The sequence below is a fragment of the Spinacia oleracea genome, chromosome 6, assembly GCF_020520425.1.
Source record: "Spinacia oleracea cultivar Varoflay chromosome 6, BTI_SOV_V1, whole genome shotgun sequence".
In the NCBI taxonomy this organism is placed as follows: Eukaryota; Viridiplantae; Streptophyta; class Magnoliopsida; order Caryophyllales; family Amaranthaceae; genus Spinacia; species Spinacia oleracea.
In genome coordinates, this window is record NC_079492.1 from 117,559,012 (window position 1) to 117,631,100 (window position 72,089).

General features: G+C 37.5%; 3 protein-coding genes across 8 annotated transcripts; 2 read left to right on the plus strand and 1 right to left on the minus strand.

Annotated features, from left to right (window-relative positions):
* The first annotated feature begins 19,899 nt into the window (after positions 1-19,899).
* LOC110797839 (transcription factor TGA9) lies at positions 19,900-26,717 on the plus strand. Of its 4 annotated transcripts, XM_022002960.2 has the most exons (13): positions 19,901-20,163; positions 20,260-20,446; positions 20,641-20,735; positions 21,152-21,234; positions 21,499-21,756; positions 22,498-22,539; positions 22,699-22,758; positions 22,848-22,925; positions 23,072-23,126; positions 24,418-24,704; positions 24,813-25,034; positions 26,074-26,216; positions 26,326-26,717. In XM_022002960.2, exons 2-13 carry the CDS (start codon positions 20,292-20,294, stop codon positions 26,414-26,416), a joined length of 1,569 nt encoding a protein of 522 aa, XP_021858652.1. In that variant the 5' UTR covers positions 19,901-20,163; positions 20,260-20,291; the 3' UTR covers positions 26,417-26,717. The 4 variants fall into 4 exon arrangements, with proteins under 4 accessions (XP_021858655.1, XP_021858652.1, XP_021858651.1 ...); XM_022002959.2 differs by having other exon boundaries at positions 19,901-20,446; XM_022002961.2 differs by having other exon boundaries at positions 19,901-20,446; positions 24,433-24,704.
* Positions 26,718-30,568: 3,851 nt separating this feature from the next.
* On the plus strand, positions 30,569-31,033 carry LOC110797834 (uncharacterized). Its single transcript, XM_022002954.1, has one exon. It carries the CDS (start codon positions 30,569-30,571, stop codon positions 31,031-31,033), a length of 465 nt encoding a protein of 154 aa, XP_021858646.1.
* A 1,429-nt stretch (positions 31,034-32,462) lies between these two features.
* LOC110797840 (uncharacterized) lies at positions 32,463-43,753 on the minus strand. 3 transcript variants are annotated; one of them, XM_022002964.2, is made up of 15 exons: positions 43,552-43,753; positions 41,802-42,129; positions 41,267-41,507; positions 40,359-40,630; positions 39,107-39,877; positions 38,973-39,031; positions 37,516-37,581; positions 37,303-37,391; positions 37,086-37,151; positions 36,373-37,002; positions 36,212-36,283; positions 35,181-35,251; positions 35,037-35,094; positions 34,193-34,445; positions 32,463-33,232 (listed from the first exon to the last, which is right to left on the minus strand). In XM_022002964.2, exons 2-15 carry the CDS (start codon positions 42,083-42,085, stop codon positions 32,610-32,612), a joined length of 3,555 nt encoding a protein of 1,184 aa, XP_021858656.2. In that variant the 5' UTR covers positions 42,086-42,129; positions 43,552-43,753; the 3' UTR covers positions 32,463-32,609. The 3 variants fall into 3 exon arrangements, with proteins under 3 accessions (XP_021858656.2, XP_021858657.2, XP_021858658.2); XM_022002965.2 differs by having other exon boundaries at positions 43,548-43,747; XM_022002966.2 differs by lacking the exon at positions 43,552-43,753 and adding an exon at positions 42,521-43,119.
* Positions 43,754-72,089: the final 28,336 nt, after the last annotated feature.

Below are 72,089 nucleotides of genomic sequence, written 5' to 3' on the forward strand. Positions count from 1 at the left end.
CAAAACACAATTCTTAATTTGCTTACGTTCGTTTCTTAAGGACTGCCTTATCACCCTTTTCTTTCTACATTTATCAATTATCATCTCATAACTTTTCACTATAAATATTCCTTTTGCCTATTTTATTTCTTCTTGTTTTATTTTTTTTCAAAGTTTGAAACATTAGTTAGTCACATAAGCATGGTTGTTGACTTAAAATATGGCTGCCTTAAAGAGACCAGTTTCATCCTCTTTTTTATTAACCAATATAAAAAGCCAAAAAAAAAAACAAAAAAAAAAAACAAAAATTATCTTTATCATGCTTAAGCAACAAGCAAGGATTATAATCTGGCTTAATCAGATCCTTAAGTGAATATAAAATTAAGATTAACAAACATTAACATTTGAACGAAACCAATCGCCTTCACGCAGACGAACAAGCAACCTAATTAAATAATTAAAGAACAAGGATTAATTAAGTTTGATTACATTTACACAACATCCGAAGAATCTTTTGATTGCCTAGCTAATCTCTCAAACTTTCTATGTCCTCCACATGAAAAACAAGCCATTAAGTCACATTTGGAAGTTGAAATAATTAATCTATACTATATTTAATAACCGACAAATTTGCAATGGCGGGCAAATTTACAATGAATCTTAAGTGTCACATGTCCTTCCTTGAAAACATCATTTTATTTTATTATTTTTAAAATTTCATGCTCTTTCCTTCTTCAATTTCATGTCTCTTCGTCACCAAAAAAATTCTTACTTTTTCGTCTCCAATAAATTTCATACCCCTTTATCTTTAAACCCAAATTCTTATATGAGACTGTCCTCACCATCAACTGATGATGAGACCAGTTCACACTTGCGAATTTAGGTCTGTTACTTCTATAGGTTAAACATGTTACTTTTTTTTTATAATTTTAGAGGAGGTATTTTTTTTAGTTTAAGTATGTTACTTCTATAGTTTACACATGTTACTTTTTTTATACGGAATACCTTCTTAGTTTAGGTATGTTAATTACTACTATAGTTTAGACATGTTACTTTTTTTTCTTTTTTTATAATTTTAGAGGAAGTACTTTTTTTAGTTTAGGTATGTTACTTCTATAGTTTATACATGTTACTTTTTTTATACGGAGTAGTTTTAGGGGAGATACCTTCTTAATTTAGGTATTTTACTTCTATAGTATAGACAAGTTACTTTTTTTTTTTTAATAATTTTAGAGGAGGTATTTTTTCTAGTTTAGGTATGTTACTTCTATAGTTTAGACATGTTACTTTTTTTTATAATTTTAGATGAGGTACTTTTTTAGTTTAGGTATGTTACTTCTATAGTTTAGACATGTTACTTTTTTTTATACGGAATAGTTTTAGGGGAGGTACATTTTTAGTAGACATGTTACTTTTTTTTATATATATAATTTTAGAGGAGGTACTTTTTTAGTTTAGGTATGTTACTTCTATAGTTTAGATCTGTTACTTTTTTTTTATAGTTTTAGGGGAGGTACGCTATTGGTTTCACGCTCGTCACACCATCAAGTTGATGGTGTGACTGGTCTCACAGGAGACGCGCTATCTTTAAATTAATGTACTAATTTATATTTCTATGTTCACTGTTTTCTTAGTGAAACATGAAATGAAATACTCCCTCCATTCCTTTTTTATCTTCCTGTTTTTATAAATATCGTTCCTATTTGATCTTACTGTTTCTATTTTTAGACATAACTTTTTACCATAAATTTCCCCACCATCCCTTATTTAATTCATTCATATTTCCCCATTCACCCACCCAACCCCACTTTTATGATTTTTTATTACTTTAATAGAAATATATTATCTCTCTTTCATTTCTTTATTACTTGTCTTCATTTATTTATTATTTTCTCTTACACAAAATCATTACTCTTACAGCCAATCATTACAAGTTTCCATTTTCTTATTTTCCACCCCAAACACCAAATAGGAAGATCATTTAGGAATGGAGGGAGTACTAGTTATTCCTTATGTCCTTTAATACTCGCACCAGTCCGAAGTTTAAGACACTTGAATTGACTTATTAATTTAATGGGTGGTAGTTGATAATGGGGTATTTTTTTTAATATAGTTAATGGAAAATGATAGGGGTAGTGGGGATGTGAATTTTAAATGATTTTTTGTAGGGAGTGTGTTAGTAGGTAAGTGTGAGAAATTATATAATATTGGTAAAAATTATAGAAGCGGTGCAAGTATTAAGGGGAGCTCGAAAAGAAAATCGGTGCGAGTATTAAGCGACTGAGGGAGTAAATAACAAAATCCGTACATAACACGAGATCAAAACTAGTTATATTAATACATGAAAGACTTAATTAATTACAAATATCTTTTGGTAATTTCTCGTATGTTTTTTTTCTTTCTACTTTAAATTTTTTATCTCACAAAATATTCTAAATAGAAAGAAGAAGAAATATTAATCTAAGATAATCCATAAAACATCCAATTGTTCACCAATCACTAGAATCAAAGACCTTTTATATTTTAGACCAATCATTGATTACACAAAGAATAATTGTTAGGAAGAATATATTTACCTATAAAAAGAGTTAGGATGAGCAAATTATATATTAAAGAAACAAATAGATAAATAAATAATAAATAATAAAAATTGGGTGACACCTCTTCCCATTAGATGTATGAATGGGGTCCGTTACCTAAAAGTTTACGTCTTCTTCTTAATGTGGAAATACAATTTACATACAAATATAAATATAGTAATGCAACTCATGCATATCTATCTCTAGTGTTACGAAAAGGTTCAAACTTTAATTTGATCTCCTCATTTTCTTTAGTCCCATACTCCCATGCAAAAGGTTACGCACTTAGGCTTTAAAAAGGAGTGGAAAAATTATGAATGCAAATTACTTCCGTCCCAATTCCCTCGTTTCTTTAAAGAAAAAGGAGTACATACTGATCATAAAGAAAAAGTATACTTTACATATTTTTATACATCTATCTATACTATTATTAAATCTCTAACGTAAGAAATGTCACGTTGTCATGTGTCACTGTGATTTGGCAAATGAAATAATGATGTGTCATGTTATATATGCGCGCACACACATGCATTACTCAAATTTATTATCACAAAAAATGTTTGAACCCATGACCTCTAATTCATAATGTAAAGTTCTAACCATCTCTACAATGATATAACGTATGACTCTATAGTAATGAAAAAAGACAAAAGTCATTCTTATAAGTTTTAAAACTTTAATGCCCAATATATTATTTGAATAATAACCTATTATAAAAAATTCACTTCATCTTTCTTAATTAATCAAATCATACGTAAAAAAAAATTAATTGTTGTACTATTTCTTTAGCTAATCAATGGTATGTTTTTCTAAACATAAAATGTGTTGATAAATCCATTACTTACTAAAGTTAGTGCTTGTTTTATTTTTTAAAGTTATAATTTATGCGTAATAAGAAATAATTATATGTTTCGGAGATGAATGTAGGTATATAATTTTTTTCTTTTGGTTAATTATTATGCATAATATTAGGTGGTGATTTTTTAATGGTTTACCATTTTCACCCCAATATCACCAGATCCACCCGATTCTCCCGCGGATGATGGATGGACGGAATGCGGATGATGAGTAAAGCGGGTAACGTATGGATCTGGTGGAACAGATGGATGCTGGTGATACTCCACTCGATCCAAATCCTACCCCATTTCCATCCCTAATTGCCATATCAATTAGATGTACGCTAGGAGATAGAGAAGAATTATGGGCCAACAACCACAACCTCACATAACTTAAATTGAAGGATAGATTAAGCTATGACCCTAATTTTGGAAACTAATGAGACCAATGATAATGATCATGCATACACTTTATTATTAGGGTTTTTTTCATGAGGTACCCATGTTATTTAAAAGAATGTACGTACAAGTTTACAACATATCCCTTTGTTTTACAAATCGCATGTGGTACCTTTGAGATAAAGCAAAATTCATGAATTGCTATTGTTGTTAAATGAACTTAGAAAAAGTGAGGCACTGGTTCAGGTACTCCCGGAATATTCGCAACGTTTTGACTGGACACGTTTGCCAATGCACAACTTTGACCACCAATATTTTTAACTACATATTATAAAAACTTATAAAATATTATTATTTTGAAAATATATATTAAGATGAAGCAAACAATATATTATATACTAACATTTGTTTTCGTGTACTTGAAATAAAATAGGGTCAAAGTGAATTATGTGAATAGTGCAAAAAGTCAAACCGTTTCAAGTATTCCGGGACGGAGGAAGTATTTTAATTATGAAATATTGTACTATGTAATAGCTTATTATCTCCGTTTCATAAAAATGTTTACGGTTACTATATGCACAAATATTAAGACAAAAGTAGAAAGTTGATTGAATATAATCACTACAAAATAATCATTTTATAGAGACGGAGAATTTCGTCCCTATATAGTCCAAATCTGTCTCAAAATGATGCTTAGAGACGGATTTGAGACGGAAATGAGGCGTCTCTATAGAGGGCATCTCAAAAAAAAATTGAGACGGAATTCTGGCAAATCCATTACAAATGTGAGACGGAATTTTTGAAACTCCATATACAATTCCATCTTAATTTTATTTTAAAGACGAAAATTTAGGAATCCGTCTCAAGTTTGAGACGTTTATTATATCCGTCTCAAAACTCATCTCTAATTGATGCATAATTTTGTAGTGAATAAAATATGGATAAATTAAGAGAAATGTGTAAAAAGATGGGTGATTGTAAAAAAATGAATAAATAAGAGAAAATTGGTGAAAATTTGTAAATATTGTGGGGTAAGAAAGATAAGTTGGTAAATTTTCATGTCCCAAAATAGAATAAAGTAAAGTGTAAAGAACATTATAAAACAGACTAAAACGGAAAGTGTTAAAGATTATTTTAAAACAAATGTAGTATAATTTTGTGGAGTACAAAATTGAAATTTTGTATAACCACATGGAAACAATCCACAAAAGGATATGATTAATCGGAGCTTATTCATATGAAAAGTATGTTAAAACTATAACCCCATGAAGTGAAATTTTTGATATTTTCCTTTCAAAATCACTTTGCCCAACTATTGCCAAAAAAAAAAAAAAACTGAAACTGAATGATGATTGTCAATTTTTTGACACGATAGTACATTGTAGCATACTATTGTTTGGAAAAACTTTAATTATCTTTCAAATTTACTCCCTCTGTTCCTTTTTGTTCTTCCCGGTTGGGAAATGGTGTGGGAATTAAGAAAACTGAAATCTTTGATAGTTTCGGTATTTGTGTAATGATTGGGTGTAAGAGTAATGATTGAGTGTAAGTGATTGGAATAAAGAAGGAGAGAGAAAACAATAAATAAATGATGTAAAGTAAAGATATTTTATTTCTTTATTCAAAAATCAGAAAAATCTGATTGCATGTTGGGACAAGTACAAATGCAAGTGGGGATTTTCCCTCCAAACTTTCTTCTTTACACGTGATTTTCCAAATAAATTTCCTTTCCCTCCAAACTTTCCCAAAACAGAAAGTTTGGAGTTGGATTTTTTCCCTCCACTTTTTCCCTCCAAACTTTAAAGCTAAAAAAGGAAGTTGAAACCTTTATAAATAGGGTCACTTTCCCACATCAATACCTAGTATTTAAAAACCCAACTCATGACATAGTGACATTTGACATCTCCTCCTTTTTTTCCTCTTTTTATTTTTAAAATCCACTTATGGCACGTGGCATCTCCTTATGACACGTGGCATCTCCTTTCCTTTTTATATAAATAAAATAAAATTTCCTGATGCTATAAAGATTTATGGAAAATGCTTCACCTTCATTATCTCTCTAAATTCCTTCAAGCTTCAAAATCAATGACATAGTTAATTCATAAGGTTTCATTCATATTCATTCATTCCTTCATTGAAAGGTTTTTAAGTGATTTTAAAATCATTAATTAATTAAATAATCAATTTATAAATGGATGAATTTGAAAAGGTTAATTCATAAGGTTTCATTCATTCCTTCATTGAAAGGTTTTTGTGATTTAAAAATCATTAATTAATTAACTAATCAATTTATAAATGGATGAATTTTAAAAGGTGAAAGTTTATGGATGTAACTAGTTTTTATACTCACAACCAATTTTCATTCGGATTCCTCCATTGCAACAATCTTAACCTTCTGTTCATAATTTTTTTTTCCAGGAAATTTACAAGTTGGGTGCATTTTTGCCTTCAAATCTAAAATTGACTGAAATCAGTGCAAGGGTTCTCTTAATTGATTTTATATAATCTTATTTTAGTTGAGGTAAATTTGTCTTCCCTATATTTATCCCTTTTTACTCCATTTTAGGCATAATGATATCTTTCTCTCTAATTTATTTCTAGAGTCATGCTATCTACCAATTTTTGCTATGGTTCTGATTTGAATTAAGGTTTTTAGTTTTTTATTTGATCTATTAATTTAGATTCTTTCACGAACAATAATAGTATTATGACACATTTCTTGAAAAAGATAAATTAAATCTAAGGAGTTTATTGAGTTCGTTTGCAAGTTTGTAAATTGTTTTCCTACTTTGACCTTTCTAATTATTAAGTAGTATTTATTAAAGCCACTAGAGTATTATTTATGAATTTTGTTCAATTGGGTACAATATCATGTTCTGCTAAATTTGGAAAATCCATGACAATCGACATATTTGATGGTGAAGTAGATAATTTGTTTGGACAGGATGAATTAAACAAGTTTGATTATACGTAATGGATACACAGTAAGTAACATAAACTTAATAATGCTAATAACTCGAAGTGGGTGAAAATTATTAGGTGCACCCAAGGGTATTTTTATGTTCTACTAGATGGGAATGCCATTTGTCTTTAATATTAATACGACTTTAAGTGGGCAGCAATGACATCATGACGGTCATTAAAAGTCTAAATTTCGTTCAAGCATTTCATAGAACATTTATGGACATGATGTAAACAACCATTTAAGCGTAAAAGTGGAATACACAGAGTGACGTGAAGAAGCTGGATTCAGGTGCATCTAAATTCTAATGGCAAAGGCAAGATTTACAACATGCAGAAAATATGAGCATCAACTTCTTTTTGTGACCAAAACGTCAAAGTTTTCATTTACGCTTTGATGGTTTATGATGTACGAAGTATTTAGTTTTAATTAGAGACACAAGAGATGCTCTATTGGTATAATTTTTATGTAATATACGTAGTAGCATGTATGATTAACTATGCATGTTTTCATCATATATATATATAGGACCAGGTTCTGGTGAGAACCTCCCTTAAGATGAGAATTACCTTATAATGAGAACCTCTTATAACCGTCGGATCAATTCAATCACACGGCTCAAATCAGCTCATTAAGGGTATTTTGGTAAATTACGTCGCTGAATGACCTCCTTTCCACACAAGGGATTCCCATAATTCTTTCTCTCTCTTCAGTTAGCTTTCCCTCTCCTCATTCAGTTTTCTCTCTCTTTCTCTCTTCTGCGTTTTATGAATTCGGATTTGTGAAAAAAATTCACAATTATTTTGAAATTTCTCTACGATTTTCCTCTTCAGGTAATTGAATCTTACTTTTTTTGGTTTTCGTATGAAATTTTGCATGATTTTTTGGGTTTTCGTATGAAATGTTTTAGGTTTGTTGTGTTTACTTTTTCTGATCTTGTGTTTACTTTTACTCGATGCTGTGTTTACTTTTTCTGATTTTGTGTTTACTTTTACTCGATGTTTTTTTTTCCTGATCTTGTGTTTCCTTTTACTCGATGTTGTGTTTACTTTTTCTGATATTGTGTTTACTTTTACTCGATGCTTTGTTTACTTTTTCTGATATTGTGTTTACTTTTTACTCAATGTTGTGTTTACTTTTTCTGATCTAATGTTTACTTTTACTCGATTTATAATATATTTACTTTTTCTGATCTTGTGTTACTTTTACTCGATGTTATGTTTACTTTTGATTATATAGTGTTTACTTTTACTCGATGTTGTTTTTACTTTTTCTGATGTTGTGTTTACTTTTACTCGATACTGTATTTACTTTTGATTATATTGTGTTTACTTTTACTCGATGTTGTGTTTACTTTTTATGATGTTGTGTTTACTTTTAGAGGTTCTCATTATAAGGTAGGTTTTCATCTTAAGGGGTGGTTCTCACCAGATCTCGATTCTATATATATATATATATATATATATATATATATATATATATATATATATATAAGCTATATTTTCATCAATGGTGAATATATGAATGTGAAGACTAATAATGAAGTGTGCAAAAGAAATGGAAATACAACCACAAAAAAATACATTAAAAGGAGTTCATTTCATAAAATAAAAAATCAAATTTCTTCTTCCTATAATTATCCCGTTCATCGAACGAGCCAAAGAGCTAGTTTTTGTCTCATAAATGCAACCTACCAAAAGTTAAAAAAATTATGCTCTATTTAAACACAAGAATTTCAGCCTCAATTCACTAGAGTTAAAAAATAAAAAGGGGACAAATGGCTTCAGATCAAGAAGAGGATGAGTTCCTCGGTTATTCTGATGATGAAGGAGACAACACAAATACAGAATCCGGCTCGGAGGGTGATGGACCCACTGCTGCTGATGAATATGGGGATTTTGATGAAGGTCGGACTGTACCAGACCTTAATCAGGCACCACAACAAGTGTTATACCTTAATAAGGTACCACAACAAGTGCTAAATGATGTGGATGTGGCAGAACAGCAAACTCAAGCTGCAAATTCATCACAACTACAAGTGATCCCTTATTTATTTGATTTGAACATGCCATCACATGAAGAACTAACATCACCTCATGAACATCAATCAGACACAGGAGCACAAGTTCATCATAAGCTTAGAACACCAAGAATAAGCAATGAATTGAGGCTGGAAATCTTGTTGTTCTTGCTTTGCAGAAAGAATGAAGGGAAAGATACTTTTATTTATGAGACAGTTGAAGTGGTAGTTAAAGAGTATGGTTACTCAAGGTGAACCATATGTGGGATATGGAACAGGGCAAAGAGACAAAAGGCAACAATGAACTCATATGTTGTGCAAAACAAATATCACAACTGTGGCAGGAAGAGAATTCAAGTCACATATGAACAAGTTGCATCAGTAGCCATGGGGCACGGAACATGCATTAGAGATCTTGCAATGATGCTCAATTTGGGACCAACAACAGTTTGGAGGTTGGTGAAGAGGAAGCTGATTAAACCACACTCAAGCCCCTTGCATCCAGGAATTTTAGAAGAATGCAAGATGACAAGGATGAGGTGGGTACTTAGACTGATAATGGATATCTCTATACCACATGAACCAACATATTACAGCATGTATAATTTCATTCATATAGATGAGAAATGGTTCTATCTAACACAGAAAAATCACAGAGTGTATCTTGCAAACAATGAACCATTTCCACACATAACAACAAAGTCAAGAACAAAAATTCCTAAGTTCATGTTCATGGCAGCAGTAGCAAGGCCAAGGTGGGGTGAAGATGGGTAGTGTGAGTTTGATGGCAAAATAGGCATTTTTCCATTCGCATATGCAATAGCAGCCAAGAGAACACCAAAAAACAAAGTAAAGGGGACAATTGAGACTAAACCAATCAAGTCAGACAATCAAATTGCAACAAGGGGCATGCTCATCAACAACATAATCCCAGCAATCAAAGAAAAGGGGCCACCACATGAAGGGGAAAAGGTCATCTACATAATTCAAGATAATGCTAAGACACACATATTGCAAGATGATCCTGAATGGAAACAACACTTTCAATAAGATGGGTTTACTTTTGTATTGACTCAACAACCACCAAACAGTCCAGATTACAACATCTTGGACTTAGGGTTTTTCAGGTCAATTCAATCTCTTATGCACAAGCAAATGCCAAGAACAGTGGAAGAATTAAGTTGGGCAGTGACTGATTCTTTTAAAGAAATGCATCCTAAGACTTTGTCTAATGTGTGGATGACACTACAATTTGTTTCTAATGAGATTCTAAAACACAAGGGCAACAATGACTACCAACTTCCACACAACAAGAAAAAGATACTAGAGGATGAAGGCAATCTACCAGAGCAAGTCAAAGCACCAATATGGGCAATGAATGAATGCATACAAGTGTATGATGAGTGGAAAGCAAACCATTGAAGCAAAGACCAAACAAGTAGGTAACGTTTTGTGTTTTGGGGACATGTTTTGAAAGGAACAAGTATAATTAAAATATCACTTTTGTGGGCTTGAATGTAAGCATTACATGTAGGCAAAACATTTTGTAAGTATCAAACATTTTGGAAAGTTCAATGAATGAAATTAATGTTATTAATCAGATTGTTTTTGAATCATTTATTCTTCAACTCCTTAAATCAAGGCAGGGGACATGCATACATTACCAAGGCAAGAACAAGGCAGCAAAGGCAAGGCAGCAAAGGCAAGGGAGTACAACATAATTATTTTATAAGGGAAGGCATGGAACAAGGGGACATGAATGATCAAGGGGACATAATTACATCATTGTTGTTATTCTCAGTTATTAATTATTTTTCATCATTGAATCCTATGACATTAATATCCTGCTACCAAATGGAGTAAATGACTATCACAAACATAAATGGGAAAGGAAACTCACTCCATTTGACAGAGGATACTAAGAGTTCAGGAAACTCAGGACATACAAAATCACATCTCTAAACACATCGACTTCTAAATGGAATGAATGCATATCACATCATTTTCAGAAGGAAATTCTTCCCACTTAGAAGCCGATGCGCCAACAAAAGTAATATTTTAGTTACACAACCATTTCATCATTGATAAAAAATGAAGGAAAAAGGCAAACACCACACTACGATCTCAGAATGTCCTCAAGCATCACCGACACAAACCCTATCCACTAACACTTAGCTCCTGAAAATCATTAATGATGCTAATGGCGCATGAGTGTTAATGGATAGATGGGTTTGAGTCTCAGCAAATGATGACTAATCATAGATCAAACAAAACAAAGAACAAGGCAGCAATGAACAAGTAACTACAATCTCACATTATCAACAATTACATCATTGAATAGGAACAAGGCAAGGAAACATAATCACAAGGCAAAATAGGAATAAGAGGTTTCAATCTTAGTTTAGTTGATTTACATCATTGACCAAATTTGTTTCTAAAATTTTTACAACCTCATCATCCTTTTACAAAAGGGAATACATGATCACTTCGGTTCATGTGAAATGACAGTTATTCCCTTTTGCAAAAGGAGACGAATGACATTTTTAGAAACACAAATCTCAGATTATCAACAATTACATCATAAATCAAACAACAAATGATGACTCATCATATATCAAAGAAAACAAATTTCAGAAAAGCATGAACAAGGTGGGAAATATAGGACTCACACACATGAGACATTAGCAAACATTAGGGTTTCAATTCTCATATTTGTTGATTTACATCATTGATTGTTTTGTTTCAATATTTTCACAACTTTAACATCCTTCTGCCGAATAGAATGATTGATATTCACTATTGATCATGTGAAATGACAATCACTTCGTTCGACAAAAGGAGTTAAAGGACAAATATTAAAACAGAAATATCAAATTATCAACAATTACATCGTTGAATATCACTAACACCACATTCATACATGTTGTTTAAGTGTTTTAGTGATCCTTCCAAAAGGAATTAACAAATTATTAACTACCGCATTGGATAGTAAACAATCACTCAATCCCCTTTGAAGGACCACCTAAAGACTAAAAGTCATTCATGCAAGACATCAATATTCATCTCAGAATGTCCCCAAGCATCATTGAAATAAATTCAACCTACAAACACCTAACGTTTGAGAAGCATCATCACTGATACTAATGGCAGCACGAGTGAGTCTAGGTAACTTGAATTGTTTCTCAACATATAAAAGACTCATCATCGATCTAACACAACAAAGGAACTTAAGGGGACAACTAACAACTAAGTAAACAAGACATGAATTGCTTTTCCGGTCTAATGCCAGTTTATATGTGAAGGATTCAATTAATTGTTTCCTAAGACATTAAAACTGGCAAAAGACCGAAAAGCCAAAATAAATCATGTTAATACTGGTCTCAGATGTCCCCAAGCTTCATTGAAGCACACCATGTTCACAAACCATTGGCACACAAAAGCCTCAAACAGCCTACGGCTGAATGCTAATGGCGCACTGTGGTTTATGATGCATGGATAGTTTCTCAGCAAACTGAAAGACTCATCACAGACCTCACACAAACACAACGGCAATTGGACTAAAGGGGCACACATGAACATCAAGCATCAATCATTCAACAGAAGGAAACATTAAGAGGGGACTTTACATGATTGATCGTTTTGTTTCAATATTTTGATTTAAATCGTGTTTTATTCTTTAATTCACAAAACCCATCCCCATATGCTTTCACCCCTCTCATATTCATCAAGGCAACATACCATATATAACATCAAGTAAATACTTTTTTTTACCGATATCACAACATCATCAACAAGGCAACATAAGAGATAAAATACCATCACATAATTTTTTATACCAATATCACAACATCATCAATAAGGCAACATTTATCAATCACCAAGGCAAAACAAGAGGACATGCATACACTTCATACCCTAAAACATGATCATCAAAACAACATCCCTGGCCAACAACAGATCACAGTTGTTGGCATCTCCACCTTATGTCTCCACAGCTAGCCAGCATTTCATAAATAAAAAAGCGAAATAAAATAGAGTTGACAGGGGACACACTTATCTTTAAGCATCATGTTTTGCCTTTGATGATATATCTTTCAGATCATCATCCTTAGAGTTTGGGAACGAAGTTGAACATTGCCCATCAGACACATCAGGAACACCATCTTTATTCTCACACTCACCAACGTAGTATAGTTCAAATGAATCAGATTGTTTGGGTTCCTTGCAAGCAACAGGGGACATAACAGGTGATTAGTATGATCAACCAAAACCAGATCATACAAGAAAATGAAAAGTAACTATAAAAAACTCCAATAAGTTAAGATCATCTCAAATCAGACATGCAAATAAAAAAAATTCCTCATGTTTTCATCTCATAATCATCTCAAATCAGACATGCAAAAGAACAAGTAATCGAATAAAACCCCTCTAGTTTCAGATCATCCCAAATCAAGCATTCCAAAGAACAAAATACAAAATTAAGTCCCTCTGTTTACAGACCATCTCCAATCAGACAAGCAAATGTAGAAAAAATAAAAAAGAATCCAACATTTTCAGATCACAACAAATCAAACATGCAAATCAACCAAAAAACCTAAATTTTCCAAACTTTTCAGATCACAACAAATCAGACATGCAGTTGCAAAAAAATATCGATAGTTCACCAAATTTATCAGACCATATAAAATCAGACTTGAGAATGAACATAAAACCAAAATAACTCCAACATTTTTCAAATAATATGAAATCATACATGCAAATGAACAAATAATTGAAAAAACACAAGATTTTTTCAGATCAAATCAGGCATGCAAATGGGGAAAATAAAACGAATTCAGTCCATAATATTCAGATCGTTTACATATCAGACATGCAAGTGAACACATATTCGAAAAAACACCAGATATTTTCAAATCAAAACATATAAGACATGCAATTGTAAAAAAAAAACGATTTCACTCCAAAATTTTCAGATCAACAAAACAAATACATGCAAATGAACAAAACATCGGAAAAATTCCGAAATTTCCCAGAAAATTCACAAAAAATACGAAAAATTCACAAATAATCACAACAAATTCAGAATAAATAAAAAATATTATAAAAAAAAAATTAAAAACACAGAAAATATACCTCAACTTGTTCGTCACCTCCCAAAAATATCAGATCTGTAGATGTGGGCAACCGATCGTCATACCTCGACTCCACCTCTTCACCAGGCTCCACTTCCCTCTTCTCCAACCAAGCTTTCAGATAATTTTGAGTACTAGTATTCTCTTTCTGGGCCAACCTCACGTTATTCAAATACTCGCCAGAATACGAGTGCTCGTTGTTGGGACAACTGCATTTCGACCCCCAATCACAATTAGGGTCAGGAATACGTTGCCCAGAAGTACCCATCGAAGAGCCCGCAATAGATTTGGAAGAAGAGGACCCCATGAGAAAGCGAAGAAACCCTAAAAACTCGCCGTTTTTTTTACCCAGAAATTTTTGAGATAAAATCGACAAGAGACAACGATGTGGGACGATTTAGGGGACAAAAATATAGGGGATCTGACCGAAATGTAATTCCGTTTAGAAGTTGTGAGCAAAATTTGTGCGAAATAATCTCAGATCTGACCGATCTTGAAGAAACAACGAAGAACATAAGCGGAGTTTTTTAGGGTTTATAGGGAAACAGAGGGAAGTTGAAGAGAGAAAGAGGGAGACAGGTGTGAAGAGAGAGAAAGAAATCCGGAAAGGTGTGGTAGAAAATGAGGGGAGAGAGAGGTGAAAGGGATGGGTATAAAAGAGGGTGGGGAAGTGGGTTTATGGGGAAGAGAAATTAATTAAATAATGGGGTTGGAAAATTTAGGTGGAATTTTGGGTGGAATCTTTAGCTTATTTGGTAAATATAAGGGGATATAAGGGTGTTTTAGGAATAAAAGTATGTCCAAAAAAGGAAAGAATATGAACTGGGAAGAAAATATAGGAACGCCAGTAATAGAAACGGGAAGAACAAAAAGGAATGGAGGGAGTATAAATTTCCCCCATTTTTTTTATAGTATTAATCGATTTTAGTTTGGGTATTTTCAATTAGGTTGCCAATGAAGACGAAGCACTGACGGACAGAGAAGATAGAAGATGGTATTGTTTTTTTAAGTTTCTAGAATATGGTTTAGCTACTTTTGGAGTTATGCGCCATTTTTCAGCATAAGGGGGTACACTTATCTTTTAATGGCAACGAGATCGACTTAATGTATGTTTAACCTCACTAGGATTACTCAAAATGTCAGACTCCATAGTTCTATTAAATAGACTCAACGCATCATCAAAGGTTCGACCCAGACCAACAATGCCAGCAAATTGTAGAAGATGCGTCTGCAAACCAGCAGATCTAGATTGTAACCGAGAAGCAAGAAAAGCGTAATAACGAACATCACCTGCAGAATAAACACCAAGCCCTCCAAACGCAAAAGGTAAGGTGGCAAGCCACCACTGTTGATCTCCAAACATCAGGTAGGCATTAAATGGACATTGAAAACACACCACATCAGTAGGCATTAGAGTAGCCCGTGGTAGGACAACCAGAATGAACGATCACAAAGCAATAAAGTTGCACCCCCAAATGCAGCAGCAGGAACAAGTCAAAACAAATAGGACAAAACATGAACAAGACAAAGCCTAACAAATACCTCACGATCTTGCAACCACAAGCAGCACCCGAAACACACAAAATCAACACCAAGCAGCGATGCAACCACCAAACTGACACCACTGCAGCGAACTACCACGACACTGCAGCCAGTAACACAATAAAGACTGCCGGAATACCTCCAGCCTCGCGTACAAGCAGCGACTCCAACCTCGAGTACAAGCAGTGATGAAATTCACAGCAATTACCCAACGGAAAAAACACCCTGCCGTCTCGATTTATTGCGAACAATGCACAACAATTACCTGATGTCGCAAACACTGCCGAAAACACACCCAACAAACACAAACAATCCCAAACCACCCACGTCGTCGGAAACTCTCCAAAAAATGACCAAGAAACTCGCCGGAAACTGATTAAAAACTGCTCACAAACCCGCCCGAATCCTCCCAATATTGCCGTCTAATTCCGCCGCCTGAACCCCCGATAAATTTCGCCTGAAAAATGAACTAGGAATTCCGTGAAAATTGACCCAATATTATCGTCGAAGTCCCGCAAAAACCACTGAGAACTGCAATTAACCACCTGTTAACCGGCTTGAAAAACACTGCAAACCGCCGCTGATACCACTGACCCTTCGCCGAACCAAACCGCCGTATCCTCCGCCGGAATATGAACGTGTGCTAGTCGTTGAACGTGCCCTAATCGCCCATAATCTCCCTTCGCCCATTATGCTAACAAATTCAATCAACGTACAAAAAATTAGTGGGAAGCCGAGAAACAATATGGCCCCCACCCCTCTAGCTATATCAAAGCCTATCATGTTGAAGATATGAGTAGCAGCACAAGCCCCAATGTCTTGAGTCTTAGAGAACTTCAGCAACGCAACAACATGCTTATCCAGGTCCCCCAGAGAAGAAAAAGAGAAAGGAAGAAAACCATAACCAATTGCTCGGCAACCTGCCTCGTACTTGGCCCGCTTTCGCTTAGCCGCATCAGTCACAACCCGTCCCTGAGCAAAGTCAGACAATCCAGATTGTGTCAAAGGAGAAGATCATGTCAAGTCAGCACACACATCACGACCCCGATCCCAAGAATAGAGTAACACGTCTGCAGGTAGGAGAGCTCTGTCGTTCCCTCCAGACCGTCCAATATCAACCTCTTTCCTTGCCGAAATCCCAGAACGATAACAAACATCAGCAAGGGTATCCCGAACAACAGTATGCCGATGTTTAATACCCACAATACCAACACACGACACCGCATGATCACCGAAGATATCCCTCACAAAAACCCTGGAGCAAACAGAACATGGTGTCGAAATAGATAACAAAGGAACACCCAATTGGTAACACAACACACAGCGGTAAGTCTTAGCATTCATCGTCTGTCCCAATCCGAAATGAGGACCGCCCGAAGCCAAGCAGAGGTGTGATCTCCTTGCCGCGATTGACGAGAAGTTAAAGAAAAGGTGGATTCTGCAGATGTAGTAACCTTTGTGAAATATATACTCCCTCCATCCCGAAATACTTGCACCGCTTTCCTTATAAAGTCGTCACAGATTACTTGCACCATTTCTATAAATGGTAAACTTTTATTAATATTATATCAACTACTCCTTTCACATGTTATTTTGTGGTCCCATGCATCTTACCCCCTCCCCCTTACGACCTTACCCCTTTAAAAAGTTGACACATACCCCCGCGCCTATCTATATTAAAAAATACCCCACTATCAACTGGAGTACCATCTACTTAATAATAAGTCAATTACTTAGTATTAAACTCTGTGTCGGTCAAACCGGTTCAAGTATTCCGGGACGGAAGGAGTATCTGCCAATTTCTTCATGAGTTTAGGGGCAGCGACCTCACTAGGATTACTTAAAATGTCAGATTCCACAATTCTATTAAATAGACCCAACACATTGTCAAAGGCACGACCAAGATCAACAATGCCAGCATATCGTAGAAGTGTCTGCAAACCAGCAGACTACAATTGAGAAGCAAGAAAAGCATAATGACGAACATCAAATGCGGCATAAACACCAAGCCCTCCAAACGCAACACTGACAATCGCCAAACCCAGGCCCCGAAGCAGTAACAATACGTTATTATAATTTATTTTATTTTTTTTAATTTTTTTTTTAAGGCGAATGAGCCATAAAAACAATATAAATTATAAATGAGAAGGGAATTTAAACATGTAACTTATTGTATATAAATCTCAATATTAACCATACCGCGTTATGAGGGACATACATTTTAAGTACTACGACGCTAGGCCAAGACTTCATTGGTATAACCATTATTTCTACGGAGCTATGAGTACATGATATAAACCTCAATAAAGAAATTTCTATTAATAGAAGAGAATCTTTGTGTGGCATGGTTTTAGGTGGTGACAAGGAATGGATGTTGACTCCTTAACAAAGGGGATAATACCAGATAATCCCTCTCGGGGGGGTGGTCTTTTATAATGTTTTGGTTGACAGTAGAGCTGTCAAAACAGGTCATCGGGTCGGGTTTGGGTCGGGTCATCTCAGGTTTCGTGTCATGATCAGGTCGGGTCGTGTCGGGTCAATATTTCATTCGGGCTGAGTTCGGGTTCGGTCGGGTCGATTTCAGGTCGGGTCATATCGGGTTTTTTCCTATCCCGGGTTCAGGTCGGGTTCGAGTCGGGTCACATTTCGGTCAGGTTTGATTTCGGGTTCGGGTCTTATCGGGTCGGGTTTAAGTCGATTTGTAGCAGATAATTTCGGGTTCGGGTCTTATCGAGTCTGGTTTAAGTCGGTTTGCAACCCAGTTATTTTCGGGTTCGGGTCTTAGTTTGGATCGGATAATAATCAGATCAAATAGAATTCAGATCGGGTCACTCTCAGGGACGGGTCAAACTCGGGTCTGATAATTAACCTATACATTTTAAGAATTTTATATTCTAAAAAATTTTGTTTAACTTATTTTAGAGTTAAATTTTTCAATATTTAGCAATAAATAATTAAAATAGATATATCAATGAAGTTAATATTTGGTCGTGTCATTGATAACTCGGGTAAATCGAGTATCGGGTTCTCACAGGTCGGGTCAATAGCAGGTTTCATCGAGTTACAATCGGTTTCGGGTTGACATCGGGTCGGGTATCAAATCGGGTTCGGGTCATTGTTCGGTCGGGTCAGTTCGGTTATCGGTCATTTTCGGGTCGGGTGTCGGGTTCGGGTTCGGGTGTTACAACATCGGGTTAAAATCGGTTATCGATTTTTTCGGGTCGGGTACAGGTTGGGTTTCAGGTTACCTGTTTTACCGTAATTTCGGGTCATGGTCGGTTACGGGTTTGGTCGGTTCAGGTCGGATTTTCGGGTCGGGTCAGTTTTTGACAGCTCTAGTTGACAGGGCAATTAGCACAACATTATAAAACAATTAATCTTAATTTTCACATTATAAAGACCAAAAAGTAAAACCCAAATCCCCATTAAAAAAAATTATAAATAGATTTAGCTAAACAACTTTAGAAAGCCATGTCTTTTGGTTTCTCTTTTTACCATCTTTATGAGAGAAAACCTTGTCTTATCTCCTCCTTTTCAATCCTAAATTTGATATATACTATACTAATTATGAAAATTTTGAAATATATAACTAACACACTATATTACGTATATTGTTGAAAGAAATACTCCTTAATTAATACCTTTAACATAAGTAAAAGTAAAGATCAAAACTCCATATAATCGAGGTCTTACCTAGGCTCTAAATGAGAGAACATCAAATTATACTTACCAACGTATCAAACTACAAACTACTTGTACTCTGTATTTTTTTTTTAATAGGTAAGAAGAAGAGATCCTAATTGAACCAGCACCTATCACAGGTTAACCAGCCCAGCTCCACAGGTCATCGCTTGAGCCACTCCCAAGCATTTCGCAGTTGATGGGGCTCATGACCTCCAAGTCACAAGGTGAGTTCCCCACCAACTCCACCAACTTATGTTGGTGACTTGTACTCCGTATTACTTGACGAATATGTTCATTATTTAACCTTTACGTACGGAGAATTAAAATTTACTTTTCATGCATAGTTTATATTTGAACTCTTCATTTTACTTCAACGACTCATATCATATTTCACACGAGGATATTTATATGAACTCTCACACACACTTCACTTTAGACAAAAATAATATCAATAAACAGAGTCCAACACTTAATTACGTACCCGTATCCAACCGTACTATACCGGTCAATAACATAGCCCACAAGGGACCAATAGCAAAACACAGGCGGTTAACAAAGAGAAAGGGGGGAGTGGAGTTGGAGTCAGTGATTCTAGTGGGTTCCCTTAGCTTTTGACCCCACAAAAACACAACATATAGAAGTAAATTTGGTCCCTCCAAACCCATTAATTTAATTTAATTTAATTTAATTCCTTAATTGATTATTTACAAAACCATTTAAAAAATCAGGTTTCAAACCCCACATAAACCAGAAAGAAAAGGGGGCCTGAGACAGGCCTGTCAAGGACAAGATTTTCTGTACCATAAATAAAATTCAGTTTTATTTCAAAAATCCATCATTTTGCAAAAAGAAAAAAAAAACCTCTTCAAAAGAGAACAATCATCCCAACTTTCTTTCAAAAATACATGTAATTTGTTTGAAAAAGACTGAATCTTTCTCTATCTTCTCATCTTGTTTTGGTGCCTACCTTTTTTTTCAAACATTTTGACAAATATTTCCCTTTCTTACCACTAATTCAACTCCCCCAAAGGTATAAACTTGTGAAATAAGCTTCCCTTTTTCTTCGAATTCCTCTGTTTTTCTTTCTCAAAAATCCATGCTTAGTTCCAAATTAATGGTGGTGCAGTAAATTAATTATACTATACAGAAGTAATTTGCATGGCGTCGAGTCACAGGCTTGGAGAAACTGGTTTATCACAATCAGGTCCATCATCAAATCATCACAACATTCCTTTCGCGATTCCTCCTCATCATCATCACCACCATCATCATCTTCATGGGATCAACCCTAATACTACAACTAATCCTTTCATGTAATATTTCGATCTTCCTCTTCATATGATACTAACACGGTTCCACCTGTCTGGAGATAATTACACTATCAACGTGACAATTAAATCCGAACAGACGGAGTTTAATGATTAATAAGTGTTATTTTCTAGCATGTATGGTTAAGATTGAGTGACATGACTAATTTTATTTTTTAATGGTTTTTAATAAAACGCAGGAATCAAGGAGGACCCTCATTTGATTTTGGGGAGCTCGAACAAGCTATTGTCCTGCAAGGAGTTAAGATTGGACATCATGATCAACCAAAACCATGTAAGTATTTTTTTTAATTATATATAATTTTTGATTTTCTGACGTTTGATAATATGATTAAACCACCCCGAAATGGAGGAGAGAGAAAATATAGAGGGAAGTTTGAATATTTCTTACAGTAAAAAAAAAAAAGTGTAAGGAAGTTGTTATTTCTATTTAGAACACAGAAATGATTTTGTGAAGGAAAGAACAGAATGGCGTGGGGTTACAAACAAGGAAAACATGACCTCTTCAAATATCAAAATAAATCATTTCACCTTTAACTGCATTATTTCTTGCACCCTTTTTATGATATCATTTTTTTTAATTTTATTTTCCAATGTATTTCTAAAAGGGTAAAAAAAAAAAGTTAAAATAAAATAAAAATAAAAATCGGGGTGATTCTGAAAGAATTGCTTTATATGATTCTGTTGCAGCTTTATTTACAAATGGAAGCAGACCTGCAGCAACTCTGGAGATGTTCCCTTCTTGGCCAATGAGGATTCAACAAACCACCAGAGTATGTACTCTTTCTCTCTCTAGAAACTATTTTTATTTTATCTCTCTAGAAAACTAAAGTTTGACCAGTTCTTTTTATAGACATTGATGACTGAAAACAACCATCTCCTGTGTCTTCTGAACTTTCCTATTTTTAATCCTGGTTTTATTACAAGCTACTCTAGTAATCCATTACTTGTGTTTTTGGATAAACATTTTATAAAATAATTACTACTCCGTATTTTGTTTTTTTAATAAATAAATGTTTGGCAATATTAATTATCAGGGAAGTTGTTCAAAGTCAGGAGGAGAAAGTACAGATGATTCAGGATCAGGAATTAACACCCTTTCATCAAGTCAAGCTGATACACATTTAGAACAACCAGAATCTCCTATTAGCCGAAACCAACAACAGCAACAACAACATCAACATCTACAAGGTGGTAGTTTTCAACAACAGCAGCAACCAGTAATGGCAACTGATAGCTCCAACAGAACTGGATTATCCCAAAATCCATCAGCTCTTAAACAACCTCAAGAAAAGGTTAATTTCTCTCATTCTTTGACCAATATTTGTCGCCGTATTACTAGTTCAAATTACATAATCAACTAACACCACCATTAAGATCTTAAAAGGTGATATCTTTTTCTGAATTTATGTGTCTGAATAAAAAGACGAAAGAGTCACAGATCCCAATAACTCTTACAAAATCAAAGGCAGGTTTTATTTGGTTTTTCTGAATGATTTTCTGATTAAAATGTCTGACATGGAAAACAGAAAAATAGTGTGTGTTTTATTTTTCTTCTCAGAAAAGCAAAAGATAGAATCTTCACAGTAATTCTACTGTTTTCTCATTATTATATTATTCTGTAACACTAGTTTTTCACTAATCCCTATAACTCATATTAAACCCAAATCAGAAAACAACAAAAAAAAAATACGAAAAATTGTCTTTTTATATTAAATGCAATCTTCCTACTCCAAAGTCCAAACTGTGTTCTCTTAAATGGAGTATGTGATAAAACTTGAATATTTATTCTTCAAAAACTTCTGAAATTGGCTCATCTCAGCAACAGCAACCATGTTTGCACAGCAAAATGAGGTTGACCCCTTTTATCTCTCTAATCATTTTTATTCTTTGCTCATTTAAATCATGTCATTTTTTTGTAAACAACAACAACTCTTACCTATTGCATGAAAATTTTTGCAAAGTTTTTCACCTTTACCTACTTTTACATAGTTTTTTGACTCCAATTTTTTATTTTTTTACTTTTGTTTTTGTAGAGGCATGGTGGAACAAAATCAAATAAACCGCTTGATGCTAAGGTACTTGAAAAGTTTTTATCTACAATTATAAAAATCTCCCATTTTAAATTTCGAGTCTGGCTAATTCCCTAACAGTTAGATGGTTGTGTAGTTACTCTATTACGTCTAACTACAATTTGTTTACAAGAACATTTACACTTAACTCTCCTTGTTCCTTAGACACTTCGGCGTTTGGCTCAAAACAGAGAAGCAGCAAGGAAAAGCCGACTAAGGAAGAAGGTAACAAATAATTAAAAACGTTTTTTGTGTGTATTTTCACCTTAAAATTTCAGCATCATCTCATATTTTTGTATCTATGGTATAAACAGGCTTATGTACAACAGCTAGAATCAAGCAGGATTAAGCTAGCACAACTAGAGCAAGACCTTCAAAGAGCTAGAGCACAGGTTGCACTTATTTTATCATTATTTTTTAAAATATTATCCAAAGTTCAAATGTACTTTTAGTATTGCAAATTAATGAAATGTATATCGTATCATAACATATTTGGTGCATATTATTAAAATTATTTGTTTCATTTTTGGATTCTCAGGGATTTTTCATGGGTGGAGGTGGAGCTGGTGGTGCTCCTTCAAACATGAGCTCAGGTAATAATATTATTATATACTACGGATTAATAATTTTTACTACGTACTAAATCCATTGAAATTATTATACGAGGAAGGTAAGTACTTATATAATGTTTTTTAGGGGGTAAATTTTCGAAAAATTGACCATTGTTAAAAGGAAAAATTATTATTATATATTAATCTCAATTATTGACGGTATTCTCATTTTAATCCCTATTACAATTTAATCTAGAATAATCTAAACTATACAGTAAGTCTTACAATTTGGGGATATAATAGAATACTGTTACCTGATTCGCTAGTATGAGACTTGATACAGGTACGCAATTCACTACTTAATTTGCTAAATTAGATCAAAATTGTACCATTTTCTTATAATTCGTTTATTTGGTTCGCGGTTCGTAAGGTGATTACAGAATAGAAGGTAGAAGTGTGGCTTATAATTTAGGGAGCCAACGAATTTGCGACCCATAGGGATATTATAGTTTGGTACTCCTTAATCCATATGTGAGTACCAACTACCAAGGAAGATAGACTTGCGAACTGAATGATAATGAATTGAGAACTTGTCAAAACAACAAGAATAGTGTTCAACGGATAAATTATTTATAAATTGTTATTGTACCTTTCTTAAGATTTTCTTTTGTAATATTTATATACCAATGTCTTACTTAAGCTGGTGGGAAATATAATTTAATTTCTTGTGATTTTGACTTACAGATTAGATATGTAAAACAAATGCTTTGAACTACCGAATATCAGGCCAATTATTAAGAATAATGTCGACCATTTTGGTCGTTTTTATCATAATTCATTAGTTGAGTAATATACCAAACAAATTCAAAAATGACCAACTGTATTTTTTAATTGCCTACTTGCCGGTATAAGCCTGAAATTTTGACAAGAATATTCCTCTTAAATTCATTTTTGTTCATACAACGCTTTCTAACAGTAACAACACACTGATTTTATCATGTAAGAAGTACGTATTTGTTATGAGACCAAAAGATATTCATTTTTTCTTTTTGGTGCGAATGAGTATAAATTACAAATGGGGGCAGAGAGATTAAAACATGAGACATATCGTACACATACACTCAGTCTTAACCAGTAAAAGAAGAATGTAATAAAATGGACATTGTGTTGTGACATACATCTATCACGCCTCGAATAGGTGTCAAAGGTGTGGCAAATGATTCGGAAAACTAAACATGTTAATAATTACACAGCATTACTCTATTATTGAAGCAGCTATATTATGTAGTACTGAGAGTGGTAATACACATGACATTAATCGCTTATGTTGCAGTTGATGGTGTTGCAGGAGCAGCTATATTTGACATGGAGTATGCAAGATGGCTGGAAGATGATCATAGACACACGTCAGAACTCCGAGGTGCTCTACATGCACATTTATCAGATGGAGATCTTAGGATTATAGTGGATGCTTATATCAACCATTATGATGACATCTTTCGCCTCAAAGGAGTTGCTGCCAAATCCGATATCTTTCACCTCATTACCGGAATGTGGACTACTCCTGCAGAGCGTTGTTTCCTTTGGATGGGTGGTTTTAGGCCCTCTGAACTCATCAAGGTACATCTTCTAACACACACACCGTCTACTATGTACTTACTACTTAGGTGTAATAAAAAGAGACTAAGATGATGAAGAGTAATTTTGTGGGTTAACGTTGTGTTACAGATGTTAACAGCACAGTTAGACCCATTGACGGAGCAGCAGTTAATGGGGATCTACAGTCTACAACACTCCTCACAACAGGCGGAAGAGGCTCTAACACAAGGTCTAGATCAGCTACAGCAGTCTTTGGTTGATACCATTGCAACTAGTACTGTTACTGATGGCATGCATCAAATGGCTATCGCTTTGGGCAAGCTTTCTAATCTTGAAGGCTTTATTCGTCAGGTAACTTATTAACATTATAATTGTTTATTTAAGGACTAACTCCAATAAATTACAGTATAAAACTAGAACAACTTCACACATATATATATATATATAGTGCGCGCTTGCCTTATGGGTTGTTTAGCATTACCACTTAATTTTCTAAGTGACAACAACTGTGGACCAGCTTAAACAGTTCTTGACAAAATATATATCTCTTCCAAATGGTTTATGAAAATGACGGATTTAGGTACTAGTACTGCTGGAAATGCATTACTTCATGCATGTAATCTTAAAATGTTGCACGAGTAAGTTTATCGGATTTCTAATTAATTGTCACATTATTAGTTCAAATTACTGGCCAAGTTGTGGGGAAACACATCTTACTACAGTACTTAAAAAGTAATGGGACCGACCTATCATGAAATTTTAAAATACTTGACCTGAAATGCCCCCATAATCCAGGGCTTTTTGCGCCGTAACTCTGTGCATAGTACACCTGAAGGCCAAACGTGCGCATGACACTATCCTGAGCTCAGCCTTGATTTAACCTTGTCAAATTGACTTCTAATACCCTGCAAAATAAAGTGATTAATTATTCTAATTAATAATTTTCTGACTTCAGAGTTCAGACCAAGCTAGGTTCCACATCATTCTATGATTTGGTACATGATCTTTATTCTAATATTGTCATTGTCAGATGTTGATTTGAATATGACAACAAAATTATAATATAATCCAAAATTAAAGTCTCGAAAAAAATTCAACCTCTCCTCATCTACCCATTAAACTCTATGATTAGAAATGTCCAAATTTAACACTTAAAAAACAACTTCATATGGGTCAACCTGTTTGAAAATATGTTAGAAAGACTAACTATATTTTGATCTTGAATTGGGGACCCATTCAATTAAGCTCGATTTTGAGCTTAATTGAGTTGTTAAGTTGTAGCCTTCACTAATTGATATGATTAAGATATTGTCTTGGCTTTTAATAGATTTGTTCGGATATGGTTTAACTTTATCCTGTTTGTTCCTTCCTTCCTTCTCCTGGATTTTAGGCTGATAATTTGAGACAACAAACCCTTCATCAACTACGTAGAATATTGACAATTCGACAAGCTGCTAGATGCTTTCTGGTCATTGGAGAATACTATGGCCGGTTGCGTGCTCTAAGTTCCCTTTGGGCTTCGCGTCCTAGAGAGTAAGACTCTATTCTATTCAACTTATATAATTTTGTCTGAATTTATATTATCTGTTTCATGCAAACATTAAGTAACCATGATTAATCACATAATATTTCACTAAAACAGGCACATGATGAATAACGATAATTCATGTCAAACAGCCCCAGATATGCAAATGGTGCAACCTCCACATCATAATCATTTCTCGCCGTTTTAGAATGAACAAGGGTGGGCATCAAGTACAGTCATGGTGGTGGCTAGCTAGCCCCATCAGAATCATTTCCTCCAGCTTCAACCAGGAATAGATTTTATTTTATTTTAATTTCTTATGTTTTTATTAAAAATCCATTATCCTATCAGGTTATCTTTCACTTGTAAATCAAAAAAAGGAAGCTTCTCCCTCCTCCGCCGCCCCCGGCCCTTCCCCAACCAAACAAAGCAACAATGTAAATTAATTAAGGTGTAGGTGCGATTATAAATCATATTATTTGAAATATAATTCGCGCTAGCTTTATCTTCTTCTTCGGCTTTTCCTTTTGTATTTATTCCGTATAATATATGGGCATGGATTAGAAGACATGGTTAGGAAGGAGACAACACTAAACTAAATACAAAACTTGTTGCGTTTTGATTATTAACAAGTGGTTGTAAAATCGGATTATAAAAACAATGTCCTACTACCAGAAGAAACATATCGGATAGTTAAAGCTAAGTAAACAAAGTGGCTGGTGGTAGAGAAGATGAGAAGGTGGAATTCTGCTTTGCTTTCTGTGGATTATTTTATAATAATAAATATCAAGGAAAGGATTTATAACTTAAACAAAGATTAATTTAAGAAAAACAAGTAGCACTTATATAGCATGCTTAAGGAAGTGGATTTGGTGTAGAAATACTAACCAGAAAAATGTCGTCTTGTAGTGTGACAAATTTTGATTCATGGCGTGTAGACTGAAAGATAAGAGATAGTAGTATAAGCTTAAGAAAGCATTAAGGATAAAGCAACTAAACTAGCAAATCTACTCATTAGTTTCAAGTGCAGACTTAAACTACAACACAAACATGAATATACTTGGAGATCTATCAATTGAACTAAAATAAATATGACGTTTTTCAGTTAAGTTTTTAATTGTACAGCCCTTGCACGACCGTGCAAATGCTCGATTTCAGGTCTGCCATTTCTGCCTTGATTTGCAGTGGCACGCCCGTGCCATTTTTCGTGTAACAGGGGACTACCTGTTCTGATCCGATTAGACTTGTCGCATTTTTAGTTTTAAGTAATTTTAGAGAGTGAACATGTAAATCATATTCGAATTGAAGAATCTTCATAAACAGAAAGTGAAATTTTGGTTCATTTCATAAATAAAGTAACCTTCCGGGTCTTGATATATTAAGGAGGAGGTTATGTGGTAACCTAAAAAGCACATTTTGACTCTGCACACCATCTATGAATGTTTAGATATATGCACTGGATGTCAACTAGTTTAATTGGTAAAGTCTTATGGGGTGATACCAAAGACCGGGATCGAATCATATCTACACCATTTGTCGGCATGCGCTTTGTGACTCTCTACAACTTAAAAAAATATATACATATGCAATCTAACTCTAAAAATAATCTACAAATTCAATATGATATAAAAAGTCAAGTGGTAATCTTATACCACAAGCTTATTCTTCACGTACCACCGTATACTCTTGTCATCTTGTGTACCAAGAACAAGGTAATCATATCTTCATTAGTCATTACATTAATTACTCTCTCCGTCCAAAATTAATAGTCACATAGCTAGTGTTATTCTAAGAGAAGATAAAGGTCAAAGTCTACAAAATAAATACTCCATACTCTGTACTTCGTGCTAAGACATTGTTCATATCATATGGAGTTGATAACAATTACCTAACTTATATAATTTATCCACTATTCCACTCCAACGCCACTCATACTAGAGCACCAGCCTTTATATTGCCTTCCCCTTGGTCTAGTAGAGGAATGTTGGCTCTGAAACATGTGAACTAATTTCCAGTATAGCTTATTGATAGCATTGAAAATAAATAATTGGAAGAAAAGGAACCAAAACAATATGATCATATCATAAAATACAAGTCCTTCTCTTGGTACATAGTAGCTGTATTAATGTGATTGGTGTGTTAAACTTGGAGATTAATACAAAAATGTGCACATAATCAAGCAAATGACTTCCCATCTTACTAAAAGGCTAGATGGCCTTATGAACTACCTAAAGGTTACACTGGTATTATTATGAGTAATTTCATACAGAGTATTATCTGAATATATATATTTTATACCTACTTGTCAGTCACTTATTTGTCGGCAGAACTGAAGCAACAAATTTAAAAACAGAACAGATCATTTAAAACTAAAGTTGATGTACATTCGAAAAAATAATGTGCAATACAATATTGTTCACTAGTTAACTATATCCATGAGGAGAAAGTTGGGTGCACAAAGAAAAAGCAATGACAGTAGACAAAGGGAGAGAGGTGGAAGACATACCTAACGACGGTGGGTGTATTCAATTCCATGAACATAGTCCCTTTGGCAATGTCTATAATCCGATCAATTAGACAACAAATATTCCGATTCTCTTACCTGAATTTTACTGAAATGAAATTAATTTATTAACTCAGCAGAATAAAACTGTTTTTTGCTTATAAAAATCTGACTTTTACTATTTAAATGCTTCTCTGGTGTTCTTCAAAACGAAGAGGACGAAAATAGGTACGTGGATATTGTGTCAATTGGATACAAGGTGAGTCTACTGGAGTAATTCTGGTAATGAGCTGACTCACCAGTTATCAGTGATTCAGTTACAATATACAAGTATAAACTGAAGCAAATATAAAAACAGGTGATGATGCACAAATTGACAGTTAGAAATGCAATATTTCATATAATAAAATACTAATTAAACCAGGTTATATGTTATAACCAAATCTAATAATCAGTAATCTGCTCAAGGGAAAAGAAAAAGTTCCAATATATGAATGGGACAACATGTTAGTACTCTGATTATCATCATCATTATTCTTATCCGCGCTACTAAACACTGATTAGCTAATCAAATCTAATTGAGCTTCAAAATTAAAATATACATGTGCACCTTCCCTTCTGGCCTTTACACTTTTGCTTCCATTATCATTAGCTTAGATTGGATATTCTAATATGATTTTAATTATAATAAATTTATATTAGTCAATTGTCATTGGCAAAGTGTGTGCTTTTGCTACTTGTATTCATTGAAAAATGACCTTATCTTTCTTATTTCTAGTGCATTCAGGTCCATTATGAATTAGGTTTTAGCATATCAAAGTATAAATGTAAGGCTAGTAATGAAAGTAAGTATTTGCAAGATTAAAATAGTATGTTCAAGTAAAAAGATGATGCTAATAACTAGGTCACCAACGCGACACTTAAGGTTGTACTTGGAGGTGAAAAACAGGTTGTTTGGGTCAACTTCGTTTGGTCATATTTGGACTTTGAGTCATTGGGTTGGGTTCAGCTACGTTTTAGATTCGGCATAATTGAGGTTGTTGTCAATTAGTTTAATGTTGAGCATCAATACCAGTTACCCATTTCATTTTCGGGTCTGGTAAAGTGGTCAATAGCAGTCTGACTATTTAGGTTTGGATCGGGTCATATTTTCAAGTAAGAGTGGATCTCTTTGTACTAAGTTTTGCATTCCTTTGAAGACGCAGTATGAAAGTTAAATTGAAGACTCGACTCGGTAATACCAAAAAAATTCATGATTGATAACCTAGAACTCCAACTTCAACGCACATAGAAAGACAGCCAGTGTTTATATGGGGTACAATAAAAGCATGTCTTCTCATTCCAGAGAAAGGTCAATAGCAAAAGCAAGTCTAACTTTGTTATACACCAGAAAATTAGGTCAGGCAAACAATTTGTATACTAAGGGAGAATTCCAAGTTGAAGGAAATGTCTAGCGCGACAAGGATGTTAATACTTGGCTTTTAGTTGCAAAACACAATAAATAAACACCAAACTATGAGGATTAAAGAAACAAAACTTATAACAAGCAACTCATCTTGGCAAAGTCTACCTTGATAGATAAAGCTTAACTGATCTTGTACAAAATAATGCTCCATCGCCCCTTTAATTAACTGTATAGATTTGTGTTAGATTTTTTTTTTTATTCCGAAGTAAGATAAGTGTTGATTCATTCCTAAAATTAAAACATAAAAAATCGAGACTGGTGGTCTTATACTCCTAACAGTTTCAGTAGTTGGTATTGGAGGAAGGTTTGTGCAATTAAAGAGAAGCTGAAGAGTGTGATGGGCCCTGCTCAACTAGGGCAGGGGAGTAAGTTTGTGATCAGCAAGGTTTATAATGGGTTTAAAGCCTCCAACTGAAAGGTGTAACAGGTTGAAGACAAGAGATAGGCTGCAAAAGCATGGCATTAACGCTGAAAGTTACTGTCTCTTATGTGGAACTGGAACCAAAAGTCACTCCCACATTTTCTTTGATTGTATATACAGCAGGAAATGCCGGGAGAGGATTTCTCAATGGATTGATATGGGTGTGCAGATTCAGACTCTAAAGGGTGTAGTTAGGCTTGCCAGGAAAATCACGTCAAGATTCAAACGGAGAATTTTCAGTGTATGTGTTTTGGCTGTGATATATCAGATATGGAAGGCCAGAAATAATGTCTTATGGCATCAACATTTATGGTGTATAGATAATATTGTAAAGAAAAATCAGTTTGATGTAAAGCATAGAGTAAATGCTATAGGTCTTAGAAAGATAACAGGTGTAGACAGAGATTGGTTTGGGGGTTTAGAAGTGCAAATGTAACTTTGCTCCTCTAAACTATGTATGTTTTTTCCTAGGTTGGTAACCTAGGTAGTTTGTTGGGTTCCTAATCTACAGGGTATATCCTAGATGATTCGTGGTACTAGGAATTCATAGGTTGTATTTGTTCTTTGAATTGCAATAAACTTTTCCTGACTTGGCGACTTGCTTACCAAAATAAAATAAAAAATGAAAAAACATAAAATTTTGATGATGTTTCTATATATACGAGTATTCTAGTACCATTATTAGACAGTTACTACGAAATATTTTAGTCAAACAAGCAACTAATAGCTAATTGATGATACTCCGCAATAAACAAAGGCCAATATCACATTTTCGAATATGATGCCGTCTTTGTTCAGCAAAACCAATTCTGCTGTGGTGAACAGGCATTAATGGATCTGACCCAAAATTAAATACCAAGAAATAAGGGCAAGTAGCAGATTGGAAGAGCAAGCACAAAAAATATGCTGTAGCCAATGGTGTCATGTATCAGTCACAATAAGCGGCAGAGATTTCACTTGAAACTACACTGAATTAAAATAAGGAAACAAAAAACCAAAATAAAAACTTGTATAACATATGCTTAGCTGCCATTCCAAGATTATGTACCTGATCCTCGTAGACAAATTGCCAAAAACGGAGTAACAGGTAATGCAGCAATACTGAAGGTAAGCCCATCCAATAGCGCCCGCACACTGCACTGAAAAAGAATCACAGAAGATGTGCTATAATCTCCATAGAGGTTCAGGAAAACATAACATTGCACACAGAAACTGCAGTAAAAGTTCAAAAGAAAATGGTTCACTGTAGGAGAATAATCCGAGTCATGACAGTCTGAAACGCAATACTGCAATGATACTTGATGATTATAAATAAGGAAGGAGCATTTGACAGAGGATAAGTAGAAAATCACTTCCTGGGTTAAGACAAAGGAAAAGGTACGAAAACAAAACGAAATTCAATCAAGAAAGTTGTTTATTATGGAGCTCCTTTCATCAAGAAATTTATTGAAAGCATCTGAAAAGATATTTGAAGATGAAACAAGCGAATTCATTTTCAATAGGAATAAGTTTTACTATACAGAAACTGAAGATGATGGAAGGAATGCGATATGACAATAGCAAGTACCCAGAAGTTAAAAATATACAGCCTTATCACATTATACAACAAAATAAGTAAATCATATTATATAAATTGAAAAAATAGCAGGACATTTAGATATAAAAGTACTTCAGTATCATATGTACTTCCCTCATATTTCTTCTCCTGGTATAATGATTCCATCATTTCAGAAGATACAAATGCTGATATCTTCACGTTTCTCATAAGTAGCAACAGGGTGAACTACAGTAGCCAGAAAGTAGACAACCAGGGCCAAAATAAGGATATTAAGCATCAGTATCCATCTAAAACCTAACAACAAATCTATGCAAAAATGCAATTAAAACCAATTAGATAATAAATATTTACAGGTTTCCCATTTGAGACCATGTGAGCAAACAATTAAATATGCTAATCAATGTTCTAGCCAAAAATATACACATATATACAAAGCACGACATGATCACCATTGTCACATCAACACCATATTAAGATCATCCATAGGTATTTCTAAACCAATTGAGTCATAATCTTGCAATCCAGTCAACCAATTGTTGAAATCCTCAGGTGCATTGGGATCGTTAGAAATATCAAGTTGTTCAATGGGATCAAAATCAATATGCTCCTCTGATTTCTGACGAGCATCTTCTGGAGCATTCCCAGATGATAGTCCAATTTCCCTGCGCCTCTTGTTGTGTTCAGTATTTTGCCACTGGACTGCACTTGACATTGGCTTCACAGTGGAGGTTGGATTCTTTGGTTTTGTTTTGGGTTTCTGATCACTGCTGAAGCTTACCACAGACTGACTTTCACCTGCAGCAGTAGCCGCCAGAACACTTCTACCTTGATTTCTATCTCTCTCACTTCTCTTTGCTTTTGGTCCTCCAACAACAGAGCTACCAAAAGCCATTGCACCTCTAGAGGAGGCCACCCCGACATCATCAAGGAGTAGTTCCCTCTTCTTGCCCTTGTGTGATAATGGTTCAAATTCAGGGTAACCACGTTCAGAAGAGCAACTGCCACCTTGTGGAGAGTAAAGATAACCTCTCCCAAAATCATTGGTGCAAGAATCCAACACACTAAACGAGCTAAAATCTGGACAAGTGTGAGATTAAAAGAAGAAAAAGAAGTACTGATTAGATAACACGGCAAACATCCTATATAAAAAACATTTTCAAAGCTCATTTGAAGTAAACTTATACTGACAAAGTTGGCAAAACTGATTGCTATAAGACACAGAACACTTCGATGCACGACTTTTACACAAAAATTAAGGTAAGAGAAAAGGATCTTAGGGAAGCATATGCATATACATATAGAAGAAAAGGACCAAAGAAAATAATGAATCAGCAAAAGAAAGCACGGGCTACCAGTGAATACAGTGGAAATTTCCAATAATGAACCAGATGAAGTATTTTTTTTTTTTGAGGGGAACCAGATCAAGTATGTGAATACCCATCAATGCTTCAAGCTCAACAGCTTGTAAATATTAGCAGTGGACTTTTCAAATGTATATAAAGCACAAGGTGCTCCTCAAAGATATTCGATATCCTTTCAACACCATGAATCTAGAATTCAGCATTCAAAGAGATTATCATTAGACAAGACTCGAGAATTATGGCACCAAGGAAGTCTACAAGTAACCAACTATTGCATCTATCAGCATTATTCAAAATCAGCAAACTTGTTCCAACCATACAACAGTTTCTGTAAAATAAGCGTTTGATAAACTATAAACTACCTCTCACAACTTTTTTCCTTATAAATCACAAACACTCTAAAAAAAAAACCTAATTGACCATCAAATAAGCATCATTTTGTCAATTAAGGGCAAAATGATGATGCATATTGCCCTCAATGGTCAATTTAGAGCAGTATGGCAATCAATTAAAAACAGTATTTGGTCATTTTAAACCTTAAAAGGTACTCCATACGTGATTATAAGAGAAAAAAGTCAAAATAGTTGCTTTGAAATAAGAAATTGATTATCAGAAGGTGCTAGGAATATATAAAATGTAGTCATTGTAAAGTCTTCCTTAAGTTTTAGTGAAGTACCAGCTTTTGCAGTATCCACACAGCGGTTAGGAGCCCCATGGCCTGTATGACTATCTGTTGCAGTGCAGGCACCTGCACCATTGACTTGAGTTGCTGCAAAGAGAACATTCTGCAGAGCAGGTTCACTAAAACAGCTCCGGCCAGTGAGTTCAAAATTTTTACACCTCACAAGAGTTCGTTCTATGAAACCCATTGCAACTTGCTTTGACACTTTGCGCATCACAGTTTTGGAGCCATTATTTCTTCTACAAGCCTACAGCAATAAAACAAGTTAAATTTCTGACTTCTGTAAACCAACTTGATCGTCAATGATGACGTCATATCCCTAGAATCATGTATAAATTGCGAAGATTCAAATCATTCTCGCCAGTAATAAACAAGGGTCTTAATCTATTTATTTCTAAGTTCTAACCTCAAATCATATATAGAAAAGGTTCAACGACTATTGCTACCAAAATGTCTTCTTTCCAATTTCCATATGTGCAGGTAGTGCAATAATTACGTTGTGACCACATTTTCTTAAAAGTTGTTTTGTTCTGGTGTGAATTTGTCTTGGATATCGTTTGATTTTAGTGCGATATTGTGGCATCCAGCAAACTATAAGACATGGTTATTCCTCCACAGACTCAAAAGCTTGTTTAGAGCAGTGAGCAAGAAAGAGGGGTCAGAAGAAAACAAAACGACACAAAGAGTGTATTCCATTCATAAAAATATATGTATATAAAAAAATAAAAAGAGATAGAGGGGAAGAGAGAAAGCCAATTTTATAAAGCATTGTTATCTTGTCCATTACAATCCAAAGCCAAAAAGTAGTGAGGAAAGGTATTGAAGTAAGAAAAATTACCATTCGCCTTTTGTAAGCCATCTGCATTAGTTGTTCCATGGCAAGATGCTCCATGAATCTGCAAAGCATAAAGGTTTTAGTGAAGTGGAGTGCAAGAAAGGAAGGGTAGTAGCATAAAGATATGGGAATTAACGTAATACATACGGTTTCTCCCTCTTTCTATCATCTTCAATAGCCTTATCAATCTTGACCAAGTTGTCCTTCTTTTTCGCAGTCTGCAAAGAGTTATAGCACACATAAGGACAATAGAAAAGATGGAGAACTAGGGGAAGAAGGCAGCAAAAGAAAAATGAGAATTGCATGTTTGTCATGATAAGTAACTTTCAGTCCAAGGTAAGAGAAGTAGACGACAATAAGCACCACAGGTCCACAAGTGCATTTGAACCAAGAAAACTCCATAAAATATTGTTGAATCCGATGCACAAAAATCTACTTTTCCAGATTTGCATAAGCTAAAGGCCAGTTCTCTTCGGCTTACTTTTCTCTGAATTCTCTAATTTTTTAAGCATCACTGAACTTTGCAGTTGGCTAATTCTTTTTTCTAGATTCCTTATTTAGTAATGTTGACAATATTATTAACAAGAATAACTACTAAACTAATGCTACTACTACTATAATAGTCACTGTTGTAATTACTAGTAAAATAGCATTATAGATTATAATATAGACTATTGTAGTAGACTAGAAGTACTGAACATGAATAATAATTTCTAATGCAAATGAAAATGTCATATACACGAAATCATCTAGACTCCTTCCATAATCTATTTCAACTTTGTGATGCTATTTTGCACATGATCTACTTGCATTAGTTAATAGCAGCAATAACAATATTCATGACATAGCAATAATGTACGTAGTAGTGGAAAGGTTAATAAAAAAATAGTCACAAAATTAATTGTTTCTGAAATTTTCAGTTTAGTTCAAAACTTTATCAATATTTTCTGAATTTATTTGTACTTGGCTTAAACTTTTCTGCAATAAGCAAAAATAAGTTAAAAAGAAAAAGCCCTAAATCAACAAATTACAACAATTAAACAGGCTCATAATCCTTCCCTGTTACAAATCCATGAATGGACAAATTTAAACAAATCACAGAACATTGGACATTGCTATCTTGTGGCTGCAAATACAAAGATGCATGCCAAACAAAAGAAAAACAACTGCAACCCTACCTGTTCGCAAAGTCCCTCTCTAAGCTCTGTAATATCTCGATCAATCACTTCTTCTCTGTCAGCCAGATCAGGCTGTAACAAAAGAATGAGTTAAGAAACAGAAAAAATAAGACAATTCGGTTAAATCAAACTATGAAATGATATACCAATTAATGCAATACCATTGTATCTAGGTACAATCCAACGCTCTGCAGCTCCAACATTAGTCGATCATCAATACACATCAGCTGATATTGGGGATCAAGAAAAGTTCCAGAAGCAGATACATCTGAAGGTTGTGGCCCACCAACATCATTCTGCCAATTTCCACTAACAAACTCTGCGTCTGAGTGAGAAAGGCCATCATCCCCCAACCACCGTCCACTGCTATACAAAGAATCAGACATACTTGCATTCCTTGTTGTGTTAGATGTGACACTCTTATTACAAGAAAATCTGTCTCCAGAGCAACGTTTTTGAATCTGAACATCGACCATTGACTCCGCCTCCGAGTCAAATCTGTCTCTGTCTCTAACATCAGCATCAACATAATTACATGAGCCACAATGAGAATCGTCACTTGCACACTGTAAAGACATACTAACTCCTTCATTCCCATTGTAAGTTCCCTCATTTTCATCTTCGTCAATCAAAGCAGACAGTACTCTATGGTACAAGGAGGAAAACTTATCCAGCCTATTTCCCCCTGCTAATCCTTCAGATAACAATTCATCCTTATCTACTACTTCATTGGAATCACAACCTTTCTTTCCAGAAGAAACATCGACCTTTTCTTTGTGCATAAAAACACCCTGCCAGAATTAATAACATCATAACTGAACAGATCAAAACTGTACAACAAATTTGATAATGGTACAACCTAATTGCAAATTACCAATATGTTATATTGAGCGCCCGGAATTACAGATAAGCTATCTTCTAGCTCCTCTGCAAGGCTCAACTGTAAAGCATAGCGATGGTTGGAAATTAGCAAACCCTTTGACAATAAATACGGAAAATCTTTTCACAATAAGTACGGTAAATTCTTTGACAATAAATAATGTAAAGCCTCATAAATACAATAAAACAAAACACCTGACTAACTGTATTACCTGTTGTTTCATGTAGCTTACATCTTGTGAACTAGCTGTACCAAAGATCGGTTCCATTTTCTTCCAGAACCGCCCAGAACAAGATATGTCTGCAAAAGGTATACAAGACAACGATATTAATGCTTGAACATATAATCTATAAAGTTCAGGGAAACAAAAAGATTGACACTTGACATATTAAGGCTTAAAAGGTAAGGGAGATAGAGATAATACGGCTAGCCTTGCGAGCAGCAGCAGCGGCAGCCAACAACTCTTCACGGTCATCATCGGATTCAATTGCTGAGGGGAACAAACAATTTATGTGAGAGGCCATAGAAAGAAGAGAAATGTTAGCAGAAACCGGATCTAGTACTTTTGTTTCAATGAATTTCAGACTCAGATAGAGAGTTGGTCTTATAGAGAAGGTAAAAAAAACCCTAATACCAACGGAACCAAGGAAACGGCAGCGCCGTATCCCCTCCCTCTCAAAAAAAAGATTGGAAAATCAATGATTTGTCAGCCAATTTCAATACCAACTCTATAGAGATGGCAATATGAAGAAGATCTGTTAAGATCCCCAGTAGATAACACATAATAAATGCCTTTGCTAAGTAGTTATTCGGACAAAAGTAAATCTACTTGGGCAATGCATTTATTTATTAAGAATGAGGTTTTCTACGGAATTTTTTTATGGATTTATATATATTTGATTGACAGCACAATGAGGGGTGGTGGGGGGATATTCAAAGTAGCATTCTCTGCAAGCAAATCAACATATCATCAATTTTCTATCAGCCCATCCTAAGAATTCAAAACAACAGGAACTGCCTCGACAAAATGATTCAGTGAAATTCATCCGTTAGAAGAAATGAAGAACCTATACCTTTGGCAATTGAACTGGCCCATTGCTTGGGACAGTGAGGGATGGGGTACTAGAGCTAGAAAAGGCAACTGGTACACTCCTCATCCCTGATATACCTCCTACGTTTCATAAAGAAAAGACGTCCATGTTTTTCTTGTTATGTCTCTATAAATATACTGGTAACACATATCAAAAAAGAGAAGCTAACAAAAGCAAGTCTTGTACTCGTCATACAACAGCCGTATTTTGTACAATGGCCCTATGCTCTGTTCTCCTAACCTTATTTTCGCTGAACTGAACTTATTTTCGCTGAACTTCACTTGTTTTTGCTGAAAAAAACTTATATTTTTTCTGAACTTTTGCTTTTATTTGACTCATGTTTTTCTGAACTGAACTTAACTTTGTTGAAATTCACTTGTCTTTGCCGAAACTTTTTCTAATAAGTTGAGGATAACATAGTCACCCCAAAACACGTAAAAGTTACCCCAAATCACATAAAACTATAAAAGTCTACTTCGCAAAAGGGCGACGTTTTGTCATTTGAGTTGAAATTTATAAAATTTGTGGTGACCAAAATACTAAGCCTGTTGTATAAGTTTTTGGCAAAAAGTAATATCACAATGTAATTTGAACACGTTTTATAATTTTTATCCATACTCTATAATTTAACAAAAGTTACAGGTCAAAGTAAATCTCTAAAGCATACCCTCAACAAAAAAAAAACCATCTCTAAAAGCATGTGTGCCTTATATGATAAAATGGAGGGAGTATACTACACAAACTTTTTTTTGTAAAGAAAAAGTAAATGGAAAAGAGGTCAGAATCTTACAATTACGTGAGAAAGTCCTCCCGTCTGACATCTTTCTTGATGGTGGGCGTCCTGATTTACTGCATAGAATAAATAAGTTAATTGACAAAAATGCCAAAAATTAACCAACCCCATCCTCAATTTTACTTTTAAACCTTTTAATTTTCTCTGAGCCCGGCTTTGTACTTTGAATACGCTTTGCTGTTGACACATTCTCCAACTTCGGTTCAGATGGTGAAAGTCCTGGGCTTGACAAAGACAAACCCCTCACTGTCCTTCCTTGTCTCCGCACTCCATCACCAACATTTTCATTCAAAACATTTTTATTCCTCTTGGTAGGAATGATAAAGGCACGCATTTTACCTTTTCCAGTTAGCACGACATCACTACAATCTGTTCCTTTTTCTTCCAACTTGAGCTCCAAGCCTCTCATTTCTTCACCTTCTGACATAATACCAGGAGATGCCATACTCTCAACTTTAACTTTAGTTCTCAAATTATTGTTATGAAGATCAACAGATTCTAAACATCCAACGCTACCATTCAGAGAGTTCTTGGCACCAATAACAGGAGGAGAATATTTAACTGAAGGGAGTTGACCGTCATCATGATTTGATACAGGTGAAACCACATTAGATCTTCTGCTACGGGAGCTTTTCTGTTGTCTTTGAACAACCCACTGACCAAGAATATGAGATGAATTGGCAGCCCTGTGATTATTCTGCATCGAATCAAGAGAAATCACTTTGTTGGTACTTGTAGGCTGTTCCCACCCTTCACAAACTTCGGAGGGGGCATGAACATCAGAAGAGGAGTTCACCACCATGACAGAACCAGTTCGTGGAGCCCTAGAAATCTTTCCTTTTATCAACGTAGCAGGACCGCCAGTTGAGGTGCCTTGCTTAGCATTTGATCTACCACTCAATCTAGTAAGAGTTTGTAAACAAATCTGAATTAACTAACAGATAATATGTAGCGGAAAAACAAATGGACAGCGTTACTTTTTCGTAAATGTCCTATGGAATGAAATCAAACAGAAAGGTAGCAGCTTGTTCAACTACACACAAAAGCGTACAAGACTCGGCATCTGGGAACTATTCAGACAGTAACTTCTAAATTAAACAGACAGCATCAGCAAATTTTCACTCGCGAACCATGACTCGATTTCTGGAAAAACAAAAACTAAAACTAACAGAAGTTAGAAATTAGCAACACCACAGGCACACGTGTAAACAAACCTCCAAAAAGGAAGCGAGAAACCCAAAACCTCCGGATGCAGAAGAAAACAATTATCTGTTCATATTTACGGCACAAGAGAACCTCCGGGTGTATGTAGGAGGACGCAACACAATCACTTCCTAAAATCAAGCAAAATGAGAAAATATAATGTTACAAATAAAAACATACCTTAGAGTGGATGTGTCATAAGAAGCCAACTTAGAATTGGTACTGGGCTCTGAATGCAATGTTCTTTTGATGTCACTGTCTACAGATCTATTTGGCACTGTCCCAACAGAGCGTTTCCGCTTCATCATATTTTTGTCCCAACTATCCCCCACAGCAGAGAGTCTCAACATTCTTTCTTCAGGAATAGAAGTCCTGTTTGCAGGTTTAATAATGTTTATGTCCTTCTCAGTACCTATTTGATCCTTCAACAAGGAACCAGATTTACTGTCAACCTGCAAGAATCTCCTAGTTATTACTGCAAGGTTCCATGTAAGACATGCATTAAATATTTAATAAAATAAAGATGCATTCCTGCAACTAATTTGGAGTAGTTACAAAGTTGCAAACTTATTATGTGACCTTGCAGAGGAAGACAGGGACACTCAATAAAGTATACATTTTTTGCTGTAATTTGACCAATTTGGTAGAAAAGAAATGATAGAATCTTCAGGAATTAGGTTTTCTATTAACATTTCTTCGAGGGAAATTGTGAGTATTTGTATCTATTTGGATATATGTTCGTGGAGCTCACCCGGACTAAATTAAGATGTTAAAAAAAACCTCAGTGCTATTTTTGTGTGTACATAGTTTTTTAAGGGGTCGCAAACACCCACCCAAGCCTCTCCTTTGCCGCACAAAAAAGAACATAATAAAAATTACTAGAAGACCTCTTGTGGTTTCTCCTTCTTACAGTTACGGATGTGAAGAACTTAAGTAATCGGTACATCGTCCTTACTGGCAAAGGAGACAATAATAAGTCCTTCCCCAAAAAAGTAAAGATAACAATGAAATTCTGAGGAGGGTCAAAGAATACAAATAAGCAAAGAAAGGAATAAGTAAAGAGATTTAGAGTTATTGCAGATGCTAACCCTGAGATCTCCACCAGATGTGCGAAAACGCTTATTCATCCCAGCACACTTGGCCTTGTCCTCTAATCTTTGAGCTGATAGGTCCGCGAGATTACGAGGCTGACCTGCCATCTTCAATAAGCTTGATCCACCCGGTTTTTCATTTGACAGGATATCAGTTCGTTGCCTCTTCTTTGAGCCCATGGTTTCCATATATTTTTCTAATTTAATGGATGATTCACGTAACATTTGCGACCTTTCTCTGGTAAGAAAACATCAACTTGAATGTCAATCCTTAAACGTGATTGTAGTGCACAGCACTAGCAGCAAGCAATGAACCTTGATAAATAAAATAAGTAGAACTATTATCTAAGAAAGCAACAAAAACTCCTGGCTAGCAAGTCAAGCACATACATCATCTATAACAGTAGAGCAGGATACTATCACGCTATTAGGGGCATCAAATATACTCAAGCATGATGTTAATTTCTTAGTACAATAAGCTTGTAACTGCAAATATATTCTGCAAAAGTCAAAACTGATTTACCAGACTTACCTAGCCTTTGCAGAGGTACTTGAAACACTCTCTCGGATTTGCTTTAACTCTTCAGGGGCCACGGGTGGAGAAGGCCTAAAGTTGGAAGCTCTGAATGGAAGATCTTCCGATGCACTTCCAAGAGAAACACCAAGAGCTCTCCTCAATTCTCCTGAACGTGTATATTTCGGAGTGCCAAATGAAATGTGTTCAAGAGACAAATATTGGTGTAAGAGGGGTACATCGGGTGATGACAAAGCACCACTCCGGCTAACAGAAACAGACATTACACCATCAGCACCCATGTACAGCTCGAATTGCCAGTATATGCAGTAGTATTGCCTGTCAGCTGCACAATTGTTCCCAAAATTACAGACTTCCTATCATGAGACAAAATAAAAGAAAACCTTACCGCTCATATGTTTTAGTAGTAACCAACAGGTGTAGATACATACACAAGTGTGGACTAAGCGTACAATAAGGGTGTCGGGGCTCAGTTAGTTGCTAGGCTCCCATCCAACTTTGTGTAAACGGTTTATTATTAATATTAATAATAATAATAATAATGATAATAATAATAATAATAATAAAATAATAAATAACACTAATAATAATCCCAACTATTTGTATAGTTGTGCAGCCTGTGCTGGACCATCTGAAACAATAAAACACTCAAAATGTTTTTGAATAAGGTTTATCTATCTTTTAGAATTTTGTATTAAATTGTATTGCTCATGAACCTTTTTATTTGGTTATGGTAGCTCAAATCCCTTGTCATCTATTGGCAACTAAGATGCAGCATGATTTGAAGGTGGCCTGCTACCGATTTAAGAAATCCAGCTTCAGATGAATTAAAGCAACCCCAAGGAAGAAGGATACAACGACAAAACCTTTCTCCTACGGTCCTACCTCTACCATCTGAGATAAAAAATGCATTTTAGTTCCTTTTATAGAAGAACTAGTCACATAATGCACTGCAATGAGTCCTCCCTTGAAAAAGCTAGCAATCAAGGTGCACTTGTACTGTGTACATAATTCGAGAAAACACCGACAGTCCCCAGTAGCATTAACACAATCAAAGCCATAAATAACGAAAAATTCCTTAACAAAAAGATATAAATAACGAATAAATTCCTTAAAACAACTTGATTTAGTCTAGATTCTCCAGAATGAGATGGCAACCCAGTAAATAATCAAACTTGGCTAGGAAAACCATTGGTATTACTTCAATTTCGGAAAAACACAAACTTGATTTCAATGAAAAACCAAAAAGGCAGAACCACAAAATCCAATTACCAACTGGTTGTCTTATTAATCATGTATAACCTCACTCGCATCATCCATTGTTAAGCCCGATACCCAATAACCACAGTGTAGCACCAAGAAAAACCCTCCCGCCACCCCGTTTGACACCAAAACTGACCCTCATGCCGCCCCGTCTATCTAATTGATATATGAAACTAATGCTTCTTTACAAAGTATCAAAATTCCCCAAAATGAATTCAAACAGCATAAACTGCACAATGTAACTAAAAGCAAGTCATAAATTCAAAATTAAATAACTAATTCACCATGTTTCCCCAAAATTATCCTCCACCCAACCCTAAATAAGCAAAAGCATCAACAAAAACAAGTGATCACAGGAAGATAGGTAATAACGACCAAAACGAGCTATGACGATCAACAACATTCAAATTCCAGAATAAAATAGGCAAATTAGAATTTGAATTGAATAGAAATATTGAGAAATTAGGGTTAGATCTTTACGTACGTATGCTGAACTAAGGATGATCCTGCAGAGGAGAGAGAAAATTGTGAGACCGTAAAAACCGAGAATAATAGAAATTCTTAATTTTTTTTTGGAAGGATAGAAATTCTTAATTCTGGAAGCCTGAAGGGATTAATTCACGGGCCAGCGGATTTTCTTCCTCGTCCGCTTTCTTTTCTTCTTCTTTATTTTAACCCCTTTTGTTTCACACTCCCGAAAAAGTATTATTGCGGGATATTGTAAAATTCCAATCGCTAACTGCTACAGCCAGCTCTGGCTGTACCCAAAAACGACGTGCTCATATTGTTTGTTTATTTTTGTCGATTGTTTGTTCATTTTTATTGTACTGTTTGTTCATTCTTATTGTACTGTTTGTTCTTTCTTGTTGTACTGTTTGTTCTTTCTTGTTGTTTTTTAAATTCATCATCAAATTTTCATAATTGTTGTATTTTTTGTTCTTTCTTCTGGAATTTTATGTTCTTTTTAATATTTGTTCCGGTGTTGTAAAGATGGAAACAATGGGCTTCGAATGAAGGCCCCTTTTGTATGTGTTGAAGATCTTGCTTGTTTGAATGAGTGGAGTCCGAATTCACCTGCACAAGAGCAAAGTCACTAGCCTCGGGGGTGTTTCCGAGGAAAGCCCCTCCGATGCCTAAGTAAGAACGATGCTCGGATTCTAGAGAGAAGTTCTCTAGAAGAGTAGTCTTAAGGCGGTAAATTGGACGTACCTTGAGGTGTGAGCCTTGACGGCCTATTTATAGTGTTTGCATAATAAATGCCCATAGGTCATTTATTGCTATTGGGCCTTGGGCCTTAATGGATGGCTGAATAGCCACTGGTAGGTTCGATGTTGTTGTTTAGAGCCATTGGGCTTTGGACTTAGTGGCCCAATTGAGAGTCAATTGGGAGCCCAAACAACATGCCCCCCAGACCCGGTCCATTTAGAATTAAATGGGTGGGTTTCCAGCTGTCAGAAGTCCGAAAGTTCCCTCTCTTTTTTGAAAAGGGATGATTTGCATTGATGACAAGTGTTGGGAGTTGTATTGTGTCGTGGAGATCGTGGGTTGAGGAAGTTGATGCGCCCCTTTTCTTTTCTATAAATACGGGGTGCATTGCTCTTTTCGAACTTTTTACTCCTTCTTTCAAACCCATTCTCTCTCTAAATTCCGGCGATCGCAGTGCAATTTGTTTCTTCAGATCTACGAAATTCGGCCAACTTTAGACTTCGGGAACTTGTGTTGTTCGTTTTATCGGCGAATTCCGCTTCGGAAAAAGGTAATTTATTTCTGAATTCTCCTTTTTTCTTCGTTTTTCCTTCTACCCCTCAATCTCAACCCTAGACCGAGAATTCGCGGCCATGGCAAAGAATAGGGGCAAGAGCAAGTTCGTCGTTGGCTCCTCTAGTGAGAGGGAGAACGTGCCTTCGGGAAGGTTACCGAAAACTTCGAGGGGTCGGCCTTCGGAGAGGCCAGTGGAGAGGCGTTCGACTGGTTGGGATGCTTCAAAAGATGATGTTGTTGGCGGGTCTAGCGTGTCTGAACGCGCAACTTCTGGTAAGAAAGCTGGCTCTTCGGGTGTGCGCCGCTCTTACCCTGAGTTTCCAGTTCATTGGACTGAAGCTGATCCGCAGGGCAAGTATGCCCCGATTCTGCATGAGACCACTAAGATCGATGGTCCCTTGGAAAAATCGGTCAGTGGTGACTGGTTGGTGGAGGCGAAGCTGGGGCATTACCATCGGAGGGCCGAAGAGTTATACGGAATCCAGCACGCCTTGGGGTACTGGTGCGAGCTTCCCGACCAGGAGCGTCCTCGGGTGACTCATCCGCCGAGGGGGTTCATCTCTGTGTATACTCATCATTTGGAGAACGGTCTCCGCTTTCCTTTGGATCCCTTCGTTTCCGAGCTCCTGGTGTCGTACAACATCAGTTTGGCCCAGCTTACCCCCAAATCTATGAGGCACATCATCGGATTTAGATGGGTGTGCGATTTTATTAACTTTCCATGCTCTGTTGCCGTGTTTCGGGATCTGCACGATCTGTCTTTCAACCACGCTTCCAAGGGGGATGGGTATGGTTGGTGGACCATCATCAACAAAAGATCCCGAAGGAAGGGGGAGCCGAACTACATTACGGCCTACCCTTACCTCAGCTCTGATCATAATTGGAAGACGGAGTGGTTGTTCGTTCGTGTGCCGACAGATCCGAAGCATCCACATTTTTACCGCCCTCCGAAGTGGTTTGTGACTCCTGATCCTGATATGCGAAGCGTGGCTGCTCCGGATCGGAACCATCACCACTACGTGGATCTCCTCCAGTGGTTTTTGGCTCGGGAGGACAACTACAAACTGCCGTCCAACTGGCTCCCGAACCTCAACTATATCTTGCGGGAGGACATTCTTGCTGTTGCCGGTCTCAGCAGGATTTTTGACAGGGGTAGGTGTCTTTCGGCTGGGACCGTGCTTTAGTAAGTTTGTCCTCCTCCTTTTTGTCTCGTTTTATTGACTTTGTTTTGTGCTTTGTTTCTGCAGAGTACGGCTTTAGCTGCGTTGATCCTGTGGTCTTGGGTATTTCTTTGGATCTGAAGACCATTCACGACTCGGCCCCTGATTACAAGTTCGGGAAGGAGAATCCTCGTAATCCTCGCTTGAAGGATTACGTGCTGTCTCCGTCGGGTGTCGCTCGGATATCTGAAGTTCGAGCTGATCCGTGGGATTCTGCCTCTTCTCCCGAAGCTGTTCCAGTGAAAGTCGTACTCCCTGATTTGAGGACAACCTCGGATCCGGTGAGTGTTTCTATATCTCGAAGTCTTTTTTTTGTCTTTCTTTCTGGTTGGCCGTCGGCTAACGTCTTGGTCCTGGACCATCTTTTTAGGGTCCTGGGACTGACGTTGTGCCGCGTGCCGTTCCTTCGGTTTCATCTCCGGCTCGGATAGATATCTCTTTATCTAGGAACCGGGTACTTCGCGATTTTTCTTTATTCCTTCCTTTGTCTTCTTTTACATTTATTGACCCTTGGTTTCCTCTGTTTAGGATCAGCGCAAAAGGAAGGGCAGCACTCTTTTGAGGCCTTCTGCGCATCCGAAGAAGGCGAAAGCTTCTCAGTCTTCGGAGAAGGTATTTGTTCTGACTTAGAGCTTTTTGTGGTCCGTTCTCTCTTTTTCTGAAACTGACCTTTGAGCGTTTGCCCTGTAGGAAGCGGTTTCGGAAGTCATGCCTCCTCCCAAAAATCTCCTTCACTTCATGCCCTTGCCAGGGCAGAAGTTGAAGAGTGTGGTGGTTGCGGAACCGCCTCCCGTGGACCAACCGTTGGCTGAGGAAGATACCATCCCCTCTCCGCTGAAGCCGTCTGCTGCTTTAGGGATCGAGATCCAGGATATAACCAAGGTGATGGAGGCAATTGAAGCCGACCTTGTTCCTGGCTCGGATGTCCCTATTGTGGCCGAGCAGAAGGAAGAATCTGCTGACGTTTCTCTCGAAAGGGAGAAAGGTCCAGATAAGGAGATGGTGGATCTCACCGAAGCTCACATAGAGGTTCCCGAAGCTGAGAAGGAGGTCCCTTCTGCTGAGGAGGAGCAACCCGAGCAGGGTCTGGCGAGGAAGAGGCGCCACTCGACCTTGGGCTCTACTTCGACCTCGGCCCTGGATAGACTGATCCACGCTGACCCTTGCTCGGATGTTCCGCTGAAACGGATCCCCGAGGAGGTAAGGGAGGCGATGGCTCGCTATGCTAGAGCTCCGGTTTTGGGGGAGAACCCCATGGCTCACGTGGGATCTTTGGTGGGTCCCGAAGCTGCACGGGAGAATCTTCTTCGGGCCAACCCGCAGTGGAGGGTTCCTGGAGCTGAGGAGAGGAACTCAGCTATGATGGCCCAATATTATCTGAATGAGGTAAGTGTTGGAAATTTTGTTTTGAGTTCCGTTTTTGGTTTGTTGTTTTCTTCTTTCCTCATTTTTTCTCGTCTTTTCTTCTTTCCCAGGCTGTTTTCTGGTCCTCGTTCGCTTCCGAGTGTAGCTCGGTTGAGGAGAGGCAACTGAGGAGGTATCAGGAGGCTTATGCTCGTGATATCCCTGTCTTGGACCAGAAGGCTGGGCAGCTCATGGCCGAGATGGTGGAGATCAAGCAACTGTACCTTCAGTACAGTCGTGAGGCTAGGGAAGCGGCGGAACAGATCGGGGCCGAAGTTGGGAAGCTCACTTTCCAGGTTGAAGAGGATGCTGAAAAGATAGCTTCCTTCGACAGGGAGAGGAGAGAAATGGCTGCCAAGTTTGCGAGCGAACTTGAAGAAAAAGACAGTCTTCTCAAGGAGATGACGTCTAAATTTGAGGCGGCCATTAAGCAGAGCCAGGAAGCGGAGGCGAGGCTTCAGCAGTTTATCAAGCACCGGGAGATTGTTCAGAATCAAGCTGACAAGGTGCCCGTTCTCCAGCTGAAGATCCGAGAGAAGGATGCTGCCATTCGGAAGTTGGAGCAAGAGAGAGTTGACCTCTACACTGCTGATCAGTGTAGGGAGCAATACTGGAATGGCATCCTGGGTGCTCGGCGGATGTTCGCGAAGCATATGCCTCATTTCCCTTGGAATGAGAAGGTTCCGCTCTGGATGAGGGCCCAGGATCACTTGGTGGAGTGCCAGGCCGATCGAGACGAAGCTGAAGCTGAACGCCAAGCTGCTCTTGCAGAGGCTCGGGCCCAGAAGGCGGCTTCCGAAGGTGATACTACTGCTGGGGGTTCTTCGAAGGATGCTCCTCTGGGGGATGCTCCTGAGACTCCCAAGAGTTAGGGATTCGGGCAGTCGTCTTCTTCAGAGTCGGTCGGTTCCAGTTGAGGACTTCCGAACATGTGCTTGCCTTTCCCCCTTTTGCCTCGGCGCTGCGTTGTACTCATTTCTTATTGTTTTCTTTAGTACTTCGGTAGGCCGGTATTGTCTGTTGATGGCTGCCGATTTTAACTGTTTCATTTTGTTTTCAATTTTTGAGGTTTTCAATGTATTTGTACTCCCCCCAAATATTGAATAAAAAATGAATGTTTGTTACTTGGCTGCTTCTTTTCAACTTGTTCTTTCGCAATTTTAGGTCTTTAAATCCGTAGATTTCTCGAGCTCCTCTTTCTGTAGACTTGCTAAAAACCTTTTGATCTTGCGAGCTCTTTGAATCCGTAGATCTGTTAAGAGACTTTTTAACTTTTGCGAGTTCTTCAAATCCGTAGATCTGCTAAGAGACTCTTTGATTTTGTGAGTTCTTCAAATCCGTAGATCTGCTAAGAGACTATTTGATTTTGTGAGTTCTTCAAATCCGTAGATCTGCTAAGAGACTCTTTGATTTTGTGAGTTCTTCAAATCCGTAGATCTGCTAAGAGACTCTTTAGTTTTGCGAGTTCTTCAAATCCGTAGATCTGCTAAGAGACTCTTTAGTTTCCAGACTCTTCAAATCCGTCGATCTGCTCAGAGGTTTGGATTGTTCTTCCGATCTCTTGTGGTTCGGAAACCTGGGCAAGAGATCGCTAGTCTGCCTCTTAGTTATGTCTTCGGCGATCCGTGGATCTGAGCCGGAGTTTTATAACTTGATTCGAGCGACTGTTTGTTGCGAACAAATTTTATTAGGGTACCGCGAATCCGAGGATTCTGGACGATTCCCTGAAGTGTATGATTTGGTCATTTCTTGCATTTTATCAAGGAATGGGCAAAGTCAATCCTGTTTTTAGTCTCGGATTGATCAGATCCGAGGCTGCATGTATATATAAAGGGACAATAAATATAGAGATAAGTTTAATGAAACTCATGGTGCCAATGGCTTTCCTCTTCTCATTAAACAACTTACTTGGTTTACAGACAGAGATCATACAAAATATTTCTTGAGAACATCGGTATTCCAATGGTTCTTCAAAATTGTTCCATCTAACTGTTTCAGCATAAACGTGCCTGGCCTTTTTTCGGAATGGATGATGTATGGTCCTTCCCAAGTGGCTGAGAGTTTGCCATGGATCCGTCCTTTCTGAACCGAGGCGGCGTTTCTGAGTACTAGATCACCGACTTTTAGGGGTCTGGCGTTGACTCTTCGGTTGTAATGCTTGTTGACCCTCTGCAGATAGGCTGCGTTGAGTGTCCTTGCATCGTTCCGAGCTTCGTCCAGTAGATCGAGAGCTTCGGATAGAAGTTGGTTGTTGCTTTCTCCTTGGAGCCCATCATACCTGTTGTATGCCTGGATCCTCAGGCTTTCTGTTCCGATTTCCACAGGAATTACAGCTTCGGATCCGTATACAAGGTGGAACGGTGTTTGCCCGGTAGCTTCTTTCTCAGTGGTCCGAAGGGACCATAGCGTTCCGGGTAGCTCTTCTAACCATTTGTTTTTGTCATCCTCGACTCTTTTCTTGAGTGCATTGAGGATGAGTTTGTTAGCAGCTTCGGCTTGCCCGTTGCTTTGTGGGTGACAGACTGCCGAGTACGCTAGGTGTATGCCGAACTGTTTGCACCACTTTTGCAACGGGGTGTTGTCGAACTGTTTCCCGTGGTCGAAGACCATCAGTCTTGGTATGCCGAACCTTGTGATGATGCTCCGCCATATGAACTTGCGGACCTGAGGTTCGGTGATGGAGGAGACAGCTTCGGCTTCGATCCATTTGCTAAAATAGTCGACTCCTACAATCAACCACTTCTTCTGGTTCGTCGCTGAGGGGAAGGGACCAATGATGTCTAACCCCCACTGTGCGAATGGTAAGGGATACAGTGTTGATTGTAGGGTTTGAGCTGGTTGATGGATGGCTGGTGCGAACTTTTGGCATTTCTCGCATTTCCTTGCCATCTGCTTTGCCTCGGAAACCATAGTGGGCCACCAGTACCCAGCCCGAAGGGCTTTATGTGCCAATGTCCTACCTCCAATGTGGTTTCCGCATATCCCGAGGTGGATTTCCCTTAGGATGTAGTCAGCGTCTGTTGGACCCACACATTTTAGCAGCGGAGCAGAGAATGATTTCCTCATGAGCTCTCCTTCGGCGCTGATGATGAACCATTTGTTGAATCTTTTCAGTTTTCTCGCTTGCAGCTTATCTTCGGGAAGTTCTCCCCTTTCTTTGTATGCAACTACTGCGTCCATCCAGCTAGGTTCGGTACGTAAGCTGCATACTGTGGTGGGTAGCAAGTCGATGCTTCTCTCTTGGTGAACTTCCACGTGGACCGACCTGTTTAGGTCGATGAGTGTTGAGCTTGCGAGTTTTGACAGTGCGTCTGCTTGCGTGTTTCGTCCTCGGGGGATGAGGATGACTTCAAAGGATCTTAACTTTGACGTTAAGGATTTAATTTTTGCTAAATAGGCTGTCATGCTGGGCCATTTGGCCTCATACTCCCCTCGGATCTGGTTGGCTACAAGCTGGGAATCAGTTTTGAGGCAAACATGTTCGGCCTCCAGGGATAAACAAAGCTCTATCCCTGCGATTGCGGCCTCATATTCGGCCTCGTTGTTGGTTGCTTTGAAGCCGAACTTCAATGCATACTCTATGCTTTTCCCCGTCGGGGGGATCAGTACAACTCCTGCTCCTGAGCCGTTTATTGTGGAAGATCCGTCAGTGAAGACCTCCCAAGTGCTTTTCGTATCATCCAGCATTTCCTGGTATGAGCACTCGGCCAAGAAGTCTGCCAATGCTTGTGCTTTGATTGCTGTCCTCGGCTGATATTTGATGCCGAACTCTGATAGTTCGAAGGCCCAGGCAGCCAATCTTCCTGACCTCTCTATTTTGTCGAGTACTTTTTCGAGCGGTTGGTCAGTTAGCACTGTGATCTGGTGGGAGTCGAAGTATGGCCTCAGTTTTCGTGCAGCTACCACTACTGCATATGCGACTTTCTCGACGAGTGGGTACCGGGTTTCGGCCCCTGTGAGTGTTCGGCTGGTGAAGTAGATTGGCTGTTGCTTCTTTTCTTCTTCCCGAAGAAGCACTGCGCTGACGGTTCCAGGGCTAACTGCGACATATAGGTACAGGGTTTCCCCCTCCTTTGGTCTGGCCAGTGTCGGCAGTTGAGCTAGGTGGGCTCTGAGTTGCTGAAAAGCTTCTTTTTGCTCCTGTTCCCATATCAGTTCGGGATCCACTTTCCTCGGGACCCCCTTTTTCTTGACTGGTTCTGCTTCTCCTCCGGGGAGGTTCTTTGGTTTCAGTGCTTTGAAGAAGGGGGCTCCCTTGTCCGAGGCTTTTGATATGAACCTTGTTAGTGCGGCTAACCTGCCGGTTAGCCTCTGCACATCTCTCTTGGTCTTCGGCTCGGGTAAATCCAATGCCGCTTGGACTTTGTCTGGGTTCGCATCAATTCCTCTTTCGCTCACCATGAATCCGAGGAATTTCCCTGACTTCACCCCGAAGACGCATTTTTTTGGGTTCAGCTTCATGCTGTATTTCCTCAGATTTCCGAAGGTCTCTGCCAAGTCTTTGACGTGGTCTTCCTCCTTGATGCTTTTTACGATGGAGTCATCCACATAGACCTCCACATTCCTCCCTTTCTGGTCGGCGAAGACGTGATCAACTAGCCTCTGGTAGGTGGCTCCGGCATTTTTCAAGCCGAAAGGCATCATTTTGTAGTTGAACACTCCTGCGCTTGTGATGAACGCTGTCTTTGCTCTGTCATCGGGGTGCATGAATACTTGGTGGTAGCCTGAAAAGGCATCCATGAAGCTGAGCAGTGCATGGCCGCTGGTGGAGTCAACCAATTAATCTATCCTTGGCAGGGGATAGCAGTCTTTGGGGCAGGCTCGGTTCAGGTCTGTGAAATCCACGCACATTCGCCAGGAGCCATTCGCTTTTTTGACCATCACCACGTTGGCCAGCCATTTCGGATACATGCATGGTTCAATGAATCCGGCCTCCTGCAACTTTTTCACCTCCTCGGCGATGGCTTTGTTTTTCTCCGAGGAGTAGTTCCTCTTTTTTTGCTTGACTGGCCGAGCTTCAGCGTTGACGTCCAGCTTGTGACAAATCAGCTTCGGATTTATCCCTGGCATATCTGCTGCTGACCATGCAAAGATGTCTTTATGATCCCTGAGTAATCGGATCAAATCGATTCGGAGCCCCGAGCTTAGGCCCTTGCCTATTCGGACGCTCCTGTCTGAATCCTCTTCGAGGAAGATATCCTCCATTTCTTGATCTGGTTCGGGAGATAGGGTTTCGGGGCGGGCATCAACTTCTGCGGGAGACAAGCTGCTCGTGCTTGCTCTTCTCCTTTTTTCCTCGCTTTCCTCTCCCGTAGCTCCTTTTTCTTCCTCGGGGCCGTCCCCTAGTTTGGGCTTTCGGACAGCAGTGTGGCAGGTTCTTCTCGCCACTTCTTGATCACCTCTGATTCGTTCGGCGAATCCTGCATCCGAGACGTATATCATCAGCTGGTGGTATGTGGAGGGGACTGCTTGCATCTTGTGAATCATGGTTCTCCCCATGATTACGTTGTATACGGAGTCGCAGTCCATCACCAAAAATTCGTCCCGAAGGGTTTTTGCTGCCTGGCCTTCGCCCACTGTGACTGGCAGGGTGATCTTTCCTCGAGGGATAGCTGCGGATCCGTTGAATCCGATCAGAGGATAACTGACTTTCGTCAGTGCTTCCTCTGGCTCTTCGAGGATCAGCTGCTCGAAGCAGTTTCTGAAGATGATATTGACGGCACTTCCTCCGTCGACTAACACTCGATGTACGTTGTGGTTGTTGAGGTCCATGGAAATGACCAGAGGATCGTCATGTTTGTACTGGACTCCGAAGCAATCATCAGCAGTGAAGGTCATGTTCGGGGGGTGTGGCTGGTTGTCTCCCACCGCGCTGAAGTTGACCCGATGGGAGAGGGCTCTTAGGTGTTTCTTGCTGGCCTGGCCAGACTTCTGCCCCCCGAACACCACCAGGATGTCGTTTTTCTTATGTCCTGTTGCTTCGTAGACCCTCTTCTGGGGTTGCTCATGTTGTTTGCCACTGGCGGCCTTTTCTTTTTCCTCCCTTCGGTCTAACAAGTACTGTTTCAGGTAGCCTCGGCGAACGAGGTCCTCAATGTTGTCTTTCAGTGAGTTGCATTCTTCGGTGTGGTGACCGAAGTCATCATGGAACTCGCACCACTTGTTCTTGTTTCTCCGAGCTGGGTTGGACTTGAGCTTCCCCGGTAGTTTCCACTTTTCATCATTTCTGTTGAGGCTAAATATCTCTTTTCGGAGCAGAGCTAGTGGAGTGTAGTTGGTGTATTTGGGTTGAAGTTCACCCCTTCTCCCGTCTTTCTTCGGGCTCATCTCTCTAGCTCCTACTTTCTCTTTCCCCTTCCTTGAGCTGCCCTCGGGCTTGCTCTGGGTATTCTTTGTGTCTCTCGGATCCGACGATCCTTTCAATCTTGCAGCGGCCTTGTTGAACTCTTCGGTTCTGATGAACGCATCAGCCATTTGGAGCACGTCAGCTATTCTGGAGGGGTTCTTCATTGAGAGTTCGTCACGGAACTTCCCTTCCTGGAGCGCGTGCTTCAAGGCGAAGATGGCCACGTCTGGCTGCAAGTTTGGTATGTTTGTTGATTCTTTCATGAATCTGGCCATGAATTCTCTCAGACTTTCGTCTCTTTCTTGTTGGATTGAGGTCAGTTCTGCTGTGGTTCGCTCGGGGCGATTGTTGCTCACGAACTGTGTGCAGAATCTCTTTTTCAGCTTTTTCCAGCTCTTGATCGATCCCTTCGGCAGCGATCTAAACCACTCTCCCGCCACTCCGGTTAGCGTGGTTGGGAAATATTTACACCAACATGCTTCGGAGTAGGGACTCAAGAACATTTGCTGCTCGTAGGAGATGACATGATCCCTCGGATCTGTGATTCCGCTGTAGGTTAGTTGCGCTGGCAGTCTTACCTTCGGTATTTCTTCCATGATCAGCTCGTCCGAGAAAGGGGATGACGTGGGAGTCATGATTCTTTTCCCGAGTCTAGCCCTGATGCCTTCGTTTGCCGAGGTTCTGTGATTAGAACGTTCAGGCGTACGATGGGGGCTAGGGGTTCGATCATGCCTCCTGTCTCTTCTTCTCTCTCGGCTACTGACCTCGGGTCGTTCGCCAGATCTGCTCGACTCACCTACCCCGAGTCTCGTATGGATCGAAGGTCTTAACCTTGAGTGGACCGAGGGCCTCAACCTGCTGAGCACCGAGCTTCGGATCCGAGTGTTACGAGTAGTTGATTCGCTTTGGAGAGCTGTTGGAGTAGGCGATGGTCTCGCAAACCAATCTGGTTGCTGTTGTGCCCTTTTTTGGGTGTCCCACGTGCTTTCCATCCACCTCGACGTCAAGTGTGTACCTGTCAAGGGAAGGAGTTCTCGTTCGGGTCTGGACACTTCCGCACTGGGTGGCTCGTTCAGCCTTCGCCTGGTCCTCCTCTCTTCTCTGCGGTCATTTGCCAGTCCTTGCTGCTTCTCATTGAAGAGGAAGTTTTGCATGATGGTCATGGCCGCAGTGAGCTCTTCCCTAGTTGGAATCGGAGGTCCTGCATTTGTGGCGGTCGTAGCTCTGCTTGGCTGTGACCTCGCCATCGATTGAGGGTGCCCCTCTTGGTCAGATTCTGAATCTGACCGCACCATCATATCGTCGTCATTGTTGTTAACAACATCATTCACCATTATCGCGGAAAGAGGTGATTGATGTCTTTCAAAGGCTTTGAAGTGTTCTTCCCCACAGACGGCGCCAAATTGTTCCGGTGTTGTAAAGATGGAAACAATGGGCTTCGAATGAAGGCCCCTTTTGTATGTGTTGAAGATCTTGCTTGTTTGAATGAGTGGAGTCCGAATTCACCTGCACAAGAGCAAAGTCACTAGCCTCGGGGGTGTTTCCGAGGAAAGCCCCTCCGATGCCTAAGTAAGAACGATGCTCGGATTCTAGAGAGAAGTTCTCTAGAAGAGTAGTCTTAAGGCGGTAAATTGGACGTACCTTGAGGTGTGAGCCTTGGCGGCCTATTTATAGTGTTTGCATAATAAATGCCCATAGGTCATTTATTGCTATTGGGCCTTGGGCCTTAATGGATGGCTGAATAGCCACTGGTAGGTTCGATGTTGTTGTTTAGAGCCATTGGGCTTTGGACTTAGTGGCCCAATTGAGAGTCAATTGGGAGCCCAAACAATATTGTTTGTTCTTTCTTGTTTATTTGTTTGTTTATAATAATCATATGGTTAATGTTCATAATTAAACTCTTCATTAATCTTTTATTCTTTCTTTTTGTATTGTTTGTTCTTTCTTGTTGTACTGTTTGTTATTTCTTGTTGTTTTTTAAATTCATTCATCAAACTTATTGTTGTATTGTTTGTTCTTTTATGTTGGCTTTAAAATTCATCATTAAATTGTTTATAATTGTTGTATTGTTTGTTATTTTTTCTGAAATTTTATGTTCTTTTTTATATTGTCTGTTCTTTTTTGTTGAATTATTTGTTCTTTCTTATTTATTTGTTTGTTCACAATAAATATATGGTTAATGTTCATAATGAAATTGTTCACTTCATTGTTATTTTATGTTTTTACAAGCGCCTATATTGTTTATTTCCAAATAAATAAATAAATGTTCATTTCCAAAATAGTAAATGTTCATTCTAAATAAACAAATAAATGTTCATTTCCGAAATAGTAAATGTTCATTTCTGTAGTTTATTTCCAAATAAATAAATAAATGTTCATTTCCAAAATAGTAAATGTTCATTCCAAATAAATAAATAAATGTTCATTTCCGAAATAGTAAATGTTCATTTTTGTACCAGTATTTGTTCTTTCTTGTTGTATTGTTTGTTCTTTCATGTTGGCTTTAAAATTCATCATAAAATTGTTCATAATTGTTGTATTGGTTGTTCTTTTTTCTGGAATTTTATGTTCTTTTTTATATTGTTTGTTCTTTTTTGTTGAATTATTTGTTCTTTCTTGTTTATTTGTTTGTTCACAATAAATATATGGTTAATGTTCATAATGAAATTGTTCACTTCATTGGTCTTTTATGTTTTTACAAGCGCCTATATTGTTTATTTCCAAATAAATAAATAAATGTTCATTTCCAAAATAGTAAATATTCATTCCAAATAAATAAATAAATGTTCATTTCCGAAATAGTAAATGTTCATTTTTGTAGTTTATTTCCAAATAAATAAATAAATGTTCATTTCCAAAATAGTAAATATTCATTCCAAATAAATAAATAAATGTTCATTTCCGAAATAGTAAATGTTCATTTTTGTACCAGTATATTAATGTTCATTTTAAACAATACAAAACGACATCGTTTTGGATGGGGCTACAGCCAGCTTTGGCTGTACCCGGGTATAGCCAAAAATTTGCGGTAAAATTCTATCTTAATAAATACTACTCCCTCCGTTTCTTTTTGTTGTATCCGTTTCCTTTTTGGGCGTTTCATAATGTTGTATCCACTTAGAATCTATTTTATTTTTGGACATACATTTTATCCTAAAATACCCTTACATTTTTATCTAATTACCAAAATACCTAAAGATTCTACCCATATTCCCACCTAATTTTCCCCACCCATAATATTTAATCAATTTATTTTCCCAAAAATAATTATTTAATTCATATTACCTTCCCATCACTTTCACTCTCTCTCATCCCTCATATTTTCACTCTCTCTCTCTCCTGATTTCACGTCCCTCCCCTCCCTCTTCTGATTTCATTTTCTCTCTCCTCCCTCAATCTCCTCCCTCAATTTTTTCACTCTTTCTCCTACCTCAATCTCCTCCCTCAATTTTTTCACTCTCTCTCCTCCCAAAACCTCTCCGCCGCAACCACCACCACCACACCTCCGCCGCCTTTGTGCCTCCACCACCATCTCTGGAAAAAAAACTCTATATTAAAGTTTTAGATGGTGAAATTCGACCATAAAAATTCTAGATCTAGAGTTTTCATGGTCGAATTTGACCTCTAAATCTTCAAAATCTTGGATTCATGGTAAAATTGTTGATTTTTATTTTATTTTGTTGATTTTTTAGGTTCGAATTTGGGTTCGAGTTTTGGGTTTTTTGGGTTTGAATTTCTGGGTTTGAATTTCTGGGTTTGAATTTTTGGGTTCGCGTTCTTGTGTTTTGGGTTCGAATTCTCGAATTTCTGGGTTCGAATTGTTGATTTTTTTGTTCGATTTTGATTGGATTTTTGTTGGTTTTTGGGTTGATATTTTTGTTGATTTTCCGGGTTGATTTTTCGAATTTTCTGGGTTGAGTTTTCGATTTTTTCTAGGTTTTTGTTCTTGAGTTTTCGAATTTTCTGGGTTTTTGTTCTTGAGTTTTTGATTTTTTGTTGATATTTTTGTTCGAATTTCTGGGTTTTTGTTCTTGAGTTTTCGAATTTTCTGGGTTTTTGTTCTTGAGTTTTTGATTTTTTGTTGATATTTTTGTTCGAATTTCTGGGTTGAGTTATGTTGATTTTTCTGGGTTGATTTTTCTTGATTTTCTGGGTTGATTTTTCTTGATTTTTGTTCGAATTGATTTTCTGGGTTGATTTTTCTTGATTTTCTGGGTTGATTTTTTGTTGATATTTTTTTTGTTGATTTTTGTTCGAATTTTCTTGATTTTTTTTTGTTGATTTTTGTTCGAATTTTCTTGATTTTTTTTTGTTGATTTTTGTTCGAAATTTCTGGGTCGATATTTTGTTCATATTTTAGTTCGAATTTTCCGGTATATAAATCCTTTGAGTAAATCTGATTTGTTTTAATGATAATAATAAATATCTCCATTGTTTTCTCTCTCCTTCTTTTATTTCAATCACTTACACACAATCATTTCTCTTACACCCAATCATTACACTTATACTCATACAAACCAATATTCTATTTTTCTTAAAAACCCAACTTGATTCCATATGGATACAACATTTAGAAATGGAGGGAGTACTCCCAAGTCTCTTTTTGTTCTTTACGTTTTCCTATTTGGATATTTCAAAATGTTCTTTACATTTCCTATTTGGATATTAAAATTTATATCCAATTATTATTTAAACCAATTAAATTCATTGGGTCATTTAATTTCTCACATTTTTTCATCGGGACATTAAATTTTTCTCATTTCCCAATATCAAAATTTTGATAAAAGTGAAAACATTATAACGTAATTTGGATTATACACCCGGGTGCACAGTGCTCATGGTGCACCCTGTTGAACATTTATTGAAAATCTAATGAACATTGAGAATGATTTCAATGTACATGTACTAGTGAAATATTTAAACTATATGTTCTATGGATTTGAACTATATGTTCATTGGCTATATGTTCTTTGGGTATGAACAATATGTTCTTCGTATTTGAACTATATGTTAATTTAAAAATAGGGTGCACAGTGAGCATTGTGCACCCGGGTGCATAAACCATATTTTGACATTATAAATAAACGTAATTTATCTTGTTTAAATAAAAAAAATTGAGGAATCTCGATGCAAATTAATTAATCGTTAAAACGAGTGAAAAATACCAAACGTAAAGAACAAAAAGAGACGGAGGGAGTACAACATTATTGTTGTACAATACTAGTGTATGCCCGTGCTAATGCACGGGATGTATAAAATATAAGATTGTTAATTAACTAAATTTTATAGAAAAGGGAAGGATTAATAATAACAGTTTGCATCTATCAAAAGTAACCATGTTTTGCTAGTGTTTTGATATTTAATTTTTTTTTAAAAACTTTCTAACTCTTCATGTAACAAAAAATGTGTATTTTATCGGAGAATGGTGTTTAGAAATTCCCGTGATAAGTGTACGAATCCCCTATCAATTTATCATTTTTGGAACCTATACATTCTTAAAAATGAGAAAACATTGCAAAGATGAATATAGATGAGAGCCGCGTTATATCATACATTGATAGTTCTATCCTAGTGCAGTGGTGTTAATTAAAAATAATGGTACACATTAACATTAAATAAATAACCGAAGAAAAGCCCAAATACAAAATGTGTCAAACTAAACTCTACATGGGTATATCTTAGATATTCTCACAATATCCATCATTCCATTGGAACTAATAACCATACTCTTTAGTAGTAGGTATGAGCATTTGCGTCTCCGCAAAATAGCAACGGCCGGATCTTCATACCCTTGAACATTTAACTGCAACCTTAGACCACTGAAAAAGACCATATAAATTTGATCATCCATTGTAAGATAAACACAAGTAGTTTGATAAATGTGTTATACTTCGAGTTGAGTACATAAATTATCATAAGTCAAGCAATTACTATCTAAGTTGAGCCATCGCTGAAAATCAGAACAAACAATTAATAGTGAGAAAGAAGTAAATAAACATGAAATGATTACCTCGAAGTAACCCAACTCAAGAATAACTTAATCTTCTCATTTGACATATATATATGTAACCATCTAAGCATATTCTATCGTGTGACTAAATATGACATGATAAAATATCAAATAAACACATTTCGGAAAAAGGTATACGCGCGGGGTAGTTCAAAGACAAATCACGTTCTTCAGAATCATTAGATATCATGGCCAAATCTTTATGTTTTCAAGTTGGATATAAGTATCTCATGAAACCTTTCCTTTTCACATGTACTTCTATTATGCAAGAGACACACAATAACCATGCAATATTCAAGGAAAAATGGCGCCCAAAATTGTCGCTCGACCTTTTTCATGTGGGTCATGTACTAAAGTTTTTATGAGATAATAATTGTCCATACTAAAGGATCTGGAAGATTGAATCAAGATTAAGAAATATGATTCTTAAATAAAGTGAACAAAATAAAGAAACCTGTAAAGAAAGAAAACAATTAAGATTCATATAATGAACATAAAAGTCCTCCTTACTTGATTCGATTTCTTGTTGTTTGCTCATATTGAAGCACTCCCTTCTGCAGGGTCCTGATTCAAATAAAAAAAAAATTAACACAACAAAATATTGAATCGACATTAAAGAAATAGGTTGTACACTGGTTTAGAGAACCTGATTGATCGAGGGTGTTGGTGGCAAACAGAAAATAACTCAGACGTTCCACCCTACTCCATTAGAAATACTTCAAAATGTTCAAAAAGAAGATTTTAAGGTCGGATTTCAGAGAAGCGTATGACCACTTACGGGGTTGTATGAAAGATGGAAGTCAACCATAAACTAAATACAATCAAACTCTGAAACAAAACCAACAAATATAACTTATATTAATCAAATATCACATGTGAACATCAAAGCTTAACCGTTTTAGACAAACGTATAAACTAAATACAATCAAACTCTGAAACAAAACCAACATATATAACTTATATTAATCAAATATCACATGTGAACATCAAAGCTTAACCGTTTTAGAAAAACGTATGTGCATAGACATTAAGGAAAGAATTTCGCTGCCGTAGATGGTGACCGAGAAGAGGAACATCCCTTGACACTTGAATTATATAATTACTCGAAGATTGAAAAAAAAAGGAAGGAAAAACACACAATCAAACTATTATATTTTTTGAAAATAATAACCAAACTCTTTGTGGTATGTATCCAGGTACAATATATTGTATAAAAGTTTGACGCGGAGGGAAATTTTGGTTATTTCTTTCCATACAAAAACTATGAAACTTATGCCTGCAATACTTCAAAGTCTTAACACCACCATTATCGTTATCATCATCGTTCACATCGATGTTTATTCCTATGTTGAAACTATCAAAACATATCGCACAATCAGAGATATTTCCAGCATTTTCTCCACGCCTAACACACTACTGGCTTTTTTGGGCTGAGAGAGTAAGAGAAGTCAGTTTTTTTTGTTTTGTTTTTTACATGAAAATTAACCGTGTTATTTGGAGGTCATGATAAGTTATAATAAAACTGATCTATGGAGGGTTTAAAATTTGAAATTTAGGGTTGTAAATGGGTTTTTGGAGGGAGTGAATGAGAATGCTTGGATGAGATTTTGGAGGCCTTACAATAGCCACTGACATTTTTATTATTATATAGGATAGGATAAGGAATAAAGAAAGATATTATAGCACTTTACTATCAAGTGATGGTACTCAGTCGTACCTTTTCATTTCACCGGAAACATGAATTTATAGTACCGAGTGAATTATTACCCGGTGATATATCTTATCTGTAACACCCTAATAATTCCTTGCTTTTATAAAACCATTTTCCAACTTAAAATAAAGGAATTACTAAAGCATTACCGCCACCGTGATAACGGTTAAGGCTATTACCAGAATTACGCAGCGGGATTAAATGTCAACTAACTTTTAAAAACATAATTAATGAAATACTGAGGCCTCCTACAATTTGGAACCATAATGGCCCAAAACCCAAAGTATAAATAATTCAAACGTTTCAAACATAGTTAAAGTAAAGTTAAATAGTTCAAAGTACGAAAACATGCAACTCTCTCGATCATCCCAAGCCACATGATTCCGATCTACCAACCTGCTATTTTATTCTACTCCCCATCAATGCAAGTGCAAATGATAGATCATAATAGGGTCATTAAGGCAAAGGCCATGACCAAAACACACAAAGCACGTAGTCAGCAAAAGTTGAGTACTTACAAGCATAAGGTGAATGAAACTAAAACATGCATCACTCACTAAGTACTAATCAACATGCAAAAGCCATACAATAATAAACAATCAATCATGAATACAAGACTCGACTCTTGACTCACAATTCAATTAGAATAAGCTTCGAACGGGCCAAAAGAATATCCACAAAGGGAAAAAGTGATGGGAGCCAACCATACACCAAATATATAATAATAAAATCGGGCCATACCGAGTGTCGGGCCATACCGACGGAATTCCTGCGCATAATATAAATGAAACAACGTCTTGTATCATTAGTAGGAGTACGAGCTTTCCGGCAAGACTCCCCCCATTGTTCATACTCAAGGTATATAGGTATATATGTTCCAAGAGTTTTGAAGCTTGTTCTGGTTGCACTTTACGTTTATTAATATTTTATTAAAAAGGCGAACTTAAGACTCACCAACGTGCACACATACAGTTAATAAACAACAACCAAAACAATCTTATTTTAAATGCTTTAGGACTCGTGATCAACAAAGCAAGACACTTGTGGAATTACTATCATGTTCCTCCTCACCAAAGTGAGACTCCACGTCATGCACATTAACATGAGGGTTGTGCCCTTGCACGACAAATCCTAATTCATTTCATACATAATATTCCCAACTGAACCCTACATGTGAGGTGGCTTACGTGAGCTAACCCTTCACATGTGGTAAAATAAATAGTACAACGAAGTACGAATAATTGGCTCAAAGTATGCTAGACATCCCGTACAATAGCATACAAATAAATAATCCATCCCTTGCATGTGAAATAAACCATACATGCATAAATATTGAACAACATGATTGACAATGAAAGCCATACTCATAATAATTCCAACATGCTTGTTCAACAATTAATCCAATAAATCCAACATCACAAATCACATGCTCGTTCACCAAAATAAACATGATTCCACATAATGTAATTCACATCATCAACAATCATGTAATGTCATTGACAAAAAGGTGTGGTCGCCCTAGACTTGTACGTACCTTGAATACCTAAGCGTAGGGGTCACTTTGCAATAACGAGCACTCAACTAGAAATCACCTCCTATCATCAAAATAGTGAAACTTAAATTATTTCCATGTTCATTAAATTTCCAGCAACTTTATAAAATTTAATACCTCCTTTAAACTTTAGAATTCAATCGTTTTTCAATAATCAAAACGTCTCAATTTGCAAAATCAATCCCTAGTACGAAAACATACTTTTTCCGCCTTTAAAATCAATAAAACTCAACACTTTAAACCTTTATTCAAATCTAAAAATATAATTGATCATCATAAATAAAATCATCACCTAGTTATGCTAATCAATTGACTCATTAGGTCTAGGTTAAAACCGTAACTTGAAAATCCCAATAACACTAGTTTATTATCATAAAAATCAATGCTTTATTCAATAAACAAATCTGAAAATTCATCCTTTAATAATTAAAACAAGCCTAATGAATCACAACACACAAATCCTCAAACCACGGTATTCATAACCGGTTCCTAGCATTTTAATTACCCAAAACAATACTAATATATTAATTTAAAATACGAAATTTAAATAGAATAGGTAAGGAAGAAGAGAATTATACCAATCCGGCCTATAGCACGGAACAACCACGAATTAATGTGATTGGGCGAAAAGAGATTGGAAAAACGAACACGAACAACACACACACACACACACACACCCGTGTGTGCGCGCGCAGCAACGGGCGACGAGCAGCGACAGGCGCGAGCGAGATAGGGGGCGCGCGCGCGCTGGGCGCGAAGGAGAGAGCAAGAGGGCGAGCGAGGGTGTGGGTGTGTGATGCACACAAAGCAACAATACAGCAGCACAGCACCAGCAACTATCGCGCTGGCTGGGCGGGCTGCGAGAGAAGAAGGGCGAGAGTGTGTGTGGGCGAGAGGCGGGCACGAGGGCACGAGGCCGTGCGGGCGTGCGGGTGCAGCACGAGGGCACGAAGCCATGAGGGCGTGCGGGTGCTGAGCAAAGAGAGAGGAGGGGAGAGATGGAGTGAGGGGCAAGAAAAACAAAAGAGGGTTTATGAATTTTAGGGGCTCATTTAATGATGGGGGAGTCCTATTTATAGGCTCCCTAATCCCTTGATGGGATAGGCTTAGGATATTTGAGTTGGGCTTAGGAATTAAATGAATTGGGCTAGCTTAGGATTTAAATTAAATACTATTGATTGTGCTCGTCTAGTAAAACGAATTGGACTTTTCGTTTAAAACCCGAAGCTTTAAAAATCATTTGCAACTCATTTAATTTCCTGACTCAAGAATTAAATTCGTTTCGTAATTAATTAAAATAATAAATATTCTAATTAATTAAAATACATTAAATAAAATGCATTTAAATATTATTTAAATGATAATAAATCGTAAAATGCTTTATAAATATAATAAAATATACTTATAAATATTATAAAAATACGAGGTATTACAGTCTACCCTCCTTAAAAGAAGTTTCGTCTCGAAACTTGGGTTCGAAAATCAAAATTCAACTCAAAACTTGAGACTTTCTGAGACTTTCAATACGTTCGTTTACCAAAAAATTTTAGTTGATGTACTCTTTACATGATTAAACAGGACAATAATAAGTGCAAATTCAATAGAAAGCACTAAATTGAGCATAAAATAGGGGAAAACAAGGTAAAAAGCGCGAAATTCTACCGCATTCTACCCCCCTTAAAAGACACGAGTTACGACCCCGTAACTCAACTAACCTCGGGAAAAAGCTCGGGATATTTCTTTCTCATTTCGTCCTCCGCTTCCCAAGTGGCTTCCTCAGATTCTTGATTAGACCACAACACTTTGACAATTTTCACATCTTTAGTACGCGTACTACGCACTTTGCTATCAAGGATTTTGACAGGTCTTTCCCCAAAGGTTAGACTTTGGTCTAATTCTATGGTCTTCGGTTGCAACACATGCGATTTATCCGGGATATATTTCCTTAACTGAGATATGTGGAACACATTATGCACTCTATGCAAGTCCATAGGCAAGGCTAGTCTATAGGCTACCTTTCCGATTCTTTCTAAGATCTCATATGGGCCTATGTACTTAGGGCTTAACTTCCATTTCTTTCCAAATCTCATGACACCTTTCATTGGTGACACTTTGAGTAACACTTTATCACCTATGTTGAACTCTTCATCCCTACGTTTCAAGTCTGCATAACTCTTTTGGCGATCCTGCGCCGCTTGAATCTTTGATTGGATGGTTCGGATTTGGTTCATGGTGTCCTCTATCATTTGAGGTCCCAACACTACGGTTTCACTAATATCGTTCCAGCAAAGTGGACTTCTACACTTTCGTTCATACAATGCCTCAAATGGTGCCATTCCAATGCTAGCATGATAGCTATTGTTATATGAAAACTCAATCAAATCTAGGCTATCTTCCCAACTTCCTTGGAAATCAATGACGCATGCCCGAAGCATGTCCTCCAGGGTTTGGATAGTCCTTTCAGTTTGTCCATCCGTGGCTGGGTGGAAGGTTGTACTCATTTTCAATGTCGTACCAAAGCTCTTCTGCACACTTTTCCAGAAATTCGAAAGAAACCTTGAATCTCTATCTGATACGATATCCTTAGGAACTCCATGTAACCTCACAACATTCTTAATGTAAGCTTTAGCAAGTTGTTCCATTTTCCAGGTTTCCTTCATTGGTATAAACACTGCTGACTTAGTCAACCTATCTACTACAACCCAAATTGTATCATTCCCAGTCTTTGACTTAGGTAAACAAGTGACGAAGTCCATAGAAATACAGTCCCATTTCCAGCTTGGAATCTCTAAAGGTTGGACCTTCCCTTGAGGTCTCCTATGCTCAATCTTAACCTTCTGGCAAGTCAGACATCTAGCCACAAATTCAGCCACTTCATTCTTCACCCTTGGCCACCAATAAACCTTTTTCAAGTCCTTATACAACTTGTCACCCCCTGGGTGCACATAATATGGCGTATTATGCCCTTCTTTCATCAATTTCTCCTTCAATTCTCCACACTTTTGAGGCACACACCACCTGCCTTTGTACCTCAAACTTCCATCATCATGGATTCGGAAATCTAACTTCTTACCTTGCGAAATCATTTCCTTGATTCGCTCCAACTTTACATCACCTGCCTGATTCTCCCTAATCTCATCAAATATCGACGGCTGGATGGTTAAGGCATTCATTATTCCCACAAGGCTTTCACCACTTACTATTTCAAGGTTCAAACGCTGCATGTCCTTACACAGCTCGTTAGCAACTACTAACGCATTAACACTATGACTTGATTTCTTACTCAAGGCATCCGCAACTACATTGGCTTTTCCCTCATGGTACTGGATATCCAAATCATAGTCCTTAATTAACTCCAACCACCTTCGTTGGCGCATATTCAAATCCTTCTGTGTGAAGATGTACTTCAAACTTTTATGGTCAATAAATATCCTACACTTCACACCATACAGATAGTGTCTCCATATCTTCAATGCAAACACTATAGCAGCCAGCTCTAAATCATGGGTAGGGTAATTGGATTCATATGGCTTCAATTGCCTTGACGCATACGCAATAACCTTCCCGTTCTGCATCAATACACACCCTAAACCATTCTTAGAGGCATCACTATACACATCGTATGCACCACTCTCATCTGGTAAGGTTAATACTGGCGCGGTTGTCAATCGCGTCTATAAGGCTTGGAATGCTTCCTCACACTGGTCACTCCATTCAAACTTGGTTTCCTTCTTCATCAAGGTAGTCATGGGCTTGGCTATCCTAGAGAAGTCTTGCACAAAGCGCCGATAGTAGCCAGCTAATCCTAGAAAACTACGAATGTCAGTCACACTCTTGGGTGTAGGCCATTCACTAACAACTTTGATCTTAGCAGGGTCAACTGCCACTCCTTCCTTTGACACAAAATGTCCCAAAAATGCAACTCTTTCCAACCAAAACTCACACTTTAAGAACTTGGCATACAACTGGTTATCTCTCAAGGTACTCAACACCGATCTCAAGTGTTCCGTGTGATCTTCTTCACTCTTTGAATACACTAGGATGTCATCTATGAAAACCACTACAAACTTGTCCGAATAGGCATGGAATACACGGTTCATTAAGTCTATAAATATTGCAGGGGCATTGGTTAACCCAAAAGGCATAACAGTGAACTCATAATGTCTGTATCTAGTCCTGAATGCGGTCTTTGGTATGTCATGGCCAACGATTCTCAATTGATGATAACCCGAACGCAAATCGATCTTTGAAAAGATTCCTGCTCCTTTTAGTTGGTCAAATAGGTCTTCTATCCTAGGTAATGGATACTTGTTCTTGATTGTGACCTTATTGAGCTCCCTGTAGTCTATACAGGGCCTCATACTTCCATCCTTTTTCTTCACAAACAGAACTGGTGCCCCCCAAGGCGACGCACTTGGCCTAATATAACCTTTCTCCAATAGATCCTCTAGTTGGCCTTTCAACTCATTCATTTCTGCTGGAGCCATTCGATAAGGTGCTTTTGAAATAGGGGCGGTTCCAGGCACTAAATCTATGGTAAAGTCGATAGGTCGATTGGGAGGCATCCCCGGGATCTCTTCTGGAAATACATCAAGGAACTCATTGACTACTGCAATATCCTCAGGCTGATCCTTGACCACATGCTCTAGGTTCCTCACATTACATAAGAAGGCTGGGTTCCCTTTACTGACTAGCTTCACGAGTTCCATTGCCGTGATGATTCCTATGTTCTTAGGCTTACCAAAACGACGATATGACACTACTTTGCCTAGGCTAGACCTCAAGTGAACCTTCTGCTTCTCACAATCTATTTTGGCTTTGAACTTGGCCAACCAATCCATCCCTAGAATTACATCTAGCTCTCCTAACTCAAATTCGATTAGGATAGATAAGAACACGGTCTTGGCTATGGTCAAAGGCACATCTCTATGAATTTTGGTACACTTCACTATACTACCAGTAGGTATGACTATGGGTACCTCAATTGGTTCAGGCTCTTTCAACCCTAGTTTCCCCAAAGCATCTACTGATATAAAAGAATAAGTCGCACCAGAATCAAATATAACTTTAACTAAAACGGAATTAATAGAAAAAGTACCCGCTATGACGTTAGAGGAAGTCTCCGCTTCTTGCCTAGATATCACATTCAACTTTCCTTGGGCAACTCCTTTGTTATAGCCACCTCCATTGGTGTTCCCATTGTTGTTTCGGTTCCCATTCTGCTGTTGGTTCCCTCCAGGCTTTCCATGGTTCTGGTGATTGCCATTGCTATTGCCATTGTTACCACCTTGGTGGTTCCTTTGGTTTCCACCTCCATTTCCCCCATTCCGGTTTTGATGGTTCCGGTTATTGCCTTGGTGGTTACCTTGGTTAGGCTTTCCATTCTTAGAATAGCATTCATACTCCCTATGGCCTAACTTCTGACAGAACCTACAAGTCACCAAATTTCCATCACAATCCTTTCCAGGGTGATTCATGTTACAACGCCTACATTCGTAGGTCCATACTCCATTCCTTCCAGACTGATTTCCACCACCTTGGTTGTTGCGATTACCACCATAGTTAGCCCTAAACTGGAAGTTCCCATTTCCTTTGTGCTTCTTAAAATTCCCCTGATTCTGATGGTTATTTCCTTGATTCGAGCTTCCACCATCCTTTCTCTTTTCAGCACTACCATTCTTCCTTTGCTGTAACCCATACAGGTGAGCAGCTTTTCCGTACAGGGTGTCTAATGAGGTAAAGGTCTCTCCAGACAACAACGGCTGTAAGTCCATGGTCAAACCATTCTCAAATCTTTGATCCCTGAGCTCTTCCGTTGCCACTACTTCAGGTGCAAACCTAGACAGCTCTATAAACTTAGAATAGTATTCCGTCACAGACAGACCTCCCATTTTGAGTTCAATGAACTCCTGCGCCTTTTGCTTTTTCAGATAAGGTGGGTAAAACTTGTTCCTTAGTGCGGTTTTGAATGCTTCCCATCCAAAGTTAGGTGTGGCTCTAAGGGTATTTTCACATCGTTGCCACCATAAATCAGCTTCACCTCTTAGGTAGTACACAATACTATTCACCCTAAGGTTTTCGGGGAAATTCACAGCTATAATGAGTTTATCAAACTCTCTCAACCAGTTCTCAAGAACGCTGGGTTCAATCTCTGCGCTATAGAGTGGAGGCTTGCTTTGAGCTATTTTCTTAAACATTTCCCCAGCCGGATCATGCATTGGGTTGGCTCTGGTTTGAGCTAGGTCTCGAACTACCTCAGCTAGTTGTCTAACCACTTCAGAAATCTCTTGGTTAGCCATATCCCTTCTCCTGAATAAATAAAAGGCTAACTTTAATATTGGTTTGACATGACATTACTAAGGTCACTAGTTCAATCACGAACCTACTCACAACAAGAACACATTTAGGCGTAACCTAGGGGAAGAGTTTGCGCCATTCTTGGGCCTTCTCACCCCACTATTCGATGCAAGTAAATTTAGATGGTTGCTACTAAACCACCTTGCACATAAAATTTCATTGAAGAAATAACAAGTAATCCCTTTGCGATACCCACAAGACTTAGAATTGAAAATTGAACTTAAAGGATACGTAAAAGGAAATTCTACTCTTTTATTAAAACTCCAATGAATAAGTCTTACATCCACTAATGCCATAGCATTTATTCTTCGGTTTTTTCATGAAATGTCCCTCAGGTTTGCAATAATGCACCAAATACCCTCGCGTCTTTCGAATCACATAATATACCCCTATTTTTGCCTAAGTTTGCACCAAATACCCCTAATCCGACATTCCGTTAGTCCTCCGTTAAGTCATGTTTATAATTCACAAAATGCCCCTATTTATAAACTTATTGCACAATATACACCTATTTGTAAAGTTATTTGCACCAAATACTCAAATTGCACGAATTGAATCTAACGGCTAGTTTGAATCTAGTCACATTGCCTCCTCATAATTCATCAGTTTCAATTTTCAGAAGAGCAACTCAAGGTAGTTTGAACCTTCTAACTCTATCATGAAATGACTAAATTAGGCTACCTCAACAACTTGGTTGTTCTGAAGAAAAAAAACCCAAATATCATGAAACTAAATTAGGCAGAGGCAACGAATTTCACTGCTAATAACAGGTTTCCTTGCGTTATTGAAATACTCATTGTCAGAGAAACATTATGAACAACTCTAATAACATCTACAAAATAAAATACAAGTGATTGGTATTGTGAGAAACAAGTGTTGTTGTTAAAGGCTGCATTTCTTGCCTACAAGATCCTTTCCATCAACATGTATACCCAACTGATCAATAGGAACAAAGTTGAACTTTGTTTCAGGGATATATACCCTTTCAACACTGGCTACCTCAACAACTAAGTTCTCATTGATGGTCATCTCGTAGTCATTTTTAGTCGTGTTGAACCTCTTATTAGCAACTTCAACAGATCCCTTTGAGATGTATTAAACCTTCCCTGCATCAAAGGTGTCAAAGAACTTCTTCTCTATCGCATTGAACATCGTTGCTTGTATTTGAGTACCCTACATTCATGAACTACTATATGAACAACTCTCAATTCAAACATGAAAGTGTAAAACATAGAGTTTGACTCATTCTAGATTATGCTTACATATTCATCAGTTAGCTCAACATTGAAGACATTCCCTTCTCCTCTCTCATTATAGAAGGTTCGTAGTGTCCCCTTGCTGGTAACTCGGACTTTGATGGTCCAGTTCCCTTGGTAAGGGTTCAAAGAACCAAGAGGGTACACTCTTCTAGTCATACCCATTCTTGCAGCAGGTGCAGCACTGCAACACACATAAAAGCACCATAAACACTAACCAAAACACACACACTAAAAAAACCATATATAGACACTAAAACAACCAATTTATAGCAAAGCAAATTGGGAAATAAGCACAAGTAACTGGAATCAGTTTGATAACTAATGATTTCTTCATTAATTAAGAAGCAGATAAAGAATAAGAATTAATCTGAAGTTCAAACATAAACAAATCTTAAGAATTAATGGTACTTTACTGAATTGATAAAGACAAATCAGGATTATGAAATTACTAGAGTCGGGATTGATCGTTTCCAGGCACCCTCAAAATCAAATCTAAAACTCTCTAGGCAGCGAATCAAACCAAACCAAAAACGCCCAGAAATTCACCAACATTCATCTCAGTCAACGAAATCAAACCCAGCAGAAACGCCTAGAAATCAAAAGAACTAAGAATTAATTTGAAGAAATCAAACCTAGCAGAAGAAATTGCAAGAACGGTCAAAACAACGAACCAAGAATCTCAGTCAAACAGTTAGGCTCGCCGGCGACCATATATCGGAGATCGGCCTCCGCCGGGGAACAGAGAGGGGAGATCGGCCGCTACCGGCGACTAGAGAGCAGGATGAAGAACAGGGGAGAGGAGAGAGAAAGAGAAGAAGTTGAGACTTTTTTAATTTTTTGGAATTTATGCCAAAGAACATGCATTAAGGGCAAAATGGTAAACTATAGCTAACGGAGGACTAACGTCCGTTAACTGCAAGTGCATTTCATGAACAATACGAAAAAATAGGGGTATATTATGTGATTCGAAAGACGCGAGGGTATTTGGTGCATTATTGAAAACCTCAGGGGCATTTCATGAAAAAACCGTTTATTCTTCCAACTATGATAAAACTAAAACCATAAATAGTAGCTTTGCCACTTTATTAATCAACGAAAAAAATAAAACTAAGGATTACATTTCTCTAGAGACTAACGTCATCACGACGATCATTTCTTTCCTTGTATTGCTCTAGAGTAAAGTCTTGATCATTAGGATCATCCAAGTCTTCTTCCGGATCTGAGTCTTCATCCATAGCCTCATCATTTTGCCGTGGCTCACTATCAACCACATTATTCTCTTCAAACTCGTCTTCAGATCCACTGGATATCTCAATGGTGGGTTCAGGAACTATAGGGTTAGGATTTTCAATCTCTACCACATCATCATCACTATCCTCCTCAACCTCACTAGTTTGCTCAT

Coding starts and splice junctions, on each gene's coding strand:
- LOC110797839 (XM_022002959.2), top strand. CDS start 20,292: ATGGCGTCGAGTCACAGGCTTGGAGAAACTGGTTTATCACAATCAGGT. Junction 21,235..21,498: donor GGATTCAACAAACCACCAGA/GTATGTACTCTT, acceptor ATTAATTATCAG/GGAAGTTGTTCAAAGTCAGG. Junction 22,926..23,071: donor TTCAAAGAGCTAGAGCACAG/GTTGCACTTATT, acceptor TTGGATTCTCAG/GGATTTTTCATGGGTGGAGG.
- LOC110797834 (XM_022002954.1), top strand. CDS start 30,569: ATGGGTTTAAAGCCTCCAACTGAAAGGTGTAACAGGTTGAAGACAAGA.
- LOC110797840 (XM_022002964.2), bottom strand. CDS start 42,085: ATGGGTGCTGATGGTGTAATGTCTGTTTCTGTTAGCCGGAGTGGTGCT. Junction 37,152..37,302: donor TAAGCTACATGAAACAACAG/GTAATACAGTTA, acceptor TATGCTTTACAG/TTGAGCCTTGCAGAGGAGCT. Junction 35,095..35,180: donor GATAGAAAGAGGGAGAAACC/GTATGTATTACG, acceptor TATGCTTTGCAG/ATTCATGGAGCATCTTGCCA.